General features: G+C 34.9%; 2 protein-coding genes and 1 long non-coding RNA gene across 4 annotated transcripts; 2 read left to right on the forward strand and 1 right to left on the reverse strand.

Moving 5' to 3' along the window:
- The first annotated feature begins 22,045 nt into the window (after positions 1-22,045).
- On the forward strand, positions 22,046-31,802 carry LOC129889400 (uncharacterized). Of its 2 annotated transcripts, none has more exons than XM_055964680.1 (5): positions 22,046-22,253; positions 22,393-24,962; positions 25,187-27,022; positions 30,139-30,394; positions 30,523-31,802. In XM_055964680.1, the coding sequence occupies exons 2-5, from the start codon at positions 22,488-22,490 to the stop codon at positions 31,122-31,124; spliced, it is 5,169 nt and encodes a 1,722-aa protein (XP_055820655.1). In that variant the 5' UTR covers positions 22,046-22,253; positions 22,393-22,487; the 3' UTR covers positions 31,125-31,802. The 2 variants fall into 2 exon arrangements, with proteins under 2 accessions (XP_055820655.1, XP_055820657.1); XM_055964682.1 differs by having other exon boundaries at positions 25,190-27,022.
- An 11,058-nt stretch (positions 31,803-42,860) lies between these two features.
- On the reverse strand, positions 42,861-49,151 carry LOC129888399 (uncharacterized). Its single transcript, XR_008766655.1, has 2 exons — positions 48,839-49,151; positions 42,861-43,158 (listed from the first exon to the last, which is right to left on the reverse strand). It is a non-coding gene; the product is annotated as an uncharacterized LOC129888399 (long non-coding RNA).
- A 13,254-nt stretch (positions 49,152-62,405) lies between these two features.
- Positions 62,406-68,934, forward strand: LOC129888400 (probable ADP-ribosylation factor GTPase-activating protein AGD14). Its single transcript, XM_055963377.1, has 13 exons — positions 62,406-62,513; positions 63,559-63,620; positions 63,745-63,832; positions 63,910-63,971; positions 64,041-64,137; positions 65,620-66,039; positions 66,521-67,003; positions 67,348-67,494; positions 67,581-67,685; positions 67,768-67,851; positions 68,193-68,322; positions 68,507-68,552; positions 68,737-68,934. Exons 1-13 carry the CDS (start codon positions 62,406-62,408, stop codon positions 68,873-68,875), a joined length of 1,971 nt encoding a protein of 656 aa, XP_055819352.1. The 3' UTR covers positions 68,876-68,934.
- Positions 68,935-72,089: the final 3,155 nt, after the last annotated feature.

Below are 72,089 nucleotides of genomic sequence, written 5' to 3' on the forward strand. Positions count from 1 at the left end.
CTGCACTTCCCGAAGACTCTCTTGAGTAAGAATGAGCGATTTTGGAATTTCTTTTATAGTTACTACCACTTACCTCGCTATAGCGGCCTAATCCCGCTATAGTGGTGCCGCCGTATCGAGACTTTCCACTATAACGAAAATCTCCTTGACAGCTGTAGCGGTGTGTCAACCGCTGTAGCGGATGACACGAGACAAAATCTTAAAAATCCTTCCAAAATTGCTCAATTTGCAGCACACCTTCAAACCTTCACGTCTCAGATTAATTTCTTTATGCCGAGTTCAATATCAAAAATTCTAATCACCCAAATTCACTTTCAAAAATTCCTACGGACCCCTTAAAGTCTTAGCTAAAAGAAAAACATGCTCAAACTTATACATATTATCCAATCCTTTCTCGAATTGCCCTAAGCTTCACTTGCTTAGAATTTGTCCGAACCTAGCCTAGACTGAAATTCTCAATTCCCCAACCTTGATGTTTTCTCACTCAAATTCTTTCACCATTAACTCACCCATAATGACAAAAAGGATCTTTACAATATGTTATAAGTAATGTTTTATTTTACATTAAAAATTTCAAATAGAGATGAAATCCTATAATGAGGTTTTTCACATGAGATGGAAATAAGCATAGTATTTACTTTTATGTAAGTTTAATTTTTAAAAATTCGTCTAAGATTTTATTTTATCTAAGAGTTTCTTTACCTTATTTTATGTTCATAGTTATTTTACTTACATCCTTATTATGTCTTGAAATAAATCCGATACATATATCCTTATTTAATTTAAAATTAGAAGGTATTGAATTATTTATACGTTTTTTCACACTAAATCTTGAATTGAAGAGTTTAACTAATGATATATTGTAATAATATTTTTGCAATTTATGAAAAAAATTATTGTGGATAAAAAGGGAATTACTTTACACCTTGTTGTGATAGTTGTTATGTATTATTTCTTTATGTATTTTATTATGTTGTGTTGTATTGTATTGTACTATATTATTTTAATGAGTGCAATATTTGAATAGATTATATCATTAATTTTCTGTCGTTACATAATATCAAATATAAGCAATTTGAAGCATAAATCAACAAAAAAAGTAAGGAATATAGTAGAACTAGCATAAAAGGTATGATAAATAATAAAATTTATTTTTTATTTAGTAAAGAAAGACAAAATAGGAAAAATAATAATAATATAATCACGTGATCATACCAAATTAGCCGTGATAGAAAATAGAGCTCCTCATCATTACGTAAAGATGGACAAAGACGAAGCTAGCTAGGGTACCATAATACGAACCACAATCGCCTAAAAATTACATACTATATATAAGATCGAGTTATTTTGTTATGTATATATGTATATGTTGAATACATTTGATCTATTCGTGCATGTGTTTACCTCTTTATATTTAAAATCACTTAGTAAATATTCAGGCTTCGTTAATGACGATGAATTTAACAATATCATACAATAAAAATTAAAAAAAATATTATATTTAAACTAACAACAAGTAACAACCATCCAAACAAGATGCTAGGGTGTTAAAAAATACATACTAGTATGATAAAACACAAGAGGGACAAATCTAGAAAGAGAGTTAGTGTCCAACCTCTACTCTCCAACCACCATGAACTCAGGCTGAAAGCTCAATTGTCCAAATAAGATTAAATTCCATCACGACAAACTCACACAATCTTTTTTTCTTTTATTGTTGTGTCTCTGTATCTCCATTTCTAGATCTCTGAAAGTTTTAGCTTGGTTTTCATGACGAATTCAGGAGTTCTGAGAGAAAATGCTTTTGCGACCACAACCACATCAATTGACTATCATCATCCTTTGTATTTGCATCCATCGGATGCACCTAGTTCTTTATAAGTTGGAATTATGTTGACTGAATCAGAAAATTACACACTTTGAAGTAGAGCTATGAAGCTTGCATTACTAGGCAAGAATAAACAAGGTTTTATTGATGGATCGGTGAAACGACTCAGTTTACAGAAGACTTAGACTCTGGGATCGCTGCAATGCGATTGTGGTTTCCTGGATTATATGCAATGTAAGTAAAGATCTCATAGGTGAAGTATTGTTTTATTCAAATAGTCATTATATTTGGGAGGATTTAAGAGAAAGGTTTGATAAAATCAACAGTTCTAGGACTTTTCAGTTGCATAAAGAAATTTTTACTTCTGTTCAAGGTACTTCCTCAATATCGATTCATTACTCTAAACTAAAGGCTTTATGGGATGAATATAATTCGATTATGCCTCCTCCTTCATGTAGTTATACTAAGTCAAGAGAATTTAGTGAACATTTACAATATCAAAGAATATTGCAGTTTTTAATAGGACTCAGTGATAGTTATAGTCAAGCTAGGAGCCAAATTTTGATGATGCCAGAGGTTCCAACTATTAATCAAGTTTATGCAATGGTGAATCAAGATGATGGTCAAAGGATTGTAGCAGAAACAAGTCGAATGATGCATGAATAAGTTGTTCCTACTGCTATGTATACTTTCAGGTCAAATAGTGACAGTCCCAAGCAGAAGAAATGATTCAATGCAAATTCCTTTTGTGATTACTATCACATGAAAGGACATACCAGAGGAGATTGTAACAAGTTGAAGAAATATGACTTTTGTTATCTCACTGGACATGTGAAAGGAAATTGTTACAGACTTATTGTCTATCATGCTGATTTTAGAGGAAAAAAGAGAGCAAATGTGGTGATAGGATCCATGTCAGGTGGTACTCTTTTGTTTAATACTAACAATGTAGGTCCACAAGAGCTAATACATTCAAATCAACAAAATCAGCAGGTACAGTCACAACAAGGAAGAGGATATCAGTGTTGTAACCAACAGATACTGCAGTTTGGTTTTGACTCATACCAATCTCAGTATCAACACTAGCAGGGCATGATGACTCAATCTATGTTTACTCTAAGTTCTTCTAGCAGTAACCATGCTTCTGATGGTCCTATTAGTGGAAATGCTAATATGGCAGGTATATTTTTTCTTGATAAAGAAGCTTTTGTTAAATGGATAGTAGATACAGGAGCTACTAATCATATGATAAGTGATCATATAAACTTATTGGATGAAGGATTGATAGACAATGCAAGACAAGTGCAACTTCCCAGAGGGGACTCAACAAGATTTTCACATATAGGGAATTATCATCTAGGAGGAGGTGATATTTTGAAGAATGTGTTGTCTGTACCAGGTTTCAAGTTTAACCTTAAGTCAGTTTCTAAATTGACAAAAGACTTAAATTGTAGTGCTACTTTTCTTCCCAAATGTTGTGTCTTTCAGGATCTCTCATCTGAAAAGGTGAGGGAGATTGATGATGAAGAAGAAGAACTTTACACTCTACACTCAAGGAATGATAAAACTAGCATACACAAGTATTTTGAAGCAAATGCACAGGAAACAACTGTTCTTACTTGGCATCAAAGATTCTGCCATGTTCCTATGAATGTCCTTAAGAAATTACCTATGTTTCAAAGCACTAGTAAGATGAAGTCTTTTAGTTTGAATAATTGTGAGATATATCCACTTACTAGACAAACAAAATTACCCTTTCCACATAGTGTGAGTAGATCTACTTCTAGCTTTCAATTACTACATGTAGATATTTGGGGACTATATAAATGGGAAACTTTGATGGTATGAGATTCTTCCTTACTATTGTTGATGACTATTGAAGATGGACTTGGATTTTTCTAATGAGACTTAAATAATTGAGGCATTTTTTTATTCAAGTAGAAACACAATTTGAAAAAAAGTTCAGAAATTAAGATCTGATAATGGTGGGGAATTCTTTAGTCATGCATGTAGAAAGTTATTTCACAATCATGGTATAATACAAGAAAGTTCTTTTCCGTATACACCACAGCAGAATGGTGTGGTAGAAAGGAGACATAGACATATTCTTGAGACTGCAAGAGCAATCAAGTTTCAAGGTAGTTTGCCAGATAGATTCTGGGGATTATGCATTGAAATAACTGTTTATATTTTGAATAGAATACCTTCAATTGTATTGAATGGACAATCATCTTTTGAACTACTGTACAACAAGCTTCCCTCTCTTCACCACCTAAGAGTTCTAGGTTGCTTGTGTTTTGCTAGTCATCTTACTCAAAAGGACAAGTTTAGTCCTAGAGCAGTTAGATCTGTGTTAGTTGGTTATAGTGCACATCTGAAAGGGTACAGACTGTATGATCTTGAAAATGACACTTTCTTTGTCGGTAGAGATATGGTGTTTATGGAATCCATCTTCCTATTCAAGGGAAGTGTGAAGGACAAGCAGGATCTTCACATGTCAAGCCCTCTTTTTTCTTTTAATGTTCTGCTCATGTCTATAACCTTCTCTTTTTACCCACTAATCCAGTAGTTGTTCCTGAAAAGGATGTTGTGATGAATTATTCCTCAGAAGGTAGCATATCAGAGTATGTACCCCTGGTTGTGATAGACAATGTAGGGAATGCACCAATAGCTACAGATGTACCAGTAGTTGTGATGAATGATGCAACAAGGAATGTAGAGATCAGAAGATCAGTAAGAGGGACTAAACCTCCTATATGGCACAAGGACTATGTTCTAACAAAGGCTTCTAGGAATTGTTTATATTCTATTGCTGATAAAATAGATTATACTGGTTTATCATCCAAGTATCAAAATTTTATGTCTAAATTTTCAGTAGAAATTGAACCTGCCAACTATTTAGAGGCAATAAATGATCAGAGATGGGTACCGGCCATGAAGGCCGAAATACAAGCATTGAAAGATAACAAAACATGGGAGATTGTGACACTTCCAACATGAAAGAAGGCAATAGTATGTAGGTGGATGTTCAAAATCAAATATAAAGAAGATGGGGAAGTGGAAAGATTGAAGGCTCAATTGGTAGCAAAAGGATATAGCCAAAAGGAGGGATTGGATTACCAAGAGACTTTTTCTCGTGTGGTAAAAATGACCACTATCAGGGTAGTGATTTCCTTGGCAACAACCAGGAGATGGAATCTACATCAAATGGATGTATATAATGCTCTTTTATAGGGAGATTTATGTGAAAAATATACATGACAATTCCAGAAGGTTTTTCTGATAAAGTAAGAAAGGCTGGGCAAGTGTGCAAACTATTAAAGTCCTTGTATGGATTGAAATACGCATCTAGACAGTGGAATATTAAACTCACCAAAGCCTTGACTTTATCTGGTTTTCATCAAAGCACTAGAGATTACTCTTTGTTCATAAAGAAGGACGGGGATAGAATTGTCATTGTGTTGGTCTATGTAGATAATTTGCTACTTACAGGAAATGATCATTCCATGATTCAGCACACTAAAGAGGCATTACACACATCTTTTAAGATCAAATATTTGGAAGAACTTAGATATTTTCTTGGCATTGAATTTGCAAGGAGTGAAAAAGATATTTTACTGCATCAGAAAAAGTATGCAATGGCTTTAATTGCAGGTATGGGACTTGCAGGTGCTAAGCCTGTCCCAACTCGTAGATCAGACTCAAAAACTTACTACAACTGAGTTTGATAAATATATACGATCAACTCATGAAGATTTGGTGCTGAAGGATCCTACTGGTTATCAACAACTCATTGGAAGGTTATTATATCTTACAACAACCAGACCAGATATTGCATTTGTTGTGCAATGTCTGAGTCAGTTCATGCATTCTCCAAAGAAGTCTCACATGGAGGCAGCCTTAAGGTTAGTTAGATATGTCAAGCATGCACCAGGATTGGAAATACTAATATCTGCTGTTGGAGATGATCTTTTAAAGGGATATTGTGATGCTGATTGGGGAGCCTGTATCAACAGTAGAAAGTCTATTACTAGCTATCTTGTGCAATATGGGAATTCACCAATTTCTTGAAAGTCTAAGAAATAAGCTAATGTTTCTAGAAGTTCAGCAGAAGCTGAGTACAGGACAATGGCTTCTTCAGTTGCAGAAATGGTATGGATAACTAACCTGTTTGAAAAGCTTGGTGTAGACATAAAAGTACCTGTTTCTCTATTTTCTGATAGCAAATCAGCACTGCAAATAGCTGCTAATTCTGTGTTCCATGAAAAGACCAAGCAAATAGACATAGATTACCATTTCAGTAGAAAGAAAATTCAAGAAGGATTGATTGACACAACTTATCTGCCTTCAACTGAGCAACCTGCTGATCTATTCACTAAGGGTCTTGGTCGGTCATTACACATGTATTTGGTATCCAAGCTAGGGATGAAAAACATTTTCATAGCCCCTAGCTTGAGGGGGAGTGTGAAGAAATTAAGCACATGTGTTGATGTGCCTGAATTAGTGATTAAACTAATTATTCAGTTAGCTAGTGTTGGTTAGTCACGTGATCAGTTCACAAGTTTGTTACAGAATCAGTTGATTAGAAAGTCAGTTAGGAGTTAGTTAGAGATTGAGTTGTATACATACAATGCTATGAATTCAATTGTTAATCAATAGAATGAGATTGTCTTCTCTCCCAAGTTATCTTCTTCCTCAGTATTATTCATATGATTTATCTTACATATTTTCAGAAATTCCACATTTTGTATGATTCAATATCTGTTTTATATATATATATATATATATATATATTTTGTTTAGAGTTTTTTTCTTAAATTTATGTTTATATTTATTCTACTTGCGTCCTTATTATATATTGGAATAAATTGATACATATACACTTATTTAATTTTAAATTATCCTGTACACTCAATCTTGAATTAAAGAATTTAACTAATGATATACTAATGCATTTTTTTTGCAATTTATGAAAATAAATAAATTATTGTGTATTTGATAATTGTTACGTATTGTTTTATAATGTATTATATTTTATTGTATTTTATTATATTTCTTTGATTAATACAATATTTAATGGATTGTATCATTTCTTGTTGTTACATAATATCAAGTGTAAGCAATTTGAAGGATAAATCAACAAGAAAAGTAGGAAATGAAGTAAAACTATCATAAAAAGTACGATAAGTGATAAAATATATTTATTATATAATAGATAAAGATAAAATAGGGAATAAATAATAACGTGACTATGTGATCACACCAAATCAATTGTTACATTGTCACGATCTTGAACCGTCGTGAGTGGTATCCACACTAACCCTCATATGAGAAATCAATAACTAACCCAACTTAACCTATCAACCCATTTTAAGAAAACAGATCATGCAATTTATAAGAGTAAAACGGTTTTAGACAATAAAAACTTAACTTCCCATAAACTCAAACAGTTATCAAAAATTAATGCGAAAAATAAACCCCTTAAAACTTGAAGGTCATAATATGAAAACTCTAAATGTCTGAATAAAGGAGATGCAATCCCAACAAGAATTAATAGTCTAAAAGTCTAAGCAACATCTAAGTTCGAAGAGAAGAACCAAGAGAAGAAGATGAATCCATGGCAGTCTGAAAGAACTACCTCACTTTTGAATTCGAATGATCAAATCTCTCAACTGAGGTCTACAACCGCCTGAATATATTTTGTACTCAATAAAGAAAAGGTAAATCTAGTATCAGTACACAACCACAATATATTGGTAGGATCACACGCCCAGTCCAAAGCATGAATGTAAACAAGCAACTACAACATAGAAAAACAAGCTAACACATATATACATGCATATTACAGTCACAACATAACCCATACTTCAATCACAATATTCTGAACAACCAATGAATGAAACATGTCCCACATGATCATGCAAACCAGATACCCGATCCTCTCATGAAGCCCACACATAAATTGTAAGTGTACCAGTGCAGTACCGAGCTAACCATTAACGAATCATACCAGGCGTGATATATATCTAAGTCAATCATATATATATATGTATGTATGTATGTATCAGGCCTGGTACCAAAGCCAGCCATGAATCACAAATAGCATGCACAATCACAATCGCAATGAATAATCACACTTGAAGCCACAAGTAAATAAGCAGGTTCATTGCATGAGATTATCAACATGGTGTCATTTAACATTAACCTTTTAATTTCTTTCATATGCATTGAACAAGTAATGCTACAAAGCAGTAGACATGCATACATACACAATTTGAAAACACACAAGCTATCTCCTACCTCGAATCAAGCCTTGAAAACTCTATGAAATCTGAGCTTTTCCGTCGTTATGAATCTTGTGGTTTGTTCTTGGTTCAAAAAAATAATAAAATACAAATAATCAATGATAATGTCCTAATTAAATCCAAATTATACTCAAATCCAAACCCTAGGCCATTCATGATTATTCCACCCAAACTAAGGCTTTCCACCATTAATTTCAAGTTAGAACTCTTCCTCAAGATTACTTTCATGGATTCTAAAGCTTAAGAATCAGATTTACAAGTTGAGAAAATAATTAACTTACCTTAATCGAAGAACACAATGAAAACACCCTAAGTCGCCCTTGCAGTTCCCAAAATGAGATGGCCAATTAATATTGATTTTGAAAATTTTCTACACTAAAATCAAACTTATCCTGCTATATCGATCCGACCCACTATAGTGATCCGACCCCGCTATAGCAACCCTACCCCTCTATAGGCCCCAAAATACCACTATAGCGCCTGATTTGTCCCGTTATAGCGCTTGTTCGAGTGCATCTCGCTATAGTAATGCCCACCCACTACAACAACTTTCACGGTACTGCGGTTTGAAAAAGTCCCCCCAAAAGGCCCTATTTTTAACATACCTCCAATTCTTGACGTTCCAAACCAACCCTTTCACACCAAGTTAAATTTCAGAAGTCCTGCTCACCTGAATTCAATTCTGTAAAGCCCTATATATGGACTCCTTAATGTCTTAGCTATTAGAAGGATCAATCTGTACTTAGAATTCAATCTCAATCCATTTTCGAATTTTCCTAGACTTCACCTCACTCAGATTCCGTCTGAGATTAGCCTAGCCTAGCTTAGAATTTTCGAGTCACTACCCAAAAAAATTTCAGGCCCAATTCTTTCACCATTGATCTACCCATAACGATCGAAACAGATCGTTACTTACATAAAATGAGACTTTTCATCACTACATAACGTGGGATGGTGGTGGAGCCAATGTATCATTTATGGGTTCATATGAACCTTCTTCACCTAAAGATTACACACTCTCTCTATATACATATATAAAGTTTAAAATTATTTTTTAGATATATAAAATAGATGTTAAATTTTCTTGGTTTGTTCTTGTGTTTACCTCTTGATATTCTGACCCCCTTAATAAAAATTATGGCTCCGTCAATAATAGTAATTTTAATGATACAATACAATATAAAATTTAAATAACGATTAAAACTAACATAATTTAAATTAACAACATAATATATCGGGTACCAATCATCCAAACAAGTTGTTGGAGTGTTAAATTTAAGTACTAATATGGTATATCACAAAAGTGCCAATTCTGGAAAGTAAGGCCCCAACCTCCAGCTAGTTTTTATTCAAGGTATTCTTTTGACCTACTTAGATTATAAGGAATCAATCTAAGTAATCATATTGACTCTATCACCCTCTCCTTTTACATAAATTAGCTATGATTCTTCCGTGTGGGCTCCAAAGAACTCAGGTATTAAAAGCTCAATTGTTCAAATAAGATCAAATATTTTTTATGGCTATCTAATTTCAACTAAGAATTATGTTACTCCATCGTATTTTGTTATGCAACAATTAGTCTATGATATCATAATACGTAATTTCTTTATTAAATATCTTTAATGTGTTAGCTATATAGCATGGAAAATCAAAGTGTCTTATCATTTGGTAGACGCAATAAAAATAATAATGCATGCATTATGTTTGTATATTATTAATATTTTATTAGATATACTTTTCAACTTATGTACGTATAATTAATACAAGTATTAGTTATGCACTCTATTTGATATTATGCTATTTATAAGTAATACATGAAAAAAATCATGGTATATTAGCTGTGCAAAGAGTTTAAATGCATGGATTAGCATGTTTAAAGACAAACCATCAAAATCTTTTTCACATCCTTTCCATCATATTTGTGAAGGATATGTTTGTAAATAATTTATTTATTTTTAGAAATTATGCAATGCATGTTATTTTTAATACATCAAACCAAACACCACAAAAAATAATCTTAGCATAATTAATTCCAGCATTACTAATACAACATATTTAATACTATTCTTATACACCTTACCAAACGACCCTAATTGATATCGTTTTTCTTTTGTTGTATGGTAATCTTGATCCATAGGAATAATAACAGCCACAACAACACGTACTAATCAACATCAAACAAGTTGTAAGATTATCATCAATCATGTTGTAGAATTCAACCTCCTGACCTAGAAGAAAAAATATCATTTGGTGTTAATAGCTTGAATATGTCACGACCTACACTGTCATGAGTGACACTCATACTAAAACTCTCGATGGAAAAATCAGTGATCAATCAATTCGTAATTAATCAAGCAACTAAGATAAAAATTAAACAATAAAGATTAAGTTTCTATAAACGAAATTCATAATCATAAAACGTCTACGAAAAATACTCTCCCTAGAACCTGAAAGTTGTCTATCAAAATTCTAAATAGCTAAGAATAAGGGGATGCAAATTCAAACAAGAAAATAAAGTCTAAAAGTTTGAGTCAGAAAAAATAGACTAAGAGGTAAAGAGGAATCCATGATAGTCTGAAAGAAGTAGCTCACCCTTGGATTTAGACAACAGAGGTCTCACAGTTGAGGTCGCGAAGCAGCCGCCTGAATATGTCATGTATTCAACAAAAAAAAGCAAGTGCAGTATAAGTATATAAAGTAAACAGTGTACTGGTACAATTATCTGCTAACTCCAAATATATGAATGTAAACACATAACCAAAATGTAGTAATACAAGCCATCACATGCCACAACAAGTCAACAACATAATAAGATCCAAAGACACCAATCCTGACTTAACAAATACATGAAACATGTCCTACATGATCACACACATATTTGATTCACTCAAGGAACCCATACATATAAATATCAGTAAACATGTAAACATGTATCAGACGTGGTACCCAAGCCAACTAATTAGTAACATGTACTGGGCGTGGTATCTGAGTCAAACGAATGACATTCTATACCAGGCATGACACCCAAGCCAATCGATAATATGTACCGGGCATGGTACCCGAGCCAATCGATAATATGTACCGGACATGGTACCCGAGCCAATTAAGAGATATCTTATACCATACGTGGTACTCGAGCCAGCCAATAATCTGTATTAGGTGTGGTACCCGAGTCAATCAGCAATCACAAACATCACACACAATCACACATATAATGAAACAACCACACTTGTAAAACCACAAACAAATTAAACAAGTTCATTGCATGAGATTGGCAATATGATATCATTTCATATTCATCCCTTTTGTTTTTCCCAACATGCATTATACAACTGATACTAGAGAATCAGTTAACATGCACACATTACATACTTGGAAAACAAACAACCATCACCTACCTCGAATCAAGCCTTAGAAGCTCTATTGAACTTGAGCCTTCCCCTTGTTATGAATCCTATCTTGTTCTTGGTCTAAAAACAACACAAAATACAATAATCAATGACAAATAGCCTAAATATCCTCGGATTATGATTCAATCCTAAACCCAAGTCCATGCTCGTGATTTCCCACCCAATCGAGAACTTTCCCACCATTAATTCCAGCTAGAACTATCAATTTCATGGTTACACTAGTGAATTACGATAAATAAAACAAGAATAATCATTCTTAAGAACAACCCAAGGTCTTATATCCAAAATCCCCAATAACCCAAAGTTTTCCACCTTAGGGATGGACTCAAACCCTCCCCTAGGGCCACAATACTGCCTTTAAGGCCTAAAAATCAAAGTATCAAATTAGGGAGTGATTTGCTTATCTTTACTAATGTTTTTTTATGAAGAATTAGTGTTTTTCAACCCAAGTCACCCTTAGTTTTCCCAAAAACACAATTGCTAAATAATGAACAATTTTGGAGAATTTTTTGCATTAATTGTGACTAACCCCGCTATAGCGTCCGATCCCATTATAGCGGGTTATTCCACTATTATAGCGCCCCTTCCATAGTGGAATAACCCGCTATAATAGAACTTTCCATGACAACGGTATCGGCGTGTCGCCTGCTATAATGACTTGTACGGGATAGAAACTCAAAAAACTCTTAGAAAATATCCATTTCACAACACACTTTCGAACCTTGACATTCCGAATCAATCATTTCATGCCAAATTCGATATCAGGAGTTTTACTCACCCCAATTCACTTTCGAAAAGCTCTAAGAATTCCTTACCGTCTTAGCTAATGGAAAAACCAACCAAAGGACATTATCCCCAATCCTTTTCCAAATTGCCATAGATTTCACTCGCTCAAAAATCGTCTGAACCTAGCTTAGCCTGAAAATTTTAATTTATTATCGCGGAAGTTTTCTCACTCAATTCTTTCCACCATTGTTTATCCATAACGACTGGAAGGATCATTACAGAATAATTTTTTCCTTTGATTGAGATTCCTCAATTATAAATTCGAGAAATTAAATTACTGAAAAATCATGATAATTTAAGTAATTGACTATTTAAACTTTAATTTTTATTTTGTAAGTGCCAGATTGATTCCTATTTCATTTCATCTCTCTCGGCTTTATAATATATAGTTTTTATTTTTAAAAAACATTAGTTTTCTTTAAAAAGGGTAAAAACAAACAAACAGAAAAAGTGAATAAGTATCCCAAGTATCTAACGTGGGTCATGCAAACGACATTTTTTGTGTCATTTGTCACCTTCTAAGACTAACATGACCTTCATCTATCGACACAAGGAATATGAATAAAGGCAAGTAAAAAATTACCACTATTAATGTTTGTTTTGTAGAATGTAAAATTAAGAATAATATTGAATGTGATGTATTAGTAATATTTGTGTTAGAAATGTTTGAATTAGTTATGCTGAGATTAATTTTATGCAACATTTGATTTGATATATGAAAAATAATACGCATTGCATAATTTTTTTAAAAATATTTATTAATGAAAATACCCTCCACAAATATGGTTGAAAAGATGTGAAAAAGGTTTTGAGGAACAATTGTGTCTTTAATTATGCTAATGCATGTGTTAAATATTTTACATTACTAATACCATGTATTTTCATATATTAGTTATACATACTCTATTTGATAATAGAGTATATAACTAATCCAAGCATTAGTTATACATAAGTTGAAAAAGTTTATCAAATAAGTTACTAGTAATGTAACATCCCCTAAAAACGTTGTATACGATATTTCAATTTTCGCCTAAACATGATATAGACTCTGTCTTTTGGGCATAACGTTTCATAGAAATATCCAAATTGAGTGATTCAAATTTCTGAGTAACCACAAGATCATTACCTACAACTTTTATGAAGACCATATTTTAATATTCGGAGGTTAAGTAGGTCAAATAAATTAATTTTTGTAAGGTAGGATGCTGTGACGGAAATGAGTGTTTATAGAAGAAAAATCATATCTCACTGTAGGTTTATCCAAATTGGTTGATTCCTGAACGATATGAAACTAGACTTCCATATCTACAATTCTTATGAAGATACCAAATCCTAATAAGGAATTTATCTTATTCAAACGCAGTTCCCAAAAAGAGTATTCTGTCAAAGATAACTCATTTCACCTACCATAGAAAGATCTAGATACATTTGACATCACTCATGACATAAATTGTCCTCCATTTAACATCATCCATGACATCAATATATTCCACTAAATTTTCAGATTTTTCTTTATAATTATTTTATTTATTGTTAGGTCCCTCTTTCTCACCTATAAATACCCACCTTATTTCCTCATTTTATTCATCAAGCTTTCTCAAGCAAATCTTCTCTCTATACACTTCTTTACACATTCTCAAATATAGTTTTAGTTCTTAGTAGTGAAGAAATACTATTTCGGTGATTCATATACTCCGGGTAGTACACAAAACGTTCCGGCGAGGAGAGAAGCTAGGACTCAAGAGTGTTCATTAAGTCTTTCGGTACCAACTAAAGCTTCGGTCTCCAGGTATGTAAGGCTTTAATGAGAGTATTCCTTTCACGCTCATGTCTAAATTATTTTGATTATATGATAAATTATATTTATTTTCTTTAAGCTCTACTCTAAGTGATGTGTGTGTTTATCCATGGGTTCTTCCACCCATGTAGTCCAAAAACTCTTCCAATTAAGTCTCTTGATTTCAAGTAATATTTTCTTATGGTAATTCTTAATTTTACTTAATAGTATGAATCATGGTTAAACTAATGATTATTGTTCTATTTTGATGTAACATAATTTCATATGTATGAATTGATGATTTACAAATAATTCCTCTATTTATCTATTTAAAGATTCTTGAAACTCATGGTGGGTTGTTTAAAGCATGATTTTTAATTAATGGATTTCAAAGTATTTATGTATATTTATTTACATACATATTTGCAAGTTGAAGTGATTTGAACCTACCTAGTTTTACTATGTTTTTAATAAAGTTTGACTTGAAAGCTTTGACTCCAAATAAATGTTTATGAAAGCAATATCTATGATAAAAAAGGGAGTCTTATGAAATGAAAGAATGACGAAATGATATGAATGATGAATTCTTTATGCAATAAGGACAATTCTTGCATATTTGAATTATCAAATATTTTAATGAGCTATTCTACCGAATATGATGTTTGAATTCTCAAGTTATATGCTATAAATATTTTGAAGTATTAAACTATTCCGTGGGATTGACTTAGCACCGAATGAGACATTGAGGTGGGATTCGGTAAGGGAATCCTAGTAGCAACCCCTTGTCTCATTAACTATGTGCCAACATAGGAGCCCTTGTAGGCTTAGGCTAATGGATCCATAAATAGCCCTTAAAGTTAAAGTTAAAGAAACGAATGAAGTTGACGGAGTTCTACCCGGCAAGTAGTCTCCCCGGCCAACGTAGGGGGTTATGTTGGATTCCATGTAATAGCTCGCATGGTCTTAAATGTCGGTTATGGTTAATTTCCCACAAAATGAATGTTTTAAAGAATATCTATATGATTTATTATGCATACATTAAATTATGTTCCATATTACATAAATGTTTTAATGTTTCCTCAATGTTCATGCATCCTTACATACTTAGTACATTCAAAGTACTAACGCATACTCTTTTGCCTACATGATATCACCATGTAGGGATCGGTGCTCTTCCTCGTTCTCCTCCACGTGGCTAGTTGATATTCCATTGAAGACTACTTTTGGTGAGTTCCCATATTCCGGGAACAATACTCCTTTATCTTTCTAGTTTATGATATGTTAAGATATTTTACTATGGAATTTCTTCTATTATGATTGAGGGTGAGCTAGGGACTTGTCTTAGCCCCATTAAATCTAATAGTTAGAGGTATTGTTGGACATATGTAAGTTAAAGATTTACTATTATGATTTCCGCTTGTTTATCATCATTACCTATGAAAGGTTAAAAGAATGCTAAGAGGCTCGATTGAGGTACTTTCGGGTACCTCATTCGCCATGTCACGTCTAGGCCCTAAGCTTGGGTCGTGACAAGTAATATACATAAGTTCTAATGCACTCTAACAAACGACCCCTTAGGGTGTGTTCACCTGTTTGGTGCGAAAGTAAATATTTTTTCAGAAAATGTTGTTTATTGTTTTTTTTTAAATAAAGAAAATATTTTTTTAGTGAGAATATATCACGCCTCGGGAGGGTACCCTAGACGTGGCCGACACTCAAAAATCATTACTGGCTCCCAAGCGAACCACTTGGCCTAGTCACATATCCGTTTATTCATTCAATCAGCGGAAGACTTAAAGTAAAGAGACAAATAGGTGCTCAAATCCAATGAAAAATCTAATTTAAGGAAGAAAGACCATAGGCCAACAAATCAAACTCCAATCTATGTCATGGAAATAGTCTGACAAAAACAATAGAAATACTCAATCCACCCATCTCTATCTAGTCTATGAAGCCTCTATCACTACTGTCTAAGTGGTGCCAATGACAGGTTCATAACGACCTCAAATCAAAATAAAAATGCTAAATAATAACAAGAATAACACAAGTGGTATCCTCCTAATACAGGGGAGGACTCACCAATCAGTTGAATGTGAACAGATCCTCAATGGTGCGCTTATTGATGATCTCTAGAACCTGTATCTACATCATGAAATGGTGTAGGCCTAAATGGACGTCAGTACGTGGAATGTACGAATATGTAATATGATAAAATAAAACATGCATCAAGGTAGAATAGTATTAGTTCAGATATCTCAAATCAGAAAGATGAGAAACTCAATCAGGATGTAATAATTCTAAAATAAGAATAAGGTTTAGACAGAAACCATTCATATACAATCCAATCCAATCATTAGAGTACCATCAAGACCTATATGTGAGTTTCTCTTATCCGACAACCATCACCTATGGGGCGATGAGGTACAAGAGCCGATGTCGTTGCCACATTCACCTAGTACTTTACTAGGATAAGGGACGAATTAACCAATCAAGGATCCACAATCAATCAATAAATTCTATTTTAGGGACAATAAGGAAATTCATCTAATTTACGGTACAATCCTTACCTACGTTAGCTATGTAGTTATTGAGTTCGTGTTGTTAGTTACTCTCACTCAATTCGGTGCTCGATAATTCTTCAAGACTCAATGATCATAAAACTCTATCCAATCAATTCAATCTAGTCCTTCGACAAGTCTCATTTGGACTCTTATCAATTTATCAATTCTATAACAATCAAATCTCTCAACCAAACATACTATCCAATCGATCCCAATCACATCTTTCAAAAGTAGTTTAGATATGCATTTATGACAACATTTAAAGACTTCTCATACTCAACTCATGCTTATTTAAGACATTCAAAAATCATGCTTTAAGACTCAATAAAATCATGAATGACTCCAAAACTCAATTCATATGAAGACTCAAACACATTTCATATCAATGCTCATGCTTAAATCATCAAGTTCTTTTAATAAATGTGCTTTCAAAATCATTCACATCTCGTCAAAACTCTTTCTCGATTTCAAGCAATCATGTTCAACCCTTATACTCATTTAGACTCTAATATATATATATATAATTAGTTCAAATTACCCTCTTCATTAATGCATAAAAGTCATCATCTTTACTGAAAAATATGTATGTAAAAGTCATGATTATTAAATCAATTAGGATAGTAGCCATGAACAATAATTTCAATCAATTGAGAAATAGAAAACAACAATAACCTCAATACATAATTATATGAAACTCAATAGAAGAAAAATTAACTCATCCGAAATTCAAGAAACTAGGTTAGACTCAACTCATTCTCAACGATTAATAGAATTAGATGTAGGGCACATGGACGAACTCAATCTAACGTTGTGATTAACCTTACATACCTGAAAATCGAAGGGACTATCGAGACTTGAAGGAATGACTTGAAAACCTTGAACCGTAGCTTTCTTTCTTCTCTCCAATTCTCTTCTCTCAATGTTCTAAGTGATAAATAAGAGAAAATACTCTTAGGGTACTGATAAGGGATGAATTTTAGCCCCAAAACAACTTGGGTTAAGTTTAGAAAAGATGGAAAAAAGTCTGAAATGCCCTTCACTAATAAATATCTGAAAAATGAGTTCGGGTGCACTGCTGGCACACCGCGCCAAGACCCAAAGTACTGCAGCTTGAAATTCTGATATGGCAGTCTCTGGTAAAACGGTCATAACTTTTTACTCCGAACTCGAAATAAGGAAACTTAGAGGCATTGGAAAGAAAACACATAGATCTTTAATTTGATAGGTCATGGCCTCCTAACTCTTAATATTATGAGAGATATGGTTATTTGAAGTTGAATCTTATATGATTTTGTACGAAAACTCAATCGTTAAAGGATCTTTGAACTTGACTTAGTACTAGAGGTTCCTTATGACCCTAATTTACCTCTAATACACCTATAATACGTAGGAATTGATCCTAAAATATATAAGCAATTAGAAGTCATCGGCTCGGGTCTATACGCATAAGAAGAATGACTCGAGTCTTAGTTTAATTTTTTTTAGGGTATAACATAATAGAGAAAATAAATTTCACAAGTGACATTCCATATTGATTGTGTTCTTACATTTTTTGGCATAGACAACAATTCTACTAAGGATATCACAGTATAAAAAAATAAGACAACAACAACATACTTAGTGTAGTCTCATAAATGAGATTTGAGGAGGGTAGACATTATCCTCTATCTCAAAAGATAGAAAGACTATTTTTAATATACCCTTGACTTAAGAAAAAATATTTTAAAGTCGTTTGAAAAAAGACATGACAAAGTAAGTTAAAAGGAAATAAGCAATAGCTACAACACAATAATAAGTTGATAGAAGTATAAAAAGAAAGATAATATAATAACAAAAGTTAAAGTATAGGAGACTACAAGAGTAAATACTACTACTACTATTACTGGTATGAAAGGAGATGTAAGGCAACATATAATTATCTATCGACCTTTTACTCTAATTTGTACCTTCCTTAACTTTTTAACTAATGTTATATCCTCGATAAATTGAAGTTGCGTCATGTCCTGTCTAATCACATTTTTTCAAAACTTCTTCGATCTACTTTTACCTTACCTAGCTAAAACTCATCAGAGCTAATCTCTATGCCCCACACATAAAACAAAAATTCTGACACCTAGCTAAACAATGTAGTTTTTCGACAAAAGAATGACATTTAACATGTCTTAGCCCTAGCTCTGCCACTATCCACCCTCTAACAAATCTCATTCTCACCTCCACCCCCATAGTTCTCATCTCACCATTGCTATCCAATTTCTATTTTTCATACTATTTGTTTAAATTATATAATATATAAATATTTCTAAAATAACATTTTTTTAGTTATGGATTGAACACAAAAAAATAAACACAAAAAATTTATTTATTTTCCTAAAAAATATTTTTCATTATAAATATTTGCCCCTATAGCAAACACATCTCTAGAGGATTGAAAATAAGAACAAATATTCTAACAAAATCAAGGAAATTAATTAAATAATATATACTATATATAGAGAGAGAAAATTGACTTATGTTCTATATTTTTTAACAAGGGGATGTCCCATCTTTGCAAGATCAAGAAAGAATTTCTGATCAAGATATATAATCTACTATTATTATTTGTTACTAGGTTATTAATTTCTTTTTTTAAAAAAATGTGTTAATTAATTTTCCTTAGATAAAAATAGCCCCGACACTATCCAATAAAATAACAACAACAACAATACCATATTATTGTGATTCGATTAATGGACTTTGAGCAAGTATAAGATGTATGTTGATTTTATTTCAATTTCTATAACATAGAGACATTGTTTCAAATAAATTCTAACCTAATATAAAATAAAGGCTAAAGTGGGCTAGGAAAGATAGGTTCGTTTCGTAGTTGGATAGAGTTATGCAAGCACTGTTAATAAATGAATTAATTATGTAAAAAATTACGTATTATTTTATGCAGAGATTAATTATGCATGTTTTAGTTATTCATGTACGTATTACTTATTCCGTCTTTTATCATGCATAAAATTATACATAAATTTCCTCATAAGTTATACCTGTATTAATTATGCAGGTTTCTAAATTGCAAATCGAATATCGTATTAATGTTATATATAGTCCTAACCAACTACTAAATATGGAATAACTTCTGCAATATTTAATAAACATATAATATTTCTCATAATCCGCTATCAAATGATTTGAACAATACTATCCACACATAATATTTATTTCAAATCAATAAATGAAATAATGAACGTAAATATTGAATGTATTTTCATTAAAACTTTTCTCACTTACTCATAATACCATATTCAATTACAACCTTCTTTGTTCCTATTTATACAACAATATTATTTTTAGCCAATCACAATCTATAATAGTTATATAATTATTATAACTTATAGTATATTTAAGATTATAAAATTTAAATTTTTTATAAATAGTCACATAAATATTATAAAACATTTTAAAAAACAAATTTTAAAGTTCCCTTTTTCTTATAATTTGCAATCAAATACAGTATAAACTAAAACGAAGAGATTTATAGTTTTATTTCATTTAATCAACCTGATATAGTTTGGAGTAAACGTTGAAGGGGTAACACCTTGTTTGGACTGTTGTTGCACATTTTATCGTATTGTTAGTGTAAATTCAATATTTATTTTGATTGTTATCTAATTTTTTTATATCATATCATTTAAATTCATTGTTAAGTAATTATCCAAAAGTCTCATTCTAGATAGCGACTGATTTGTTGTGATCGCGTCATTACTTTAATACTGTCTTCTCATTTTTTCTTTCATTACCTTAATACTGTCTTCTCATTTTGTCTTTCATTACCTTAATGTTGTCTTCTCATTATGTCTTTACTTATTATCCAACAATCATATTTTATGATTTACTCGATCTTTTATAGTAATTTTTATCACGTTTTTATCATTTAAATTTATAGATATGACATATTATGTAACGATGGCATCATGATATAGTTTATTTAAATATTAGGCTGAACCCATCGGTGACCCCCTAAAGTTGGCATCAACTTTCACTTAGACACCTCAACTAGATTTTGTTCATTTTAGACACCTCATGTCATGTCTTGTTGTGTCATTTTGATACATTTTTGCAAATCAGCTAAAATTAAAAAATATATGTAATCCACTCGCGAATGACGTGGCATGCTGACTAATAAAAAGAGGACACGTCAGTTTGGTTCACAAAAAAAATTATAAGAAGAAGAAAGAAAAACTATTTAAACTTATTTTAAAAAAACATTTCAGTAATAAAAAAAACCATTTTCTAGAAAATTGATCTCAATCAACAGGAACTCCTCACCTGAAAAAATGGAGTTTCACCGGATAAAATTATAAGATTAGATTTGATTTTTCTCCAATGACTTTTTATATTTATTTTTAGAGTTAATAATTTTAATTTTAGATAAAATATGTTTTGGTGGAAGAGATAAAGAGAGTGACAACAATGATGGATCTCCATCTTTTTCGGTGAGTTGTAGATTTGATTTGGAGTAGTACTTATCGATAGTAATTTTTCGATGAAGTTTATTCATGTTTTATTCTTTTACATTCTTGTAAGAAATTTTAAAATCAGTGCAGTGATTTTTTTATTTTGTTCAAAATCAGAGTATTGCTATGCTTTTACAAGATTTTTTCAAAGTAATGTGGTGGTGGAAGGTAGAAGGAGAAAGATGAAAAAAGAAGAAAGGAAAAAAATATTTTTTAAAAAAAATACTTTTCACGCACTAAAAATGAGTGCAATACACGCACTTTGCCAACTCAACAAAAAGTGTCAAAATGACATGACGGAGCATGACATTATGTGTCTAAAATGAACAAAACCTAATTAAGATGTCTAAGTAAAAATTGATGTCAACTTTAAATGACCAAATAAATTTAACCTAAATATTATATTCATTAAAACAAAACGATATATTATGAATTACGGTAATATGTAATGAGGGATAATTATAAAACATAGGTAACTTTATGCATTTCCACGTGTCAGACAATGACAGCGTGTACTTTCCTTAATCTTTATGGTACGTCAGTAAAAATAACCACGGTCTTTCTGTAATATTCTATCAATTGTATGCCCATTTTCGTTAGACAAAAAAGGAAAAAAACCCATTATTAATTACTGAATTTCCCCAACTAATCTTTAATCGTAGCCGTCCATTCCATCCAGAATCTAATCTCAACCGTTAATAAGTCTTATGTTCTGTTAACCACTTTGACTAATAAGGTCAATCTCCACCGTCAATAATGAATTAACGGTTCCGATCTTGAAACGTGGCTACATTTATGAAAAATATTTTATTTAAAAAGAATCAGATTTTCTGTCCTAAAATTGTAAAACCAAAAGGAACCCTAGAGGCTTTTATTTCTCACATTTGCTTATCTTAGGGTTAAAAAAAAAATTTGATACTTATTATTTAGAAAAATTTATTAAAAAGATAAAAAAGATAAAAAACCAGTTAGGGTTTCTAATCGGACCGAATCAACAATTCCTCAATTTCTCTGATCGGAGCCCTAGAATTCATCCTTTTGCATGTGATGGATCTTCACCATTTTCTATAATTCCGAGGAAAAGGTACGTGAATTTATTGATTTTGATGTAATCTATTGAGTTGTGAGGAAATGATGCATCCAGTATTTTTTTTTGTTTTTGTTTAATTTAGAGGGTTTTTGTGTTTTGATTTAGTATTTTGTTGTGGAATTGTGGTTAACAGATCTGGAAGCATGTGGTTGTGTGTGAAAATGGTGTGTGATGGAATATGAAATTTAGGGAAGTGTTTGTTTTTTTGGGATTGAGTGATTACTGTAGATGGAAAGTGGTGTAGAAGAGAAATCTGGTGGTAGTTCTATTGAGAATTCGAAGAAACAAAGGTCTTTGGATTTGCAGACACTATACAAGTCTGGGGATTTGAGCAAGGGGAAAGTTTCTGTTGGAGAGAGTGATGTTGATGTTAGGAAGAAGAAGAAGAAAAAGAAGAGAAAGAGTATAAAAGATGTGTCATTGGACAAGCCTGAGCCAACTGGGGAAAAGAGTAGGAGTAGTAAGGATGAGGATCATGTGAATGGAGATAGTGTGGGACCAGCTGAATCGCGGTTGTCATCATCGAAGTTGGAGAAAAGACTGGATCACAGCAATCGGCTGGGTGGACTTTCTCTTAGGTTAGATATTAATGGTAATGCTATTCCAAGGCGACCACGTGGTTTTGTGGGCCGAAGTAAGTTTAATAACGGTCGAGCTTCGCAGTTATCGACGGTTCAGACTTCTGTCATTGGAAATGACGAGATAAAAGGTGAACCTGACAAAACTGAGGGCGACCAGCTTCCAAAAAAGTGCGCTTTGTCTGGCGGAGAAGCTAAAAGTGATGAACAGAGTTCTAAATTACCTAGTCATTCAGCTGGCAATGGTGTTACTGTCAAGGTAAAGAGAAAGATAAGTGTTGATGATTCACGAGAAAAGAAAAAAGGTAAGGTAAGTTCAATTCAGCATGCTAAAGAAGATAGTCATGTAGCTGTAAATAATGGTGAAACATCTTCTAGAAAGCACTGGAGTACTCGTAACAAGAGAAAGGATTCGTCATCTAGGAGTAGTAAATCTATAAAGAATGGTGCACCATCTGGAGATAATTTTAGAAACTTTCGCCAAGATTCTCTAAACGATGACGATGAGGAGAACCTTGAGCAGAATGCAGCAATGATGCTGTCATCGAGATTTGACCCTAGTTGTACAGGGTTTTCTTCAAAAAGCAGATCTTCAGCATCACAATCTGCTGAACGATTATCTTCTTTACCCACTTCTGGTCAGGATTTTATTAGTCGGGAGGGGAATTCCTTGACTGGCTCAGAATCTGTATCAGTTGATACTGCTAGCAGAGTTCTACGACCAAGACAGAAGCTCAAAGAGAGGGGTATTTCTAGGAAACGCCGTCATTTCTATGAAGTTCTTCCTAGGGACTTGGATGCGTACTGGGTATTGAACCGAAGGATTAAAGTCTTCTGGCCATTGGATGAGAGTTGGTATTATGGTCTTTTGAAAGATTACAATCCAGTGAGGAAAGTCCATCATGTCAAATATGATGATCGAGATGAGGAATGGATAAACCTAGAAGATGAGCGGTTTAAACTTTTGCTTTTCCCTTGGGAGGTACCTGGAAAAAGGAAAGTCAGAAAATCTGCAGATGCTGCAAAAAGCATTGACGAAAGGACACTTGACTTGGTCGTAGATGATGACAGCCACCCAGGTAACTGTCTGGACTCAGAGCCCATTATATCTTGGTTGGCTCGATCATCTCGTCGAGTAAAGTCTTCTCCTTCCAGGTCATTGAAGAGACAGAAAACATTACAGTTATCTACTGTATCATCACTGCCGCATGTCAAAACTGAGGGCACAGACTGTAATTTAGGTTCCTTGAACAACTGTATAGGCAAGACAGATAATGATCTACTATTCCCAGATAAGCTGATTGATCATAGCAAGGCTGAGAATTCTTTTGTCGAAAATCATAGCAGCCCCATGGATGGAAAACCTGTTGTTTATGTTCGAAGACGTTTCCGTAAGAAGATGGATGGACTTCCTGTGTATGAAGCTGACAAAGCTTATGTAGCTGATATAGCTACTGTTTCCGTTGCACCAGTTGTGGATGAATTGCAGAACCGCAAATCCAGTGTTATGTGCATTCCTGGCCCCGAGAGTGAGAAGTTTCTGTCTGCAATTGATGATGAAGGGGTGCTAAGGTTACACATGCCATTGTTAGAAGCTAAGCAATTCAGGGTGGAAATATGCCTACCCATTTTGCCTTTGTTGCTGCTTGAAGCAGAACAGAGTTGGTTATCTCGCACTGTTTTGCTGCTGCAGCATGGTGCCATTATGATAAGGTGGCCAACTTTTTTTTTAGAGATGCTTTTTGTTGATAATGTAGTCGGACTCAGGTTTCTTTTATTTGAGTGTTGCCTCAACCATGCCATGGCCTTTATTTTCTTTGTCCTAACATTATTCAATCAAGCTGATGAAGAGTGGAGGTATGAAAGTCTTCAGTTACCTGTAACTTCAGTAAGGTTTAGGCTTTCTTCTATTCAGGATTCTAGGAAGCAGCAATCTTTTGCATTTTCCTGTTTCTCCAAACTCAAAAACTCAAAATGGTTATACCTGGACTCCAAGCTTCAGAAACGTAGTTTGCTTGCTAGGCAGCTGCCTCTCTCTGAGTGCTCATATGAGAATATCAAGTCCCTCGATTGCAGAATTGAGCAATTGCTGTTCAATGCTCATGCAGACCGTTCCTCATTTAAGGTATTTCTCATTCTCAATGTGATGTGTGCGTTTGCTATATCTTTTTTGTTCTTCTTTCTGGTCTTTGTCTTATTAAGGTACTTACTGTTCTTAATTCTATATTATATTGGTAGGATTGTATGCTATTTCTACTTGTTCTTCTTTCTGCTGTTCTTTATTTTTTCCTTCCATCTTTCCAGATGTTACTATTTTGTTCTTTTCATCCATATGTTATTTACTTGCAGAAGAAGTGTGTGCCAGGTGGTCTCCCCAAAGGCACCTCGACAGATTGCTGTAGTGCAAGGCTTACTAGTTCTACTCTTAGTTCTGCAGTGAAACTCGGAAGAGTTCCTCGTTTTGCTCTTCCATTTTCTGCTGCACCCACTTTCTTCATATGTCTACATCTTAGGTTACTCATGGAGCGCAACTTTGCCTGTGTTAGCCTTCAGGATTATAGTTCTATAAATGCTTGCCAGCCAGTTAAAAATGATGGCAGCCGGGTGAAGTGCTCTGAGATCGCTGAGGATATTGCAGAAACTTCATTTACTGGAGCTAGTTCTGCTGGAGGGTCATCATGTGCTGAGCGGCAGCTCGGGAGTCTGGCATGTGAACAACAGCTGGGGAGTGAGTGTGTTTCATTGAAGTCATCTCAAAATTGTCAATTAGATGTTTCCCGGAGCTCTTTCATTGCCAAACATTCTGAATTGGACATGTCTGATGTGACTGTTGTGTCAAACAATTTGGAATCTGATGATCAAGTATTGGACCAGTTTGTTAAATCTTCAGGGAGAAGACATTCTAAGAATTTATCTCACAGCTTGTCTAATGCTCGTTGCCATTCTGGTTTGGTGGGGATGAGTATTGCAATTCCATCATTTGACCAAGTGGAGGGACTATCTGATGGAAAAGAAATCAACGTGGGAGAGGCTTCTCATTTGACTCTGAATACAGGTGATGACCTGATTTCCAGCCCAAACCGTACTGTTACAAGTGATGTGGTCCGGATCCCCAATATTACTGGAACGGGTGATCACATGGTCCAGAGTCCCAACCCTTCAGGCCCAGGAGGTCTGCTACACCGTAACAGAAACAGCTCTAGTTCTTCTCCTTTTGGAGAAATTTCACCTATATGGGTTGATGGGAAGGCCAATTTTACAGGGGGTGGATTTGGCAATGGTCCAAAGAGACCTCGAACGCAGGTGCAGTACACACTGCCATACGGAGGTTATGACTTCAGTTCAATGCACAAAAATCACAGCCCACGAACTCTTCCTTATAAAAGAATTAGAAGAGCTAGTGAGAAGAAGAATGCATATAGTTGTGGTGGTTCGCAGAGAAATATTGAGTTACTAGCTTGCGATGCAAATGTGTTGGTTACTCTTGGGGGGGTCAAAGGGTGGAGAGAATTTGGTGCACGCATAGTCCTGGAAATTGCGGGTCACAATGAATGGAGAATTGCTGTCAAATTTTCTGGGATTACCAAGTATTCATATAAAGTTCATAATGTTTTGCAGCCTGGCTCTACCAATCGCTTTACACATGCCATGATGTGGAAAGGGGGGAAGGATTGGGTCCTGGAGTTCCCTGACAGAAGCCAGTGGATGTTGTTCAAGGAGTTGCATGAAGAGTGTTATAACAGGAACATACGTGCTGCCTCAGTTAAAAACATCCCTATTCCTGGTGTTCGTTTGATAGAAGAAATCGAAGATTATGCATCAGAAGTCTCCTTCATTCGCTCTTCACCAACGTACTATCGACAGGCAGAAAGTGATGTCGAAATGGCCATGGATCCGTCACATATACTGTATGACATGGATAGTGAGGATGAGCAGTGGTTATCCAAGAATGATTTTTCTTGCTCTGGTGAGAGTAAACATGAAGAGATACCTGACGAATTCTTTGAGAAGGTGATGGACATGTTTGAGAAAGTTGCATATGCCCGACAGCGTGATCGCTTCGCGCCTGATGAGCTGGAAGAGCTGATGGTTGGTGTAGGGTCAATGGAAGCAGTTAAATCCATTTATGAGCATTGGCAGAATAAGCGGCAGAAGAATGGAATGTCATTAATACGTCATCTCCAGGTATGATTGCATTGAAATTGACTACTTTAAATCAGCCAACAGACTAGTGCCAGCATCTGCTCCTGTGTCAGTACACCTGTAGGCTGTTATTAGCTGCTGAAAAAATATATTTGACAAAAGTGCCAAATTGTTTGACTGGCAGTCTTGTCATAAACTTATTATATTTCTTTTCTCAACAAGCTTAGATTTCTACAAACTTTTAAGGGGTTATCATCCATTATCTTTGTCCTTGGAATCTATTACTTGTGGGATTTGACCAAGTTTGGTAGTTTTTCCCCCTGCAAATGTAGAAGGGACAAACTTGTTTATGTGATAACTTCCTTATCAAAAGAACTTGTTTATATGATATTTCCTTGACTTTTGCTTCTTTCTGCTTTCTTAAGAAATCTGGCGTACTTTTGGTGTCTGCACCAAATTTATTTTTTTGAAACTGGTAACATGTATTCTTCAGCATTAAGGGTCTGCTGGCCACCTCCAAAAGTGTGCTTACATGGATAGCTAATTACAAAAGGCCTAGGAAATACACACTCTGTATTTCATTTACTATACATTGCTCTTTACACCAAAAACATATGGTAGAAGTGCATTTCCCTTTGATCTGTTGGATGGAGTTTGATCTTCCTTTGAAAATTCTCTCATTCCTTTCCTTCCATGTGGTCCACCATATGCAAGCTGGGATAGTTTTCCACCATCTCTTCTGGCTTTTGCTCCCTCCCCTTCTGATCCAGCAGTTCAATAGATCAGCAGTGTGCTCTGGCATTGTCCAGCTTTCCCCAGCCAAGGTAATGAATAGGGACCAGACTTGGGAAGTTACCTTGCAGTGGAGGAAGAGGTGGCTGTTTGTTTCATTGGCTTCCATACAAAGAGGGCATATGGAAGCTAAATGAAATTTCCTTTTCCGTAATGCCTCATGGGTGAGACATGCCTTCCTTACTACCAGCCAGGAGAAGCATTCCACCTTAGTAGGTTCCATGCTTCTCCAAGTAGCTTTCCAAGGTCCTCTATCTCTTCCTGTCATTTCTAAAAGGCCCCTTTTGTAGACTCTGTTGACTGAGAATTTGCCATCAGTGTTGTGACGCCACTTGATGGTATCAGGCTCATTGGTAGTCCCTGTGAAGGTTCCTATTCTGCCAAGTAATGCAGCCACTCTTTCAACCTCCCAATCATTCAAAAACCTTCTGAAAATTAGGTTCCATCCCTGAGCTGTCCAGATGTTTTCTATTGTGCTATTCTGGTTGGTGCTGATGTTGAAGAGGCTGGGGAAAGCCTCTTGCAGAGTGCCCTGACCATCCCAGTTATCCTTCCAGAAGATATTTTGGCCATTGCCAACTTGGAAATTAATGTCCTTCCCCAGGTAGGTCCAGAAAGACCTGATTGTCCTTCCATAGTCTAACTCCATTGGTGTCAGTGGACTCATCAGTGCACCACTGCGCATTTTGTCCAAACTTCTATTGTATTACATTCTTCCACAGGGCTGGTCTATCTTCAGCATATCTCCACAATCATTTCTTGAGTAGGCTGCTGTTTTGTAGCTTCAGGTTTCTGACCCCCATACCTCCATGCTCCTTACTCTGTTGCACTATGTTCCATTTCACCAGATTGAAACCTTTATGCTACTTTTTGCCATGCCATAGGAAGTTTCTTCTCAATTTCTCTAGAACTTTGAGTACTTTAGGAGGCATAGGAAAGAGAGACATCATATATGTTGGTAATGAGTCTAGCACAGAGTTGATTAGAATTAACCTGCGTTCCTAAAGATAGATATTTGTGCCTTCCACACAACAAGCTTCCTTTCTGTCTTCTCAATGATGTTGTCCCAAATCTCTAATGCCTTATGTTTAGCACCCAATGGAAGTCCCAGTTAAAGAGCAGGCAGTTTTCCCACTCATATCTTAAAATGTTAGCTAGAACCTGAATCTGAATAACTTCATTGATAGGAAAGATGTTGCTTTTTCTCCAGTTTATCATCAGGCCTGAAATTGCTTCAAAGATGACTAGCATTAGTCTCAAAAAACTGATTTGCTCACTAATAGCATCACAAAAAACTATTGTGTCATCTGCATAAAGTAGATGACATATCTCTTGCAGTTACTCTGTCCTGCTCCTTTGTGTTGCAATCTTCATCCTTCTATTGAGGCCTTCCATGGCTATGAAAAGAAAGGGGGATAAAGGGTTCCCTTGTCTTGGCCCTTTTTCTGCTTGAAAAAAAACCAAATGGTTCTCCATTTACCAGAATTGAGAACCTGGTGGTTTTAATGCAAAAACTTATCCAGTTTGGCCATCTTCTTCCAAAACCCATTTACCTGTCATCTGCACAATCTGGTGGTGATGATGATTGCCCGTTTAAGCATCAAATTTTGCATGTTGCATTCAAGAAGCTATTGAGACAATTTAATTCAGTTTGTCCCATCCTTCTAGGAGGAATTGTCTTGGATTAGTGGAATGCAAAATATACTTGCAAAAAAAAAAAGTACGCGAAATATGCTTACCAAAAATAGAATCCAAAATATATTACCATTGTGGATCCTTGATACTCTTATGATCTAATAACTGATTTTGGTTGACTCGCTTTGCTTTTGGTTAACTGGGGATTCTGGGTGTATAGTAACTTTTTCCGAGACAGAACACTTTTTTGCCACCATGACTCCTCATTTTTGTTGATGCACCCATAACGAAAGAGTATAACAATGTATGGAACCTTACATGGTCCTTTAAAGTGAGCTATTATCTTGCTAAATCTGAAGCACATTTTTTCTTATGGCTTGTTGATTACCTGAACTTATTTTCCTTGACGTACTCATTCTGAAAGGTATAGCATGATATAGGGACCTTATGTGGTTTTATAGATTCCATGGTATGATGAATATTTTGCTGGAGACTGAAACTGTATTTCAGATTGATATCCTTTCATGTGTTGTCTTCATGTGAACTGTCAATTTCAGATTAATATCCTTCATGTGTTTTGTCTTTCTACTGATCATATTTTTATTTTTTGATTGTTAATTGTCCTTGTCATATTTCTTAAAAGCCTTCATTATGTTTTCTGTTGTATTCCATGCAAGAAAATTTAAGGGTCTGATCTTTCTGAAACAATTTACTGGTTCTTGTTTTTTCAGCCCCCTCTTTGGGAGAGGTATCAGCAGCAACTGAAGGAATGGGAACAAGCAATGTCAAATGCGAATCATGGCTTTGCTAGCATATGCCAGGAGAAAGCTGCTTCGATGGAGAAACCACCTATGTCTGCATTTTGTTTGAAGCCTCGAGGTCTGGAGGTTCCAAACAAGGGCTCAAAACAACGATCACAGAGAAAAATTTCAGTTTCAGGACACAATCATGTTGTCTCAAGAGATCAAGACGGTCTTCATCCCTTTGGTACCTCTCTCCCCAATTTGCTATCATCCTTGCCCTTTGTTTGAAAAAATTCATTATTTTTCTTACAGTTGCTTAACTACTTTATACTTTATAGTGATTTTTTTAAAATTTGTCATTTTTCTTCATAGGGAGAAGATCAAATGGATATTCACATGGAGATGAGATGGTTATGTATCCAAGCCATGAATATTCAGATGTTTCCCCTATGCTTCATGCGTCACCCCGAGTTTTTTCACCACGAGAAGCTTCTGGGTTTGGATATTTTTCCTTGAACTCAGATGTGTCTGATTGGAGTCACCAGCCGAAATTTTATAGGAACAAACCAAAGAAGATTGGGTCGTTTCACTCTCATAGTAATCCGCATATGGTGGCTTCATATGATCAGAGAACTGTCGTGAAGCGAAATGGGGTTCATAGGTGGAATATGAGCTTACCTGAGTGGTCTAATCAAAAGCATTACCATCCTGAAGGATCTCGTGGGCCTGCAACTGAGCAATTTGACAGTTCAGATCTTCATGAGTTCAGGTTGCGTGACGCCTCAGGAGCAGCGCAGCATGCTCTTAACATGGCAAAACTGAAGAGGGAAAAGGCCCAAAGGTTACTCTATAAAGCTGATCTAGCCATCCATAAAGCTGTTGTTGCTCTCATGACTGCCGAGGCAATCAAAGCTGCTGCTGAGAGCACAAATGTTGATGGTCAGGTTGTGTCTACCAGGAATCACGTTCCGTGATCTCTGCGAATGGCATGTCCAGACAAAGCTTTGGAATGCGCTGATTTTGCTGGTATCGGATCCATCATTGTTGATAGCATTTAGAAGGATTTTCAACATAGGTTTGCTGGGGCATTCTTGGTAGCAGAGTTTTGCTTTCTGCCTAGGTCATGATGCTATGTTCTCCAATTATACATAGTCATAGTCAATGCAGTTTCAGTACATAGTTTTTAGCCTTTCCTTGCCCGCTAGTGTTCCGGGGGGAGCAGGTTTGTCCAGTTCATTGTAACTGAAGGGCTCTTGCCGGTGAAAGGGGTGCATGGAATTTTGCTATGCTGATCATTGTACAGATTTTATCAATGTTTCCCCCCCCTTCTTTTAGCTTTTCTGTGTCTTTATCGACACACTTGACCTTAGCGTAGTGCTTGATGCTGAAGAAGTAATTGCCCGAAATAATATAATACATCTCTTGAAAAGCAAAATCACAAATTTTAGTTTGGGCTATGTAGCACCTATTATTTGTATTGAAGGAGAGCCACCTCATTTGTTGGAAAATAGATGAAGTATCGTTGCTGTAAATGAGGCATTAAACATTTTTGCTTCTACAGTTATGATGAAGTTCTAAATGATTCCAAATGTTCTAATGGGGTGGCTTCTTTTGCTTGATATTGTTATAAAGTGCATCAAGTTTTGTCTCAATTTGAGTTCAAAGTTTGTGTGGCATTTGGATATGCTGGTATCCAGTGTGTAGATAATTTTTTAGTTGCAAAAACACGCACACACACACTAGATGATGATGAGTTGCCTCGAATAGGATTCTGATAAAATATATGAAGAGTAGATGATGTGTTATTGTGAGGGGATTAAGAGCCCATAAGTTAGCTTTTGGCTTATTTTTACCATTTTAGTTTAAAACTAAGTTTTTATAAGCACTTTTTAAGTTATAAACACTTTAAAAGTGTTTAGACATTGTTTGGCTTTAAAATACTTTAAATTAGCTAATCCAAAATAGGCTCTCAATTTCTAAAAGACACATGATGAATTCTATACGCTTTTAATTTTTTTAACTTTCGCTAATGTTGAACGTACTGTTCATATTTTTATTTTTACTTTTAAGCCACTATATAAATACTTACAGTTTTGTACTTTTAGATATTTGATAAAATTGTTTTAAGATTATTAAGCTTAGAATTCTTAGCAATTTTTATTTGACCTGAACAATTAACAATGTTCCTCATAATTGTATAAAGGAAAAACTTACATCACTAAGCAAACATTTCTAGTAAAACTACTAAACCGTAAGCTACTTAAACAAATTGCACAATCATACGCTACTTGTAAATTTTTCTTATTTTTAGCCTAAAATCTCCCATCATGTATATACCGCTCAAATTTTCTCCCAAATCATGCTTTTTCATCTTAAACATGCAGAAACAAGAAGAAGATTCTACTAGTTGTATCTGTGTATCTAAACTTATACCAAGTTTTTAAAATAGACACTTAAAATTTGTGACGGTCTTATCACCCTAAGAAATCATTTAAAGATCCACAATAAATACATGACTCTTTTAACTTATTTGCACACAACCGTGTTGTCACCAAAGATAAGTGCGTGAAAGAGTACTAACACAACCCCAAACAAGTATATAATGCCACGTGGCTCCCAATTTGAATTTTGCTTCTTCATTAACTAGACCCACTCCCATCTCCACAAATCCCCCATTGACAGTCGGTGGAGAGCTCCTTTTTTTTTAAAAAAAAATTATGCAATCAACTGATTTATTGTGATTATGTTTTGAGGGAGACTATTCTTATAATGTCAAATGCAAGTTTTTTTGAGTCACATTTGATTGATATCTAACGTCGGATTCCGTGATTTTCTTCAAAAATTGAGATTTTTGGTAAACTTTGAGTTTTAGGGGTTTAGAATGACTCAAAAGTGGTATTTGAGATCATTCGGAGTTTCGAATCCCATCGATTCCATCAGTTCCGGAACGTTGAAATTGGTCTAAAAGAGTTGACGGAATCATATTTGGGGTCATATTGTAGATTTGAGGTGTTGAGTTGGAAATATTTGAGTTTTTGGCCATAGATTTGACTTTGGTCAACATTTGGGGATCGAATACTCGGAATTGAATTCCGACGACACAGGCCTAGGGAGAGTTCCTGTGTATTTTTCGGAAGCTTCGAGGGTGTTTTTGGTCTTTTGAGGCATAAAGTTGGTTTAGTTGCGATTTTTTGGTTTTTGGGTCAAGGAGATCTCAAAATCAAAATCTGATGGTTCCTTTGAGTCCGGAACATCGAGTTTAGTAGAGTTGCATATATGGTTTGTCTATACGGGGTTCCGAAAGATTCCAAGGGTTTATTCCGAGATTTTTGGACTTGGTAGAGTTGCTGATATCTGGTGCCTGGGAGTTTCTTCTCCGCGTTCGCTAATCCTTGGCCGCATTCATGGAGAGAAAGGAATTCCTTCTCCGCGTTCTCGAAGCCTTGGCTGCATTCACCGAGTGTAGTGGTTCTATTCTCTGCGTTCGCGGAGTGGAGACCGTGTTCGCGGAGGGTTGCGGCATCAGTCTTCACATTCACGGAGTTAGTAATCCGCATTCACGGAGAGTAAAATTGGCCTGAATAGTGTAAAGTCGGGGTTTAGCCTATTTTCACCATTTTTGGTAATTTTGGAGTTCAGGGAGGCGATTTTCAAAGGAGATTTTGCGGGGAAGCTTTGGGGTAAGTGATTCAAACTCAAATCTTGATTACCCATTGATTATTTAGGATTTCTAGCATGAAATTGAGGTTTTTGAATTGGAGAAATTGGGGTTTTCAAGAACTTGAATTATTTTCAATGTTTTGATGATTGTGAGCTCGTTTTAAGTCCGAATCCCCTTCCGTTTTCAAAAGTAAATCCCGAGGATGTTGTGCTGCAATTTTTTGCTCGTTCTCAAAATTGGGTTTTTTGGGCATTTCAGGTTAGATTCGGCCCAATTTTCAAAAAAATGAATTGGATATCGTTGGTTTTGTATGTTGATTGGGAATTTTAATTTGCATAAATTGTGGTGATTCGTAGTGCATTCGAAAGGGAAAGACTCACGAGGATTGATTTATCGCATATTTGCTAAGGCAAGTGGACTCTTAAAACTCTGTGAATCTTCTAGAATCCTGAATTTCCCGAGTATATATGTGTTGGGGAGTAATAGTGATGAAGTTACAGGTTGAATTGTGAAATGAATTAATCTAAATGAATCGACGGGGTTAATAAAATACAATGTGTGTTATTGTTGAGAATTGAATATTATGTGTCGTAATCTAGATATCTATGCGTATTTGATTAAATACTTGATAGTCTAATGATGATTATGGTTTGTTTGAATTGATTATTCCTCATTACTTGTGTAAGCATGCTGTTTGCATTGGTTCTGAAACACTAGGATGAGGGGCATATGATTGCGAGATCGAGGTCCTTTCCGATCAGATATACGATATTGCTGAGGTCATTTTTGATGGGGTTATATGGCCGAGCTTATTTCTGGAGAGGTTGTGGGACCGAGGCCATTACCGATCAAAGATTATAAGACTGAGGTCATTTTCAATCAGAGTTTATTATGCCGAAGTCTTAACCAGCTATTGCACACATGCATGATCATTGAGTGTGCATATACATGTTCTGCATATCTGTGTGTGACAACTTTGATTGCTTTTAGTGACTTATGATTATGTATACGATATATCTTGTGATATTGAGCTAAGATCTGAACCTTATTAAACTATTTAATATGAACTGTTAGGTTGGGCTGATTTCTGTGCAGGTTGTAGTTACGGAGGTTCGGTTGGTACTCACCCTTGCTTCTACACTTGTGTAGGTTCTGAGTCTGGACTTTGATCACTGTCTCTTTTTTTATCATTCAAGGCTTCCAGAACTTTGGAAGAGGTAGCTATCGATATCTAGTGAACTCTCAGATTTTTGTATTTGTATGCTTTACTCTATTTGAGAGTTGAAGACATATTGAGACTTATATTTCATTTCAGTTTTGTTTTCTTTAGCTACTAGTACATGTGATAACCAATCTTTGGGGGTATTTAAGTTGAAAGACTTCCGTTTTTGCTTATTACTTACTTATTTAGAGTGTTTTCGCTTTATTTTCCATAAATATTGGGATTTAGGCTAACTTTTCTGGTGGGAAAGGATAGGTGCCATCACACCCATATTTGGATTGTGACAAATTGATATCAGAGCCAAGGTTCATAGGTCTCACGTGTACAAGCCAAGTGTATATACTTATCTTCGAGAGGCTATGGAGACTGTTAGAAACTTTCTTTATTCATTCTTTCTTATCGTGCCAAGTCATTATTGCTAGTGCTAAGTATCACGTGTTGTTTTGGCAAATATCGAGGACCAGATCTACGTTTATTAGTAGAGGGATGGCATTCCTCGAGGCAACTATTGAGACCCTAGCTAGGGGTAGAGGTAGGGGCTAAGTGAGAGGTCGGGACGTGGAGCAGTTGCTGGTAGAGACCGTGCCCGAGGAGCGGTACCTGCCCGAGGCCGTGCTAGAGAGGCCTCCCTAGAGACACAGGTTGAGATTGCTGAGGACTAGGTTCCTTCAGAGCCCGAACCACCATTGCTTCAGGAGACCTTATTGAGGATGCTAGGCATGTTGGAGAGTTTCACTTAGGGTGTTGCAGGCACGCCACAAGGTTCATAGACTAGGGTTGGTGTACGGACTCCAAAGCAGCATTATGTCCTAGTGGTTTAGTATCAGGTGGGTCAGCCACAATTAGTTCCAGCACCAGCTGTCGGTGCATAAATTGCTTCAGATATGATTATGACTATAGCAGATCAATAATGTTATGAGAGGTTTCAGAAGATGAAACCACCCCAGTTTCAGAATGGTAAGAGCAAGGATGCACATGAGTTTTTGACATTGTGTCATAAGATGTTGGAGACAATGAGCATGGTTGATGCTCAAGGTGTTCGATTTGTTGCTCTCCATCTCCGTGGGTTGGCCAGAGAATAGTGGAGGACATTCATGAGGTCTAGACCAGTTGGATCCCCTCTAGCTGATTGGGGAGTTTTTGCTAGTGCTTTTAAGGATCGTTTTATTCCATGGAGTGTACGAGAGGATAGCAGATTGAGATTCGAGAGTTTGACTCAGGGTGGCATGTCAGTTGCCGAGTATGAGGCTTGTTTTTGCTAGTTGTCGAGGCATGCTACATCATTGATCCCAGATGAGGCGGTGAGAGTCCGCAAATTTATGAAGGGTTTGACCTTCTCTATTGGATCTTATGTGTTCAAATCGGCCTGTGAGGAGGCTTTCTTCTAGTCCATTGTGAGCACCGCCAAGGAGGTGGAATTAATGGCCAGAGAGTAGTTTGGAGACCCCAAGACCTCGTCTGGAGGTAGAGGTTCACATAGAGGCAATAGTTAGTTTCAGCGCCAGAGACCTGTTCACGCTTCTATGCTAGCAGCCGATAATGGATAGTTAGTTCGAGGGGCTCAGAGTTCGGGTGAGGTGGTTATGGTATTCCATTAGGTTCATCGCAACAATCTTCTATCCCAAGGTCATGTTTTAGTTATAGATATCCGGGTCATTTAATGCGCTAGTGCCCACTATAGACTCATTTAGGGCCCTAGCGCAATTATTCAGTGGATCTAGAGAGAGACTCAGTGCCTCTAGCTAGAGGTCGGGATAGAGCTCAGAAAGGTAGAGGTGATAGGGCCTCGGGTGGTGGTACTGTGGTTCCGCGAGGTAAGTGTACAATTTAGGCGGGTGGTGGTAGAGAAGCTTAGTGTTATGCTTTTTGGGAAGACCCGAGGCTGAGGCTTCTGATACGGCCATTACAGGTATCATCCCAGTTTGTCATTGACCTGCATTTGTTATTTAATCCTAATTCTACACCTTTAGTGATGGATCGAGTGTATCGATCCTGTCTTGTTTCTTTAGTGGGGTATGATACTTGGGTAGACATGATTATACTGGGATGATAGACTTTGATGTGATATTGGGTATGGATTGGATTTTTTATTATCTTGCTATTTTGGATTGCTATGCTAAGACTGTGACTCTAGCGATACAGGGTGTTCCGAAGATCGAGTGGAAAGGCACTAGTGGTACCTACCCTAGTAAGGTCATCTCCTATATGCATGCTCAGATGTTGATTGATAGATGGTGTATGTTCTAGTTGGCTTTTATTCGGGATACTAGTGCTGAGTCACCTCCAATGGAGTCTATCCCCGTAGTTAAGAAGTTCGTCAATGTGTTTCCTACTAACCTTCCCGGAGTTCCTCCGGATAGGGATATTAACTTTGCTATTGACTTGGAGCAGGGCACTAAGTCCATTTCTATTCCACTTTATCGCATGGCTCTAACAGAGTTCAAGAATTGAAGGACCGGTTACAGGATCTGTTGAGTAAGTGGTTTATTAGCTCTAGTGTGTCACCTTGGGGTGCACTGGTTTTGTTTGTGAAGAAGAATGATGGGTCTATGAGGATGTGCATTGTCTATACACAATTGAACAAGGTGACATTTAAGAACAAATATCCTCTTTCTCATATTGACGACTTGTTTTATCAGCTTCAGGGAGCGGCCTTGTTCTCCAAGATAGATTTGAGATCTGGTATAATCAGTTGAGGATTAGACTATCAGACATTCCTAAGATCGCTTTCTAGACTCATTATGGCCATTTTGAGTTTCTGGTTATGTCATTTGGGCTGACTAATGTCCCAGCAACGTTCATAGAGTTGATGAATGGGGTGTTTAGGCCGTATCTGGACTCTTTTGTGATTTATTTCATTGATGATATCTTGGTGTACTCAAGACAGAGGAGGATCATGCTAGTCATTTGAGGTTGGTGCTTCAGAAATTGAGGGAGCAAAAGTTGTATGCCAAGTTCTCCAAATGTGAGTTTTGGCTTGATTCCATAGCATTTCTAGGACATGTGGTGTCCAAGGAGGGTATTAGGGTGGATCAGGCCAAGATTGAGGTAGTTAAAGGCTGGACCAGACCTACTTCCGTCATTGAGATTTAGAGTTTTGTGGGTCTAGCTGGATATTACCGATGCTTCATGCAGGGATTCTGCACTATTGCAGCCCCATTGACTAGACTGACTCAGAAGAAGGTAGACTTTCATTGGTCCGATGAGTGTGAGATGAGCTTTCAAAAGCTCAAGACCTTGTTGACTTCAGCTCTTGTTTTGACCTTACCCGAGGAAGGTGTAGACTTCACCGTGTATTGTGATGCTTTTAGTATTGGTTTAGGTGAAGTTTTGATGTAGAAAGGGAAGGTAGTTGCCTATGCATCTAGACAGTTGAAGGCTCATGTGAAGAACTACCTTACCTATGATCTAGAGTTAGCGGTAGTGATATTTATGTTGAAACTATGATGTCATTACTTGTATGGTGTGCATTGTGAGGTATTCACTTATCACCAAAGTCTTCATTACATCTTCAGTTAGAGGGTTCTGAATTTTAGACAACGTAGGTGACTTGAGCTACTAAAGGACTATGACATGACTATCTTGTATCACCCGGGGAAAGCCAATATGGTGGCCGATGCTTTGAGTAGGAAGTCTTCTAGTATAGGGAGTCTCATAGAGGTTAGTATTGATAGAAGGCCCCTGGTTAGAGATGTTCAGAGATTATCCAACAGTCTTATTCGACTGCGAGTTTCTGAAGAGAGTGGAGGATTTATTGCTTTTTATCGAGGCTCACTCTTCCTTAGTTGAGCAGATTCAGAAGAGGCAGTTTGATGATGAAAAGCTTTGTCTTATTCGAGACAAGGTGTTGAGGGGTGAAGCCAAGGAGTCTAGACTTGATTCAGAGTGTGTCTTGAGGATTGGAGGTCGGATTTGTGTGCCCAAGGTGGTCAACTTGATCAGATTAATACTAGATGAGGCTCATTGTTCTCGATATTCTATTCATTTGGGCGCGACAATGATGTATCATGACCTTAGTCAGCACTATTAATGGTGTAGGATTAAAAGGGACATCACAGAGTTCGTGTCCAAGTGTTTCACCTATCAACAGGTCAAGTGTGAGCACCTATGGCCTTGATATGTAAGTGAGAGAATGCCCATTCCTACTTGAAAGTGAGAGAGGATCACCATGGACTTCGTTGTGGGTTTGCCTCCCACCGTGGGTGGTTATGATTCTATGTTGGTGGTGGTTGACAGACTAATCAAGTCTGGCTATTTCATTCCAGTTAAGGTGAAGTACATGGCTAACAGACTAGCTCAATTGTATGTCAATCAGATCGTTCGGCTTTATGGAGTCCATTATCTATTATTTCGAATTGGGTTCAGTGTTTACTTCGCACTTTTGGCAGGCTTTATAGGAGGTCCTGGAAACTAGGCTTGATATGAGTACCGCTTTTCATCTATTGACTGATGGCCAGTCCGAGCGGACGATTCAGGTGTTGAAGGATATGCTTTGAGCTTGTGTTATTGATTTTGGTGGGATCAACATTTGGCCTTGGGAAAGTTTGCCTACAATAACAGTTATCATTCCAGCATTCAAATAGCCTTATTCGAGGCATTGTACGATAGGCGATGTTGATCTCCTATTGGGTGGTTTAATTCAGCTGAGATAGACTCTTTAGATACGGACTTGTTTAGAGATACCATAGAGCAGGTTTGGATTATCCAAGGTAGTCTCTTGACAGCCTAGAGTAGGTAAAAGAGCTATGCGAATAGGAGGGTTCAACCATTGGAGTTCATGGAAGGTGACAATGTTTGGCTCCGAGTGTTGCTTATGAAGAGCGTGATGCGGTTCGGGAAGAAGGACAAGCTTAGCCTTCGATTTATTAGTCCATTTGAGATTTTGAGGCGAGTTGGAGAGGTGGCTTATGTATTGGTCTTGCCACTTAGCTTATCAATGGTACATCCTGTGTTTCATGTTTTCATGCTCGTTAATATGTTCCAGACGAGTCTCATGTGTTATCTCTTGACACGGTAGAGTTGGGCCCAGATTTGACTTTTGATCTAGGAGAGTTGACAGAATCATATTTGGAGAAAGAATGCTCGAAATTAAATTTCGACGACTCCATTAGATTTGAAGGGTGATTTTAGGTCTAGGGAGAGTTCCTGTGTATTTTTTGGAAGCTCCAAGGGTGTTTTAGTCTTTTGAGGCATAAAATTGGTTTAGTTGCAAATTTTTAATTTTCAGATCAAGGAAAACTCGAAATTGAAATTTTATGATTTCATTGAGCTCGGAACATCGATTTTAGTATGGTTGCATATATAATTTATCTATACGAAGTTCCGAACGAATTTCGAAGGTTGATTCAGAGATTTTTGGACTTGGTAGAGTAGCTGATATCTGGTGCCTGGGAGTTTCTTCGCCGCATTCGCAGAGTGTAGTGGTTCTATTCTCCGCGTTTGTGAAGTGGAGACCACTTTTGTAGAGAGTTGCAACATCGTTCTCCGCATTTGCGGAGTTAGTAATCCATGTTCGCGGAGAGTAATATTGTCCTGAATAGTGTAAAATGGGGGTTTGGCCTACTTTCACCATTTTTGGTGATTTTAGAGCTCGAGGAGGCGATTTTCAGAGGAGATTTTGTGGGAAAACTTTGGGGGTAAATGATTCTAACCTCAAATCTTATTTACCCATTGATTATTTAGGATTTCTAGCATGAAATTGAGGTTTTTGAATTGGAGAAATTGGGGTTTTTGAGAACTTGAATTAGTTTCAACGTTTTGATGATTGTGAGCTCGTTTTAAATCTGAATCCACTTCCATTTTCACTAGTAAATCCCAAATACCTTAAGGATGTTGTGCATGTAAAAAAATTTGCAATTTTTTGCTCGTTTTTGGAATTAGGTCTTTCGGGCATTTCAGGTCAGTTTTGGCTTGATTTTCAAATATATGAATTAGATATCGTTGGTTTCGTATGTTGATTGGAAATTTGAATTTGCATAGATTGTGGTGATTCTGAGTGCATTCGGAAGGAAAAGACTCACGTGAATTGATTAATCGCATATTGGATAAGGCAAGTGGACTCTTAAAACTCCGTGAATCTTCTAGAATCTCGAATTTCCTGAGTATATATATGTTGGGGAGTAATGAGGATGAGGTTACGAGTTAAATTATTAAATAAATTAATCTAAATGAATCAATGAGGTTAATAAAATACGATGTGTGTTATTATTGAGAATTGAATATTATGTGGCATAATCTAGATATCGATGTGTATTTGATAAAATACTTGATAGTCTAATTATGATTACGGTTTGTTTGAATTGATTATTCCTTATTACTTGTGTGAGCATGCTATTTGCATTGGATCTGAAATATTGTGATGAGAGGCATATTGCGAGACCGAGGTTTTTTCGATCAAAGATATGATATTGCCGAGGTCATTTTCGGTGAGAGATTGATAGACCGAGGTTATTTTCGACGGTATTATATTGTCGAGGTCATTTTTAGTGGGATCACATTACCGAGGTCATTTTCGATAGGGTTATATGGCCAGGTCATTTCCAGCGAGGTTGTGGTTCGAGGTCATTACCAGTTAGAGATTATGAGGCCGAGGTTATTTTCAGTTAGAGTTTATTATGTCGAGGTCTTTGCCGACTATTGCACACATACATGAACATTGAGTGTGCATATACATGTTCTGCATATCTGTGTGTGACAATTTTGATTGCTATTTGTGACTTGTGATTATGTGTACTATATATCTTGTGATATTGAGCTGAGATCTAAACCTTATTGAACTGTTTAATATGAACTGTTAGGTTGACTGATTTCTGTGCAGGTTGTAGCTACGTAGGTTTGGTTGGGGTTGGAAAGAAGTTCGTGAATTCTATTAGATTTACTTAGTTTTTCTAGTTAGCTTATTTGGTACCGTGTTGTTTGGTACTCACCCTTGCTTATACACTTGTATAGGTTCTGAGCCTAGACTTTGATTACCGTATCTTTTGTATCATTCAAGGCTTCCAGAAGTTTGGGAGAGGTAGATATCGATATCCATCGAACTCTCAGATTTCTGTATTTGTATGCTTTACTCTATTTTAGAGTTGAAGACATATTGAGACTTACATTTAATTTCAGTTTTGTTTTCTTTAGCGGCTTGTACATGTGAAAACCAATCTTTGGGGGTATTTAAGTTGAAAAACTTCCATTTTTTCTTATTACTTACTTATTTAGACTGTTTTCGCTTTATTTTTCATAAATGTTAGGTTTTAGGCTGACTTGTCCATTGAAAAAGGATAGGTGCCATGACACCTAGATTCGGGCTGTGATAGAATTACATTTGTAATGACGAGAACAATTCAATATTGTGATTAACAAAGTGATTCAAACATGGAGACTTGCTGCAAAGCAGACTTCGTGGTCGAAGAACAATCCAGCTAGAAGATTTTAGTCCTTTCCACAATTTTGTGTATGTTCGATACAATATTGTTTTACTTTTTTTCCAACTTTTGAATTAAATTCACCTGGTTATGGCTTATTTTAGAGAAAGTTGTGTAAGTTCTTTAGATAGAGGGATCTTGAGCAGATTATCCAATCCAAGTCTGTTATTTTGAGATTGGAGAATAGAATTAAGGAGTTGGAAGAAACATTATATCACGCCTCGAGAGGGTACCCTAGACGTGACCGGCACTCGAAGACCATTGCTGGTCCCCAAGAGAACCACTTGGTCCAATCACACATCCATTCATATCAATCAATCAGCGGAAAGTTTAAAATAAAGAAATAATTTAAAATAAAGAAATAATTTAGTGGGTAATCCAAATCAATGATTCTATTTCAAGAAAGAAAGGCCATGGGCCAACAAATCAAACTCCAATCTTTGTCATTTAAATTAGTTTGACAAGAATAATTTCAAGGAAAGAAAATACTCAATCGACCCATCACTATCTAGTCTATGAAGCCTCTATCACTACTATCTAATTGGTGTCAATGACATGTTCATGGCTACCTCAAATCAAAATGAAAAGGGCTATCTCAATGCAAGAATAACATAAGCGGTGTCCTCCGAATGTAGGGGAGGACTCACCAATACACTGAGTGTGTATAGATCCTCAATGGTGCTCCTATTGACGATCTCTTAAACCTGTCTCTGCATCATGAAACGATGCAGGTCCAAATGGATGTCAGTACATGGAATGTATGAATATGTAATATGGCAGAATGAAACATACCTCAAAGAAGAATAACGTTGGTTCAAATATCTCAAATCAGAAAGATAAGGGAGACTCAATCAAAGTTTCATAAGTCTAAAGTAAGAATATATTTTTAGACAACGACCAATCATATACCATAAAATCCAATCCAATCATGTACAATACAGTTCAATCAAATCATTTACAATTCGATCCCATCCAATCATGTACCATCAACTCTAATTCAATCACATATCATCTAATCCAATCCAATCACATATCCAACCCAATCCAATCACATACCCAATCCAATCCAATCACATCAAATCATATGCAATCAACTCAACTCAATAGATATGCAAATTAAAATTATGCAATGTTTTACAACTCAACTCAATCATCTACAATCACAATCAACCCAATCATATCAAGCACAATCCATTCAATTGGGAGTTTCTCTAATAGACAACTATCACCATATGAGCGAGTGATAGTACAACAAGCTGACGTTATTGCCACGTCCGTTCATACCTTGCCAGGGTAAGAACGAATCAACAATCATGGATCCATAACCAATCAAGTCCTATCATGTCAGGACAATAATTTAGGAAGCATCCAACTTTAACAGTTCAATACTCTCCTACGTTTGGTGATGTAGTTTATTGGTTCGAATATGGACTATACTCTTACCCAATTCGGTGTTCGATACTCCTCCCAAGACTTATGCTCATATCTATCAAGTGAGTAAAATACTCAAAATACTCATTTAGTCTCATTGAACTCTTTCAAATCAACTCATTTAGTCTCATTGGACTCTTTTTAAAGCTCAAATCAAATCTGGCCTCATTGGACCTTTTTTCAAATCGACTCATCTCAAATCATTAAACTCTTCTCTTTAAAATTGATACAATCTCAACTCAATCTCAAAAATCGACATTTTAAAGTAAAAATGCTCAACTCATTTATACTCAAAATACTCATGTTCAAAAATGAGGATTTAAGAGACTTTTTCAAACTCAATTTGTGCTTAAAATCTTTCTAAATCAAAGATGAAAATAATCACTCTTTAAACTCAAAATAGTGTATAAATAGTTTATGCAAAAATTTTCACAAATCACTTATTTAAAACTCCTTCTCAAAAGATCATTTATTTTCAAAATGTTCATAAGACTCCAATCAAATCAAATTATGCAAATCACATATCACATGATCACATTAGACTCCAATCCACTTCATCACACAACATCCTCATCAACATAACTGCTTTATTCACATCATCGTCAAATATCATCATTCACATCATCATCAAACATCATCATCAAATATCATCATTCCCATAATCATCAAACATCATCATCAAACATCTACTCCAAAATCTTTATTTAATTCTATATTCCATTTATAGAAACAAAAGTGACATTCTAGCTCTACCAATGTTTCATTTCTTTTTATGCCATTCACATTCATAACTATCCCAATTCTCATATAACTCAAAAATCAATTTTATCAAACTCATGTAAAAGAATACCTCATTTCATTATGAAAAATAATATTGTTTTTATTATACATAAAACCCATCAATTTCATCCTCAAGATAAATTATGACCAAAAAGAAATCTCATCTTGGGTTCATGTGAATGAATACATGAATCCATACTCTCAACAAAGTCAACTCAAGAACATCATTAACACATATTAGTAATATTCTATAGTTTAGGAAATTTCAAGAAAACCTTTATAGAAGGTTCAAATCTTTCACAACTTCTATCCAACACATCTATTGGCATATGAAAGAACTCAATCCATATTTTAGGTTAGCCTTACATACCTTGCTTGAAGATCATCTCACTAGAAACCAAGACTTGACTTGAAGGTCTTGAATCCTTGAGCTTTTGAGGGCAAATCTTGTTGGAGATGTTTGGGAGAGAAGAGAATGGAGATTAGGGCTTTTTTTTTTATAGAGAGAGGCACAAGACTGAAAATATGGTCCAAATCGTTCAAGGCTAGAGTATATATAATTAGGGAAAAAAGTCCAAGTTTTCCTTCCTCAAAAATCTGGAAAACTGGACAAAAACTTTCCTGGTGCTATAGTGGCGCGGCGCGCCACTGCAGTGCCAAGTCAAAATAGGCTTAAAAACCTTGCAACCTAATAGTGGCGCGTCGCGCCAAGGACCAAACTACTGAGCCTGTTTTCTGGCGCTATAGTGGCGAGTCGCGCCCTTGCAATGCCAAACCTAAATTTTCTGGGTTCTAAAAAATGGGCTTAAAAATCCTGCACACCTAATAGTGGTGTGTCGCGCCAAGGACCAAACTACTGAGGCTTGTTTCTGGTGCTATAGTGGCGCGTCGCGCCCTTGCAGCGCCAAGCCTAAATTTTCTGGGGTTAGAGCCCAGACCTGAAATTCCTGGAGTACTAGTCTGTAGTAAAATGGTCATAATTTTTGACTCCGAACTCCAAAAATTACAATCTTGGAGGAGTTGGAAAGAAGACGCAAAGACCTTTAATTTGGTAGGTCGTGGACTACCCAGTTCGTTATATTAAAAGAGATATGATCGTTGGAAGTTGACCCTTATACGATCTCATTCGAAAACTTAGCCGAGACTAATTCTTTGGACTCGACTTGGTGTTAGAGATCCCTTATGATCCCTAAACACATATAACACACTTAGTAATTGATCCTAACTCATATATAAAATTACAAGTCCTTCGGTTCGAGTTTACACACGCATGAAGAAATGTTCGAGTCTTTGCAAAAAAAATTCCGGGGTATTACACATTAGCAATTTAGGCATTAACAAGAATGTGAAGGATGACAAATATAGTTGTATGCACTTAAAGTTGTCATAGTTGTCCTATATACTATTTGGTATTTTTGTTGATGTTTTTTGTTAAAATAGGCTAATTCTAACAAAATGAAATTTATTTGATTATGCAAGAATTTCAAGTAGTACTTAAATGAGAAATCAATTATCAATCTAATAGATCACTCACAGACATCGAGCAATTATACTTCATTACTATTGATCGATATCTGTGAGTGATCTATTATATTGATGATTGATTCCTCTTGTAAGTGCTACTTGAAATTTTCTTATTTCCCCGTTATTGATATTATTGGAAATCAGATGGTGTTGCTTATCCGCTGAGTACTTCTATTGTGTTATGTCCTTAAATACTATTGTGTCTGTTAGGATGGGCTGGTTGCTGAATTTCTATGCAGGTTATAGTATATGGAGATTTGGATGGTGTGTCAAGACTTAGGGTGCTCGTCACCGCTTTGTTTAAGGTCATCTAGGGATGCTTGTTGAGTACCCGTTGTTGTTTTGGTACTCATCTCTTGCTTAGCTACACTTGTGTAGGTCACAAGCCTGATACATCCTGATTTCCTTTTAGCATTAGTGTCCGAGGCTTGCACTTTGGAGTGTGTGAGGTAGTTGCTACTTGCTTCGGCAGACGTCACATACCTTTTACTTTATGTCCTTAATCTATTCTAGATATGAAGACATTTAGACTTGTATTTTTTTTGAATCTGTATTGTTCTAATGTCTTGTACACGTGACACCAGGTTTTGGAGAGGATTTTATTTATGTACTTATGAATTTTTTGTAATGTTGTTTTAGATTCTTTATTATCTCTTCTTTTTCCGCGATTACCTTTTTAGAGAATTGTTTAGGCTTATCTGTCTAGTTGGGATAAGACATATGCCATCACACCCGACTTTTGGATCGTGACACTATCTTTGTAAACAATCACCAATAACTGACCTTTGCACATATTTTTAAGAAAACACAAATACAAGACAATGCACTTTCTAGTACCTCTAAAGAATGCTTTATTTAAAGCATGAAGGGATATAAAAACCTTCAAAGATTTTATGTTCAAATTCAACTGTTTTTTTTTCAACTTTAACAACACAAGTGCTACCTAAATTTGTAAAAAACAAATATTTGCGATAAAAAATTCTATCATATTCAACAATATGATCGTCTATAATCTCTTGTAATTCTCTAGTTAGCTCTTCTCATTGTTGTCTTTTCAATGTAGTAATCTAATTCTTTTCTAATAAGCTCTTGCAACTTGATAATTCTAGCGTTTGGCTGCTTAGTTATTCTGTCTTTGTATCTGTTGGTCAGAAACTTTGAATTGTATAGATAATTAAAAAAGTTGAAGTTACACATATATGGACAAGGTTGTACTATTTTACCATAAAATCTATAATTTGGCTATTTAGACTTGCAATCATTAATAAGGGACAACTCTCTTTACAACATCTAACTCTAACTCTTCCAAGCTCACTCACATATTTTTCAATTTGATTTGTTTTTTGAACTTCATATTTGGTTACTGCTTACCTAAATTCTTTACAATTGTAAAGACCAAATCTATTTTTCAAATAATATTCTCAGAGCAGAAGTTGGATCACACAACTTTGTTTTTGATATTTTTTCTAACAGATTTGTGTACTACTTGATCAACCTCCTCACCATCTCACCAACCTGTCTTGTCCTCTAGTTCAAAGCTAGAAACTTCATCACATGGATATTAAAGTTTATTCCCTTTAGCTTACCTAATAAGCTATTCTTATTATCAATATTTATCTTATCATATTCTATATTTGGCCCCTCTTCACAAAAATGAACCTGTTCAGCAGTTGTGTGTCTAATTTTTCTGTTTAACCTATTAAAATACAATCTGAAAGTTCTTAAATTTCTCTACTCATTGTGAACATCACTATCTATACTCTCCTTACTACTATCCCTTTCAAATTCATCCTTTGATTCCTTTCCATTTAGATTTTTATTTGTCTAAGGTTCGGCAGGAAGATTAGAGAAGGGTGAAAAGAAGATTTGAAAGGTTCAACAAAAGGATTAGAAGGTTGAAAAGAATGATTGGAAGGTTCGAAAGGAAGAGTTGAATGTCCAGTAAAAGGGTTGAAAAATTCAAAATTAGGAATTAAAAGAGTTAACTTCATTAAAAGATATACAAGATTCCTCACCTACCCCTCCCCCATCATTTGAAGGCACACCATTAGTCATTACATGGGGATGTGATCCAAAGCCAATGTAGCAACACATGACTCATTGACCTTATGAAAAACAAAAATAACTAGTCTATTCCCATTTTTTAACATAGAGGAAATGTCATAGATAACCTTATCAATTTTTACTTTCAACTAGAAAATCTTCTATTTAAGAACTAACATAAAAGAAACAATCTGTTGCATATCCTAAATCCTTTATATAGTCTCTCAATTCAAAATAAGATATTCTATCAATGTCAACCTATAAAAATTCAGTCATAGACCCACCAACATAATCAGATAGGAGGAAAAATACAATTTGAATCCCATACCATCTCAAAGTTATTAGAACAACCGACATAGTAACAAACCCTAAAAATGTAGTTGCGATCAAATTTTAAAAACACAAAATCAATCAAAGTTGCAAGCAAATTTCAAATCACAATCACTTAACACCAACACTACATACTCGTGAATAAATAAATAACACAACAACAAGATAACAAACGAAATAACAACAAATTACTATAAAGGTGTTTTTCCAAAAATTACCACTACTATGTATAAGAACTTCTATTTTTAAAGAAAAATTCATTTAAATCAAGAAATCACTAACCTGTGCACCTTTACTTCTTTGTTTCGACACCACAATTTAAGAAATTACAAACGCGATGTTGCAATTTTGTTTCGACTCTTGAAATTTCTCAGGATTTTGATCGGTCGAAGAGAGATGACAGGTCGAAGAGAGAGGGTAGACTGAAATTTTTAGGGTTTTCAGTTAAAAGTGAGTGAAACAGTGTAAAATTTGATCTTTATTAAACGAGTTTGAAAAAATAATTAATAATGTTGTTTTAATTGAGGGTGAGACAAACACACATGCATTGAGAACACAACTGATGTAAAAGTGTGTATTTATTGTGGATTTAAATGGTTTCATTGTTTAATAGGATACTCATGGATTTTAGGTGTCTACTTAAATAGGTATAAGTTTAGGAGGGACTTAATGTAGTTTCTCATCATCATTATCATCATCATCAACATCTTTTTCTTCTAAGTATGCATCTATACACAGCTAAACTAGATACTGACTTATTTTATGAATGTACCAGATACATGTATCTTTGATCAAAGATACATGTACATTGTATGAAATTGATAATAGATACATAAAATTAATATTGAATACACTAGATGAAATTAATACTGAATACGCTAGATAAAATTTATATTAAATACAGATACATTGTATACAAATAGATATATGAAATTGTGAAATACAGATACATTATGAAAATATAGATACAAAAAGTCACTGCAAATCACAAATACAATGATTTGAATTTTTAAAAGACATATAAGTCATAATCTTTTGAATAAAGATTAAATTTTGAATTCATTATTTAAAATAGTAATTAAATAAAATTAATCAACTTTGAATTTTAATTAAATTTTAGAAAAGTAACACAAATACGAATTTTCTAACTATGAAACAATGAATCAAGTTCATATTAATGAAAAAATTACATAACTAAGATACACAAGATTTTCAGAAATTATTATAGGCGTGATTTTCTCCTTGTTTAGTGCGTTTCAATTACAAAAGATTTTAAACAACCGAAAATAAGCACTTTTAACACATATGTATCTAAGATACACTAATCAAGTGAATAAGGTACATGTATTCAAAATTAATCTCAAATAATTTATGTAGTTATTAGAACTATCATTTTATTGAATAATTAACCCCTATAACGACACGCTTTATGAAATTTCTCTTTTATAAATGATATAGGTGAGTACAGTGTGTCAAAATATCTAATATTAGAACTAAATATACACACACCAATTTAGCACTTGTAAATACTTACCGACACCTATTATTTTACATATATTAATTTAACATAAATATCATGTGCATTTTTTCCCATAAGGGTGTGTTTGGTAGGAAAGAAAATATTTTTCAAAGTTCTTTTTTTTTAAAAAAAAAAATCATGTTCGATTGGTAAACATTTTATCAAGAAAATGAGTTCATTAAAAAAGACTTTTCTAATGAAAGTAGGAAATCATTTTCCACAAATAATATTTCTCTAATGACTCAGAAGGTCATTTTAGTTATTTTTTGTAAAATGACCGTTTTACCTCTCTTGATAGTTGCCCCGAGTCACATTTCATTAGTATTTGTAGTTGGTTTTATGAAATCCCTTGAAAAGTTAAGGTTTTTGAAAAGTTTTAAGTTTCGAAGGTTTAAGTTGTCAAATTGTGATATTCAGTGTCATTCAGAGTTTCGAGTCTCAGAATAAAATTCCGTCAATTTTAATATCTTCGGAATGTGGAAGCTAGGAGAGTTGACTAAATTAGATTTGGAGTAGTTGTCACACCCCGGGAGGGTACCCTAGACGTGATCGGCACTAGAAAGTCATTTCTGACCTTCAAGCGAACAACCTGATTCAGTCACCTCATCATTCAATCACACTCACCCAAAGGAGGGGTCAATCATATCACACTATTCACATTGCAGGGTTGAAGGCCAAACATATTCAACTCCAACAAAACAAGTAAAATAGGACTCCTCAAAATAACAGTCCAACCTTCCCACACTCTAGTCTGTGAAGCCTCTATCAAAGTCTAGAAGGTGCCGATGACAAGTCCATGGCTACCAACACTCAATAATAAAAGAAATGAGAACAAAACTGTACAAGAAGGCTCAATATCCTCCGGGAACTAGGAGGACTCACCAACTAGCTGGAAGTGTATGTGGATCTTCAACGGAGTGCCAGTTGATGATCTCTAGTACCTGTCTCTGCATCATGAAACGATGCAGGCCAAATGGCGTCAGTACATGGAATGTACGAGTATGTAAAATGATCGGATGAAATAAACATCAAGAAGACATCAACATCAACTCAGCACCTCAACTCATACATATATATATAAATATAGGACAACTCACTCAAATGTCCTAAGTCTAACAAGAATAGTTTAGACGGGCTAACTCATAAATGTCACGCCCCGAGAGAGTACCCTAGGCGTGACCGGCACTCAGAAACCATCTCTGACTTCCGAGAGAACCACTTGGTCTCATTACTCATTTATTCATCAGCGGAAGACTTAATAATACTAATGTGGGCTTGTCATAATCAAAGGAAAAATAGATAATTCTTAGAAGAAGTAGTTTCTGAGGAGAACTACTCCGATTACATCATCAAACTCTGTCTATGAAGCCTCTAATACTCTTAGATGGTGTCAATGACATGTCCATGGCTACCTCAAAAGAAACATCACACTCAACAATAATAAAAGGATAAGGAGTTCCTTCGAATACAAGAAGGACTCACCAAATAGTCGAAAAGAAATGATCTTCAACGATGCGCCTGTTGAGGATCTCTAATACCTGTATCTGCATCATAAAACTATACAGGTCAAATGACGTCAGTACGTGGAATGTACGAGTATGTAAAATGACAGGAAGGTAAGGACAGATATCAAGAAACACCTCTCAATAAAACTCAGCTCAGAACTCAACATTATCTCAACATCAATATGTAATGCAAGTTTAAAATATAAAAATAATAGTAATAAGCAATGCTTACTCAGTTGGGAGTTTCTCTAACCGACAACCATCACTTATGAGCTAGCGATGATACAACGAAGCGATGTCGTTTCCACATCCATCCAATACCTTGCCAGGGTAAAGGACATCACCATCTTGGATCCACTCATCAAAGTCCTCTTTTTGGGACTTAAGAGGCATAGCCTCCATCCTACGCTGGCTACGTAGTTCTGGGGTTTGAGTCAATTAAACTCTTATCCAACTCAGTGCTCAATACTACTCCCAAAATATGTGCTCATATTAAACTCATCATCTAGTTTCATTGGACTTTAATTTAAATCATCAAACTCATCTCATTTCATGTTCATCAATCATTATACTTCCAAAAATATCATTTATATCTCATCAAAATATCTTGCTCAAAATATCATTTTTCTCAAATTCATTCAAATTCAACTCTTTTGCTCTTTTAAAACTCAATAAAATACATATATAGTATTAATTCATATAACTTTCTTTTTATCAATGAAAATAATAAAAAGCCAACATCTTTACTCAAAACATGTGTAAAAATATTCATGAACATCAAATCAATTTGGATTCATGGGAAAGTAGCCATGAACAATAATTCCAATAATATGAGAGATAATAATAATAATAATATTAATGCATAAATATATCAAACTCAATAGAAGAAGAATTATTTCATTTAGAATTCAAGATTTGGATAAAACTCAACTATAACTCAATTATAATGAATTTAAATATTGGGCGCATGGACGAACTCAATCCAATGCTATGAAAGCCTTACATACCTTAAATCCGAAGGTTTACTCCGAATTGGAACACTCTTGGACCCCTAGCCTTTTCTTCTCGCCGGAGCGTTTTGTATACTACCCGGAGTATAAGAATAACCGGAGTAGTATTTTTATACTACTAAAACTAAAACTATATTTGAGAAGAAGTATATATAGAGAAGATTTGCTTAAGAAAGCTTGATGAATAAAATGAGGAAATAAGGTGGGTATTTATAGGTGGGAAAGAGTGACCTAACAATAAATAAAATAATTATAAAGAAAAATCTGAAAATTTAATGGAATATATTGATGTCATGGATGATGTTAAATGGAGGACAATTTATGTCATGCATGATGTCAAATGCATCTAGATGTTTCCATGGTAGGTAAGATGAGTTCTTTTTAACAGAATACTCTTTTTCGAAGCTGCGTTTGAATAAGATAAATTCCTTATTAGGATTTGGTGTCTTCATAAGAATTGTAGATATGGAAGTCTAGTTTCATATCGTTTAAGAATCAACCAATTTGGAGCAACCTACAGTGAGATATGAATTTTCTTCTATAAACACTCAATTCCGTCACAGTACTATATCTTGCAAAGCTTAATTTATTTGACCTACTTATACTCCGAATCTTAAGATATGTTCTTCATGAAAGTTGTAGGTACGGATGTTGTGGTTACCCAGAAATTTGAATCACCTAATTTGGACCAACCTATGAAAAGTTATGCCCAAAATACAGAGGCTGTATTATTTTCATCGAGAATTGAAATACCGACATACAACATTTTAGGGGTTGTTACAATAAACCACTCAACTCAACTGACTCAGAGCACTATCAAGACCTAAATGGGAGTTTCTCTTAACCTACAACCATCACCTATGAGCCGGTGGTAGTGCAACAATCAGACATTATTGCCACGTCCGTCCATACCTTGCCAGGGCATGAACGCCTCCCTAATCATGGATACCATCGATTAGTCAAGTCCTATCATTTCAGGACAGTAAAATAGGAAATATCTGACTTTAACGGTTCGATCCCAAGGAAAGCATCCGACTTTAACGGTTCCATCCCTACCTACGTTGGCAGCGTAGTTTTTGGGGTTCGAGTATGGACTGTACTCTGACCCGCCTCAGTGCTCGATACTCCTCCCATGACTCCATGCTCATAAAACTCCTCTAATCATCTCAAACAAGCCCTCACGGCTAGTTTCATGTGGTACATTGCCACCTCATCAACTTGGTTCTCATTTCAACTCAATTAAGTCATAATGGCAAGTCTCATTTAGGACCTTGTCCACTCGTCAATTCCATCCTCACATCAACTCCATCAAGCCTCATTTATATAAATATTTATGACATCTCCTCAAGATTCAACACAACTCTATGACTTCAACTCAACAATTCAAGTAGAATAGCGCATTTAAGGAAATTGACTTAAACAACATAATCATATGGCTAAAGAGATCAACAAGACGTAACAACAAGTCATCTTCATCAACTCATACTAATATGAAGGATTTTAGGGACTTCTTAGCTCAACAACATCAACACATATAACATCAAATAAATAGGAGACAAAGTTCATACAAACATAAACCATACCAAGAAACTCTATTTTCATGAACATCTAACCTCAAGGCAAGAGTAGGGCACATGGGTGGACTCAACCCATGTTTTGGATAGCCTTACATACCTTAGTGAAGACTTGAAGAAAACCTTGATGTTGGGTATTCAATGGAGAACTCAAATCTTGAAGCTCCTGGAACTCTTCTTGTTAGAAATGGAAAAGAAGAAGAAGAGAGAGAGAGAAGATCCTAGGGCTTTTTAGAGAGAGAGTGAGGCTGAGAATATGTGTTCCCAAAAGACCAAAGGCAATACATATATAATTTGGGTAAGTTCCCAAATTGTCCCTCCTCAAAAGTTCTGAAAATAGGCTAAAAATGCACCTGGCGCGATAGTGGCGCGTCGCACCATTGCAGCTTCAGGCTGAATACGCCTAAAAACCTGCACACCTCGTAGTGGCGCACCGCGCCAGAGACCAAATGTAACATCCCCTAAAAACGTTGTATACGATGTTTTAATTTTTGCCTAAACATGATACAACCTCTGTATTTTAGTCATAACTTTTCATAGGAATATCCAAATTGAGTGATTCAAATTTCTGAGTAACCACAAGATTATTACCTACAACTTTTATGAAGACCATATTTTAATATTCGGAGGTTAAGTAGGTCAAATAAATTAATCTTTGTAAGGTAGGATGTTGTGACGGAAATGAGTGTTTATAGAAGCAAAATCATATCTCACTGTAGGCTTATCCAAATTGATTGATTCTTGAACGATATGAAACTAGACTTCCATATCTACAATTCTTATGAAGACACCAAATCCTAATAAGGAATTTATCTTATTCAAACGTAGCTCCCAAAAAGAGTATTCTGTCAAAGATAACTCATTTCACCTACCATAGAAAGATCTAGATACATTTGACATCACTCATGACATAAATTGTCCTCCATTTAACATCATCCATGACATAAATATATTCCACTAAATTTTCAGATTTTTATTTATAATTATTTTATTTATTATTAGGTCCCTCTTTCCCACCTATAAATACCCACCTTATTTCCTCATTTTATTCATCAAGCTTTCTCAAGCAAATCTTCTCTCTATACACTTCTTTACACATTCTCAAATATAGTTTTAGTTCTTAGTAGTGAAGAAATACTATTCCGGTAATTCATATATTCCGGGTAGTATACAAAACGTTTCGGCAAGGAGAGAAGCTAGGACTCAAGAGTGGTCATTAAGTCTTCCGGTACCAACTAAAGCTTCGATTTCCAGGTATGTAAGGCTTTAATGAGAGTATTCCTTCCACTCTCATGTCTAAATTATTTTGATTATATGATAAATTATATTTATTTTCTTTAAGCTTTACTCTAAGTTATGTGGGTGTTTATCCATGGGTTCTTCCACCCATGTAGTCCAAAAACTCTTCCAATTAAGTCTCTTGATTTCAAGTAATATTTTCTTATGGTAATTCTTAATTTTACTTAATAGTATGAATCATGGTTAAACTAATGATTATTGTTCTATTTTGATGTAACATAATTTCATATGTATGAATTGATGATTTACAAATAATTCCTCTATTTATCTATTTAAAGATTCTTGAAACTCATGGTGGGTTGTTTAAAGCATGATTTTTAATTAATGGATTTCAAAGTATTTATGTATATTTATTTACATACATATTTGCAAGTTGAAGTGATTTGAACCTACCTAGTTTTACTATGTTTTTAATAAAGTTTGACTTGAAAGCTTTGACTCCAAATAAATGTTTATGAAAGCAATATCTATGATAAAAAAGGGAGTCTTATGAAATGAAAGAATGACGAAATGATATGAATGATGAATTCTTTATGCAATAAGGACAATTCTTGCATATTTGAATTATCAAATATTTTAATGAGCTATTCTACCGAATATGATGTTTGAATTCTCAAGTTATATGCTATAAATATTTTGAAGTATTAAACTATTCCGTGGGATTGACTTAGCACCGAATGAGACATTGAGGTGGGATTCGGTAAGGGAATCCTAGTAGCAACCCCTTGTCTCATTAACTATGTGCCAACATAGGAGCCCTTGTAGGCTTAGGCTAATGGATCCATAAATAGCCCTTAAAGTTAAAGTTAAAGAAACGAATGAAGTTGACGGAGTTCTACCCGGCAAGTAGTCTCCCCGGCCAACGTAGGGGGTTATGTTGGATTCCATGTAATAGCTCGCATGGTCTTAAATGTCGGTTATGGTTAATTTCCCACAAAATGAATGTTTTAAAGAATATCTATATGATTTATTATGCATACATTAAATTATGTTCCATATTACATAAATGTTTTAATGTTTCCTCAATGTTCATGCATCCTTACATACTTAGTACATTCAAAGTACTAACGCATACTCTTTTGCCTACGTGATATCACCATGTAGGGATCGGTGCTCCTCCTCGTTCTCCTCCACGTGGCTAGTTGATATTCCATTGGAGACTACTTTTGGTGAGTTCCCATGTTCCGGGAACAATACTCCTTTATCTTTCTAGTTTATGATATGTTAAGATATTTTACTACGACATTTCTTCTATTATGATTGAGGGTGAGTTAGGGACTTGTCTTAGCCCCATTAAATCTGTAACAACCCCTAAAATGTTGTATGTCGGTATTTCAATTCTCGACGAAAATAATACAGCCTCTGTATTTTGGGCATAACTTTTCATAGGTTGGTCCAAATTAGGTGATTCAAATTTTTGGGTAATCACAACATCCTTACCTACAACTTTCATGAATAACATAACTTCAAATTCGGAGTATAAGTAGGTAAAATAAATTAATCTTTGCAAGATATAGTGTTGTGACGGAATTGAGTGTTGATAGACGAAAATTAATATCTCACTGTAGGTTGCTCCAAATTGGTTGATTCTTGAACGATATGAAACTAGACTTCCATATCTACAATTCTTATGAAGAAACCAAATCTTAATAAGGAATTTATCTTATTCAAACGTAGCTTCGAAAAAGAGTATTCTGTTAAAAAGAACTCATCTTACCTACCATGGAAACATCTAGATGCATTTGACATCATGCATGACATAAATTGTCCTCCATTTAACATCATCCATGACATCAATATATTCCATTAAATTTTCAGATTTTTCTTTATAATTATTTTATTTATTGTTAGGTCACTCTTTCCCACCTATAAATACCCACCTTATTTCCTCATTTTATTCATCAAGCTTTCTTAAGCATTTCTTCTCTCTATATACTTTTTCTCAAATATAGTTTTAGTTTTAGTAGTATAAAAATACTACTTCGGTGATTCTTATACTCCGGATAGTACACAAAACGCTCCGGCGAGAAGAAAAGGCTAGGGGTCCAAGAGTGTTCCAATTCGGAGTAAACCTTCGGATTTAAGGTATGTAAGGCTTTCATAGCATTGGATTGAGTTCGTCCATGCGCCCAATATTTAAATTCATTATAATTGAGTTATAGTTGAGTTTTATCCAAATCTTGAATTCTAAATGAAATAATTCTTCTTCTATTGAGTTTGATATATTTATGCATTAATATTATTATTATTATTATCTCTCATATTATTGGAATTATTGTTCATGGCTACTTTCCCATGAATCCAAATTGATTTGATGTTCATGAATATTTTTACACATGTTTTGAGTAAAGATGTTGGCTTTTTATTATTTTCATTGATAAAAAGAAAGTTATATGAATTAATACTATATATGTATTTTATTGAGTTTTAAAAGAGCAAAAGAGTTGAATTTGAATGAATTTGAGAAAAATGATATTTTGAGCAAGATATTTTGATGAGATATAAATGATATTTTTGGAAGTATAATGATTGATGAACATGAAATGAGATGAGTTTGATGATTTAAATTAAAGTCCAATGAAACTAGATGATGAGTTTAATATGAGCACATATTTTGGGAGTAGTATTGAGCACCGAGTTGGATAAGAGTTTAATTGACTCAAACCCCAGAACTACGTAGCCAGCGTAGGATGGAGGCTATGCCTCTTAAGTCCCAAAAAGAGGACTTTGATGAGTGGATCCAAGATGGTGATGTCCTTTACCCTGGCAAGGTATTGGATGGATGTGGAAACGACATCGCTTCGTTGTATCATCGCTAGCTCATAAGTGATGGTTGTCGGTTAGAGAAACTCCCAACTGAGTAAGCATTGCTTATTACTATTATTTTTATATTTTAAACTTGCATTACATATTGATGTTGAGATAATGTTGAGTTCTGAGCTGAGTTTTATTGAGAGGAGTTTCTTGATATCTGTCCTTACCTTCCTATCATTTTACATACTCGTACATTCCACGTACTGACGTCATTTGACCTGTATAGTTTTATGATGCAGATACAGGTATTAGAGATCCTCAACAGGCGCATCGTTGAAGATCATTTCTTTTCGACTATTTGGTGAGTCCTTTTTGTATTCGAAGGAACTCCTTATCCTTTTATTATTGTTGAGTGTGATGTTTCTTTTGAGGTAGCCATGGACATGTCATTGACACCATCTAAGAGTATTAGAGGCTTCATAGACAGAGTCTGATGATGTAATCAGAGTAGTTCTCCTTAGAAACTACTTCTTATAAAAATTATCTATTTTTCCTTTGATTATGACAAGCCCACATTAGTATTCTTAAGTCTTCCGCTGATGAATAAATAAGAAAATGAGACCAAGTGGTTCTCTCGGAAGCCAGAAATGGTTTCTGAGTGCCGGCCACGCCTAGGGTACCCTCTCAGGGCGTGACAAAATCTAATAGTTAGAGGTATTGTTGGACATATGTAAGTTGAAGATTTACTATTATGATTTCCGCTTGTTTATTTATCATCATTACCTATGAAAGATTAAAAGAATGCTAAGAGGCTTGATTGAGATACTTTCGGGTTCCTCATTCGCCATGTCACGCCTAGGACCTAGGCTTGGGTCGTGACACCAAACTACTGAGGCATGTTTCTGGCGCGATAGTGGCGCGTCGCGCCCTTACAGCACCAAGGCCATTGTTCTGAGTTCTGGAATTTGGCCTGTAAAACCCTGCACAACTTTTAGTGGCGCGTCGCGCCAGGGGCCAAACTACTGAGGCATGTTCCTGGCGCGATAGTGGCGCATCGCGCCACTACGGCGCCACGCCCAGATTTCCAGTAGTTAAACCCCAGGCCTGAAAATCTCTGTTGTGCTCGCTCATCTTAGGATCGTCATACCTTTCGACTCCGAACTCCAAAAGTTACATTCTTGGTGGCGTTGGAAAGAAGACTCAACGACCTTTAATTTGATGGGTCGTGGGCCACCGAGATTATCATCTTTCAAAAGATAGGGTCATTAGAAGTCGACCCTTTATGCGAACTCCTACCCAAACTTAGCCACGACGAATCTTTTGGATTTAATTTGATCCTAGGGGTCCTTCATGACCCCACCTCACCTCTAACGCTGCTCAAATTCTCAAAGACTCATCTCAACTCATGCATACGCTCCTCAATACTCGAGTTCGACCCTACTCGTATACAAGAAGGGTTTGAATTCTATGGAAAATTTTTGAGGGGTGTTACAGTAGTATCGTGGATTTGAGGTCCTAAGTTGGAAATTGTTGAGTTTTTGATCCTTGAGTTGACGTTGGTCAACATTTGAAGTTCGGATGTTCAGAATAAAATTCTGATGACTCCGTTGGATTCGGAGATGATTTTTCATAATGTTGTGTTCTGGTGCCTCTGCTTTTGCGAAGGGGGATGTCTCTTTTGCGATATCTACTTTAGTGGAGACTCTTCGCTTTAGCGAATGGGGTAATTTTTGCGGGTGTCGCGATAGCGACACTTGAGAAGGGTTTAGCCTGGGTTTTCCCCCCATTTCTCCAGTTTTTGTACTTTGGGAGATCATTTAGGTGATTTTTGAAGTGATTTTTCGAGGCTAATTGATTGGGTAAGTATTATTAACCTAAAATCTTCATTACCCATCATTTATATTATGATTTTAACTCCTAATTATTGATTTTGGACTTCAAATTTTAGAACTCTAAGATTCTTAAAATGATGATTAAGGACTGTTTTGGACTCCATTTTTGAAATAATTTTTGTTAATGAGTTCCAAATGCTTTGAGGAACATTTTCATCTAAAAATTTTCAAATTTAAGTCTCATTTTCGGAATCGAATTTTTGAGTCATTTTGACCTTTTTTTTCCGAATTTCATGTTTTTGGTGTCGTTAGTTTTGGATTTTGATTTTGAATCATGATTTGATTAGATTGTGGTGATTTGGAGATTATTTGAAAGGGAAAGTCTCAAGTACTTGATTGATTGGATATTAATTAAGGCAAGTGAACTTCTAAAAACCCCTAAATCTTGTAGAATCCTCAAACTTTCTTTCGTATGGGTGTTGGGGAGTAATGGGAACGAGGTTTGGGACTTGAACATTGTGAATTAATCTTAATAAAAGATTGAGGTTAATAAAAAGACAATGTGTACTATGATTGTGATTGAAAACGTGAAATACTTGACTTGAACTTGATGTGAATTCGATGAAATGCTATGATAGCCTTAGTGTGATTGTGAACTTGATGAAATTGTCATTTGTTCATTGTTGATTTTGGGAATTGACTTGAAAAACTATCTCACTGCTTGATCCTCATTATGTGATAAAGGGGTAATGAGACACAGAGTTTGATGATACTTATATCGATGAAAAATGGTTCCGGCAATTGATACTTATGCCGATGGAAAATGGTTCCGACGGTTGATATTTATGCCAATGAAAAATGGTTCGAGCAATGCCGATGGAAAATGATTTCGTCGATTGATGATTATGCCGATGAAAAATGGTTCGGACGGATACATGGACCTTGTGCATTCCAACCTGCTAGTCAGCGGATGTGTATCATTAGGACAGACATGCATCACATTACGTGACATAACATTACATTGCATTACATCTTATATGTCATCGTGAAGTTGTGTGTATACCTCTTGTTGTCTCTGTGACTGATATAATTGATATTGATGTGATGTGAAACAAGAAGATGAAACAATAAAAATAGAAATTGGAAGATAGATTAAAGAGAGGTAGACACAATTAAATTCAAACAATTAAAAGATGTAATGGTTAAACTAACCACAACATCACTTAATTGTGAAATAAAAGCACTTAATCTATTAAAATCCTCAAGGTAGTAACCTTACTTCCAAATCCTAGGGCAAGATGTTGAAATTCAACAAAGGATTTTCAAGCTCCACAAGAGGCACATTTTTTCTCATTTTCAAAAACTAATTATGAAATCCTAATATCTACTATTTATACTAAAGGCTAAAATAGTGAAGAAAGACCCAATTGCCCCTCACTAAAATTACAAGGTAATTAAAATGGTAGTGCACTTAATATATTAAATATATTCAAGTCTTCCTTGTTGGATCCTTCCAAAGGTTCCATCTTCATCCATAAAGCTTGCAATACTTGAAGGTCCTTAGCTTGACTCCTTGTGAAAGGTTTCCTTGAAGTAGTGTCATTTTGATCTACGTCATGATGTGACTTATTCGGCGATGTTGATGAGTTGTTGTTAATCTATGTGCCATATGAATTGTGTACTCTAGATTGGGCTAATTTCTATATGAATTGCCATCACATTGATAATTTCACAGTAATTGCCTCCTCAACCTCAACACACCTCATTTTTATCCCCACCCCATAGCAGAAACGAATCCAAGATTTAAATTCTAAATGTTCAACCTTTTAAAATTCTCAATATTGAACTCATTATATCTTTAAAATTATGAATTCATGTATAATATTTTCATACATAAATTTATGCTTTGCGTCAAAGTCACAACAACATCCCAACCAAAAAAACTGCCAAAATTCACTCGTTACCTCTCCCTCCCACCACACCCCCCACTCTCAATCCAAAAAAAAAAAAAATCTTTCCTCCATCATGAGAAAACAGTTAGCATCTATAACATTTTTTTTTTTTGCCTATTTTCTTAGATCTCCAACAATTTCCCTTCAATCATAAATTAAATAGTTAACATTTTATCAGGTAATATTTTCTTAAACTGATGCTCTTTCAAAAATGATTTAATTAATAACATGGTGACAAATATATTTCTTTTTTATACATAACATGATTTTTCATGCTTTGTACATATATGTTTTGTTTTTTAACTTGTGATTTGCTTTGTGATCATTAAGATTGATTATTTTTGTGCTTGGTACTTTTTTTTCCTTTGTCTTATAAAACAGGTAATTGGGAAAAAAGGTTGGAGATGAATAAAATGTTCAAAAAAATGAAAGGAGAGGAAAAGATAGAAAAGATAATTCGTGGTCTTTTAAAGCTTCAACACAATAGGAGATGTATCAACTGCAATTGTTTGGTAAGTAAATGTAACCCTTACAAATTATTCCTTTATTTGTTCCTTTGATTTATAATGTGGTGGTGGGGAGCAAAGACAAATTCAGTATCTAGAGTTACTATGTTCATTATATACATTTTAGAATTGTATTTGCATATATGCACGTAGTTCGAGATGAAAGTAATGAGTTCAGTTGAAATCAAGAACTTTTCCTAGATGATTCGCCTTTGATGTTGGGTAAGGGAATGAACAAGTGAAATTGAACTTTGCAAGAGTAGAAGTTGCACATGATTTTCCCTTCAAACGCCCGGGTTCAACGTTGGAATAGGGAACAATGGAAGAAAATGACACTTGCTGTTCGTCCCAATTTATGTGATCTGATTTGATTTGACGCAGAGTTTAAGGAAAAAAAAGAAAACTTTTGAACCTTGTGGTCTAAAATAAGTCATAGATGTTTGTGTAACTATAAATCATCTCATTAACGATAAAATGGACATTAAAAGTTAAATTGTTACTATTTATAGAAATGTGTCATTTTTTGAGACCGACTAAAAAGAAAGTGTGCCATATAAATTTGGATAAAAGAAGTACTATATATAGCTGATACTATCATTGTGATTAAATTTTAGTCACGTTAGTAAGTCGACTTTGGGTCCTTTTCTCTATATGTCCTTTAGTCATGGCAAATGTGTATGTTCTTATTGTATTGGACTCAAATTAGCTTAATTAGAACGATATGGATAGTTAGGATTCATATAGTTTGTTGAGAAAACTATATATGTGCGCGCAAAGTTCCATCTATTTTGGCATAGATATAAAAAGGAAAGATGGACATCTTAACTTGCAATGTAAGGCTTGTTATTTGTATATTTATAGAAGAAAATGGCAGTAAGGCTTAATTCAGATTCATTTATTAACCAATTTGTATTTACATTGTTTTCGAGTGATCTGAGGAACAGTTTCGATTACATATGCTTAATTAACTCCTCAATCTTAAATGTGTCCATCTTTGTTTAGTTTTGAGTGATCTAAGGAACATTTTTGTTGCATCTGTTGTTCCTAGCAGGGACCACAATATGTTTGCACAACTTTCTGGACATTTGTCTGCACAAATTGCAGCGGAGTGCAGTAAGTATCATTTAAGTGTACTGTGGAGTTATATAAACCGCTTTTTATTGTTATGTAAGCAGTTGTTTTCTGTTGGACTCTCTGGATTTGATGATACATTTTTTTCGTTGAAATTATTTTTCAGCCGTGAGTTCACACATAGGGTAAAATCTGTGTCAATGGCTAGATTTAGTGAAGATGAAGTTAGTGCTCTAGAAGCCGGAGGTAATGAGGTATGTGTGCACATTTTGCCAAAGTTTACTTTTAAATCATTCTTGGATCATAGGCTAATTCACTTCTCATTTTTTAGCGAGCAAAGGAAATCTACTTCAATACATGGGATACGTATCGTAATTCATATCCAGATCCCAGGTAGTATTTCTTTCTAGGAAGCTATTCGTGGTAATGTGGCTCAATACTAATGTTGTTTTTGCATTACAGTGATCTTTACAGACTTCGGGAGTTTATAAAGCACGTTTATGTGGACCGGAAATACACAGGTGAGAGGGGCCGTGAAAAGCTTCCTGTAGTGAAAACAGTAAGTGTCCACCAAAAACATTTCATGCTAGATCGATCCTGCAGTTGGTAATGTATTATAGTCTGTGTTAGTAAACTGTATTGAAAACAAACGATGAAACAACAATAATAAATTCTGAAATAAAAGACAGAACCAGAACAGAAAATAAGAACAGTGTCTGAAAAAATTATGTAAGAACAAGAAACCGAGCCCACTGAATGCACAGTGTGTCCTTAAGGAAATTATTCCCCTCAATGTACCTAAGGTTTTGGAATCTTTCCTCCCAGGATAGAACGATTTATTCACCAGAATAGCGGTACAACAAATTATGGTGACAGCGAACCACTCGAAAGCAGTATATCACACAGTTTTTAGGAAGTGCAGAAAAAAAGCAGAAGAAGATTGTTTATCAGAAATTTTCGTAAGGAACAATTCTGAGGATTAACAGATATATATAGCATGTTTGCATCCTTTTTGGAAAGGTATCTGTTGAGAAAAGGTTTGCCAAAGGTTTGCAACTTTTCAGACAAGATTGCAACCTTTTAGAAAAATTTTGTTGGAAAAACGGAGGGAAATATTTTAAATTAATCCGGGAAAGAAAGAAACGGGTCGGGTCAGGATTTTTAATTAATTAAATAAATAAATAAATAATACTAATTAATTAAAAAATTAAAGGAAATTTGGTCCAAAAAGATTATCAATCAATTGACCAGACCAAACCAAACCAAATCAAATCCAAATTCGAGCTGAGCCAGCGACGACGATGGCGTGAGGGGAGACCCTCTTCTTGACCCTTTAGCAACATGAAAGAGTGCTTCTACTTTTAAGTAGGAGATTATTTCTTTCCACCACCTATGTGGGACAAATGCTTATTTCATAAAGCAAGAGAGAACAAATCATTTTTCCATCCATTTCTTTTCCCTCCATTTCCCATTCAATCTATCAATTAAACCCAACAGTCTGTTCTGGCTTATTTTTATTGATCGTAACCGATAAGAGTGCTGAAAAAAATGCTTTGAAATGTTGAAACTGATCTTTCCATTTGGAGCAGCACTCTTTGACATATTACATACTACTCCCTCTGTTGCAATTTGTTTGTCTTACTTTCCTTTTTTAGTCTGTTCAAACAAGAATGACTCTTTTCTTTTTTAACAACTCTTTAATTTCAACTTTACACATGACATGTTTAAGATCACAACAGTTTGATACATTCTACATAATAGTTTAAGACCACAAGATTCAAAAGTCTTCTTTACTTTCTTAAACTCCATGCCAAGTCAAAACCAGACAAACATGTTGAAACAGAGGAGTATAGATTATGGTGTTTATACAGCAACCCAACCAATGACTATTCATGATTCCATAATTGAATCAATTCTATATCAGTTCTTAGAGGAATGTTATGGTAAAATTCATTTGAAACGATGTGGTAGAAAGCAACGTGTAAATTTGTACATATATCTTTCCTGCTCCTTTTCAGGAACTTTGTTTTGTATTCCACAGAGTTTTAAAGATGACTATAAGGAAATGTACAGTCCCGGAGCTGGAGATGCTGACAGATGTTCATCTGAAACATACAGTCCAAGAAGGACTGATGATTTAAACATAAGATCATATTTCAATATCGAGGATAGAAGAAGTCCCCGTAATTACAACCAAGGTGCGAGGTCTAGCAGGGAGAGGGGCCTATCAACGCGCTTTGAAATAGTTGATGACAGGTTCCGAGATGATGGAACAAGTGATGTTAAGCGATATCAATATCATATATTCTCAAAATCAGAGTGGAGAAGCAACTCGCCTAGTTCCCCCAAAATGCATTCAATCCAAGAAATTTTGGGTGAGAAAGTTATACCACTAGAGGTCGGTGAGTCTCCTAAACAAAATGCAGATGGAGTTGCTCGTGAAAGCTCTGCTAATGATGAGGTGAGATTTGTGATCATTTCAAGTTACTTATGGCACTTCCCTTTATAGTATTTACAAGAAAAAAGTAACATCTTTCTATATTATCCTTAATGACATGCTCTTGTAATTACAAAAATGTTATGGTATGTTTAAGACCACGAGTCTTAAGAATACTTTTAGTATGTACCAAAAGTTTGCCTTTCTTAAATTTTGTCCGGTGAAACATTAGCATATGAAATTTGATAGAGAGAGTAGATGTTATCGAAAAGAAGCCAACTTGAGCGCTTAGTCCTGTAAACTTCTCAACTGTCATGTTATGCATATATCCTATTCATCATTATAGAGGCTGCTCTTTTCTCAAGTAAAATGATGAATTTGAGTCTTATTCATCTATTACAGAATAAGATCACTATTTTCCAAGATTGATTTACGCTTGGGTTTTGGATACATGTGAAGTGATTTCGATATCAATGTTCATGATCTTTAAATTTCTTAATTTCAGAAAATGGAAAAGGAAAAGGAAAAGGAAAAGGAAGCTGCTGCCAATATTGTTAGCTTAATTGATTTGGAAGCTGAACCTCAGCCTCAGCAACAGACACAACAAACAGATCCACCTAAAGAGACCTCCAATGCTACAACTCCACTTTCCTCAGCAGATAAGGTTTCCAATATGGATTTACTGGAATCTTTGTTTATTGACATGTCAACTCCACCAGTTGCATCGACAGAAATTCCAGCTGCTACTGAAACTAAATCAGTTGGAACTGTACCTTCATGCAATGCCACTCAAACAGCTGGAGCTTCCCCTGTAGTTTCTAGTAGTTCTGGACCTCCTGTGGCTTCGTTTGAGAGTACCCTAGTATTTCTAGGACCTAATGACTCAACTGTGATACCGATAAATAATCAGCATTCTGGAGTTCCCGTGGGGATCAAAAGCTCCAATGTTCAACAAAGTACAGCATCATTTGGAGTTGCGTATGGTCAGGTAAGAAGAGTTTGTGAAGTTTCTCTAATTATGCATTACAAATGATGCAAAATTTTCTTGAGACATTTAAAAAATAGGCATAACTAAGCGTCCAAACAACATTTGGTTGAAGTTGAAAAACATTATTTGGAAGTTGAGGTTGTGTTTGGATACAAATTTCACTAGAAAAAAGGTTGAAGTTTTGTCTGGGAAAATCATTATTTCACTTGAAATACTCTTCAAGCAAGTTTTTCAATATTTCACCGGTATTTCAAATGTTGAAGTTCAGTATTTGTAAATACGGAACTTCAGTATTTGAAACGAGGCTCGATGCAACTGATTCTGTTTCTCGTGCATATTGGCAGCAAAATACTTTGCAACCTGCAGGAAATCCCGAAGCGCCGCCTACAAATGGATCATCTCTTCAACCATCTCAAGCTGCCTCTATGACAGCTCTAAATTCTAGTCCATCAAATGATCCAAATTCTATTGGAAGAAAAGAACTCCCAATGGTAAAACTTTCATACTGGATTCTAAGCATCTTAAGTAAGTCGATATCGCCAAAACAGAGTGTTAAATGGGGAAAATGTTGATACAGGATCTTTTCACATCGAGCTATCCTCCACTTGCTGCAGCTGTTCCAGGTTGGCAATACCCCCCTCATGGAATGGCGTATGGCATGCAATACCATCCGTCTGTAATGGTAAATCGCATTTTAAAACTCTGACCAAATTTGAACCATGGAATAGGTTAATGTTCTAATATAAATGAACTGTTGATTACAGGCCATTTCAGCTCTTCCAAACTCAACAAAAACAAGAAATCCATTCGATATTGGTCAGGGTGGTCCTCAAGTTCAAGCCCCAGAGGTATGTTGAGTTAATTGTGGACTAATGATAATCCACAATTCTTGTTCAAACCCAGTGTGTTCTGTACTGCTTTTTGGAATATTCGCAGCACGGAAATGAAAAGGAAAGAAAACAGTGAACGATAAACATGTATAGTTGAAGTTAAAGATGTATTCTTTACACTTACTGCTCTAACTTATATCACCAAGGTTATTGAGCTCTTGATGCATTTAGTTACTCCTAACGATTTAGCTAACAAGTTTTTCGTAACCTTGTGGAATGTGTACCTACTAGATACCAATAGATCGAACGTTCTAATTTCATTTCAATCTCTAACTTTAAGAAGTTTCTTCTTTTTTCAGTTTCCTTCAATGTTACCTATGCAAGCAGCACTACCAACAAATGTACAGCCTCAGCCTCAGCCACTGCCTTATGCTTTGGCAATGCATATGCCTCCACAAACAACTAACTATGGGATGACCATTTCTGGAGGTAAGATCAACTTCTAATGACATTAATAATTAAGTAAATGAATGTTCTCTCTCTGACCGCTTAAATTTTTAGATGAGATGGTCATATAGTTCAATATATACCAAATTTGAACTTCTTTTCAACCATCCGTTCGTTATGACATTTGATCTTATCTTTTGCTTGTTGTCTGATAAAAATGTTGCAGGGGCATATGCAGGGCAACAAATTCCCAACAACATGGCCCTTGCCAAGTAAGGTTTATGTCCATGTCAATAGTTTTGGCTTTGCAATCTTAGACCACATGCCTTCAATATGTTTTTTCGTGCAATTTGAACATGAATCAGTTCTTTCCTAAGATACTTTTATCGGAGAAAGAATTCACGGTATAGTTCTTTATCATGTAAATTTTACTAAAATTTCAATCTTTCATCACAGTCCACAAGGGAATACTAGCTTTGGCAAAGATGATTCCGCCTTCGCTTCCTTAAATCCTCTTCAACAGTCCAATGATGCATATTTCGCGCAAGCTAGATCAAACAGTTTTTCATCTGTAGGAGGAAATCCATTTGGATAGTCTGAAAAAGAAACATCAAATATATATATACAAGACTTCACTTGTTCCAGTTTCTTGTATCCCACACACATATATCTTAGGAGAAGTTTTAGGTTCAATCAGTCTGGTTAAAAGTGTATTGCTAGTAGCTGTATATATTCAGAGGCGGATTCAAGATTTAAAGTTTATATGTTCTGATCTAATTATCCTTTTTGCTTAATGGGATCCGGATTAGATTATTTATACATATGAAGTGGACAGGGTTGGGTCAAAGCTACTGAATTCTGTCGAACTCGTAACATATATTGTAGATCCGCCTCTGTATATATCAACCAGAGGCGAATCCAAGATTTAAACTGCAGAACTGAACTGATTTCAATTTGGGAAAATGTGTATAACTGGATGTATGTACATTGGTCTTTTTTGCACTAGTCCTGTTTTTTTTTTCATCCTAAAATTGTGAACTTGGTTCATTAGCTAATTGATTTAGTTTGGTCGGTTACATAATCAAAGTCATGATCCAAGTACAAGACCTTAAACAGACATTTTAATTTTATAAACTTATAGTAATAATGTTTTTTTTAAAATTTATTTTTCTAATCCAAACTTCTTTTAATTTGGTGGTCAAGATGTTCTCAGAAATATAAAAGGATGTGGACTATTTACAAGTCAATTATTTCGCATTATTTGTTTCCACCTATTGTTCAATTTTGATTCGTGTTTCAATAGACTTATTTTTAAAAAATGAAACACTCTCTATTATGGATTTTTTCATCCTCAGGAATTGAAATCGGAGAATTCTGATCAAAAGTTATGAGATCATATTCATCTTGCCATAACTCTAGATAAAAATACTTGCTTCTCTTCTCTCAAAATTCAATTACTTATGAGTTATGACATATAAGGGCAAAATTGACTAACTTTTTAAGTCCAAGAAATATGTTATATCCTCTCAGACTCCAAATATTAATTAGCTGTTTTGACAAATTGTGTTTATTCCAAAATACTTGACAAGTAGTACTTTAGAAGAACAAGAAATCATTTATAGTAACCCCCAATCAAAATTGATCTACATTTATTGTTCTGGTTAGTGAAGTGTTCATCAATTGAAATGTTTAAACAGAAATAAATTGTCGTTTGAACAAGTACTCTTATGATTGGTATATTAACTATTTTTCTTAAAAATATTAAAAAACAGATAATATGAATCGAACATAGTATACTATTTTGTGCAAATAAGCACTAGCATTATATTTGTATTAAGAAGTCCTTCTTAATTCATTGGTCTCATTTTAAATTTCAAGAGATTGGTCGTTGATGAGCACTAAAAACAAGTATTAATAAATGCATATATCGTAGGATCGTCTAATAATTAAAATCAGATACCAGCTAAATTATCCTTTTATTTTTTTTAATGAATGAAGTAAAATCCCCTTGAATAATATACATGCCGGAATAATGGGGAATCAATATTGTTTATTAGCTTACAGAAGTTTCCAACGTTATTTTTTTTAAATGTCAAATGTACCCTTGTTAAAAACGAGAATATTGATCTTTTTTATAATACAAAAGATACAAACAAGTAATTCGTGAATATATGAAGGGTAATCTGGTAATTTCACTTAGCAGTTTTGGAGGAAGTTCTTAGGAGTACACACAATAAGCAAATTGACTATTAAATTTTTAGCTGCATATTTGTGAATGTGCTGAAAAAGTTGCAGAGGTTTCCACAGCTTCCCAAGCAATTTCCAACATTTGCACCACCTGCCCAAGTCAAAATTTCATAATTCCAATAATTTGTTAGAAAATGGAGTACTGATACCTCTATCAAAACGATTTCATATCTAGGGTTCGACTTAAAAATATCTAATTAAGTATGGAGGAATACTTATTTCTTCATCATAATTTTTTGGCAATGAAGTTAATTATTACTTTTTTTGTCTCAATTTAAGTGTCTTAATTTAATTGAATACGAAGTTTAGAAATAAAGGGAGACTTTTAAATTTAATTTTGTAGTATCAAATTAAAGATGTGTTAGTACAAAATATTGAAATTGAAAAAATTACTAATTATAAAAAGAAACATTTACTATTATAAACAAAGTTTTTTTCCCATCACAAATTAGCGGAAAATTTGTGTTATAAATATGACTTTTTTTATTTATTTTCCACAGAATCAATTCACTCGAAAAATGTACGGTGAAAATCAAATTCTCACTGAAATAGTAAAAGAACTTCCTAATTTTTTCATATGAAAATAATACTGTTTTTTCTTTTCTCACTGATTCAATTAAAATATTTCTTAAAATAACCGATGAACATTTTTCAACGAAAAATTCAATAAAAAGAATAACAATTTCTTAGGACATTTAAATTGGGACTAAAGATGTATTGTATATTAATTAACTCACTAAAATATCCTTAGTATCATAAATATGAAAAGATGAGATTACTTACCAAAGTTAAGTGGGAGGCAAATCATCAAGAAACAACCACCTTTGCAAAAACTCCCAAAATCTAAAGGAGATGATGAAGTAGAAGAAGTAGGAGTAGTAGAAGTGCAATTGTTCAAACAACTAAAATAACACTGATAAGTTTTATTATTATCACTACTTTTCTGAAGAAGAAAACAATTATTGTAACATCCTCCCCAACAACCATAAATCTTTCTTGTTGACCCAACTTCATCTTCCATTTTCACTAATTTTGACATCAAAAGCCATATAATTATAATCATAACCATCCAATTAATTCTACCACATCCCATCATCTTGATTTGATCTATTCTACTTTTTGCACTTATTATGATGTTATCTCATTTGAGTTTTTTTCCATTAGTAATAAGAGGTTTATAATGTACCTAGGGAGTCACAAAATGTAACTAAATTTTGCAACATGTGTCTAGTGTTTAGTTACGAAACTATCTTCTTCACATAATGGAAATGTTTGACCGGACATAAAAGTAATAAATGTACTTTTATCAAGAGAAATATATATATGTTTTCTCAGTTTCAATTTATCTATCCTATTTTAATTTAACATGGAATTTTAAAAAATATATAATTTTGAATCTTATGATCTTAAATTGAAATAGAGAAAGTATCACTTGAACTATTTCCCCGTTCACTTTTATTTGTTCATTTGAATTTTATACATTTTTAAAATTAATTAATTAATATGAGTATTTTATCATAATACTCATATTAATTGCTATATAATTTTAATTCTTGAAAAAT

The sequence above is a fragment of the Solanum dulcamara genome, chromosome 5, assembly GCF_947179165.1.
Source record: "Solanum dulcamara chromosome 5, daSolDulc1.2, whole genome shotgun sequence".
NCBI classification, from domain to species: Eukaryota; Viridiplantae; Streptophyta; class Magnoliopsida; order Solanales; family Solanaceae; genus Solanum; species Solanum dulcamara.

Excerpts from the sequence above, each read along its gene's own strand:
- LOC129889400 (XM_055964680.1), top strand. The coding sequence starts at position 22,488 with ATGGAAAGTGGTGTAGAAGAGAAATCTGGTGGTAGTTCTATTGAGAAT. Across the intron at positions 24,963-25,186 it reads CAGACCGTTCCTCATTTAAG|AAGAAGTGTGTGCCAGGTGG; the intron begins GTATTTCTCATT and ends ATTTACTTGCAG. Across the intron at positions 30,395-30,522 it reads AGACGGTCTTCATCCCTTTG|GGAGAAGATCAAATGGATAT; the intron begins GTACCTCTCTCC and ends TTTTCTTCATAG.
- LOC129888400 (XM_055963377.1), top strand. The coding sequence starts at position 62,406 with ATGAATAAAATGTTCAAAAAAATGAAAGGAGAGGAAAAGATAGAAAAG. Across the intron at positions 67,686-67,767 it reads AATACCATCCGTCTGTAATG|GCCATTTCAGCTCTTCCAAA; the intron begins GTAAATCGCATT and ends TGTTGATTACAG. Across the intron at positions 67,852-68,192 it reads CTCAAGTTCAAGCCCCAGAG|TTTCCTTCAATGTTACCTAT; the intron begins GTATGTTGAGTT and ends TTCTTTTTTCAG.